The sequence below is a fragment of the Bidens hawaiensis genome, unplaced genomic scaffold (assembly GCF_021521415.1).
Source record: "Bidens hawaiensis isolate Kalapana, Puna unplaced genomic scaffold, B.hawaiensis_p1.1 tig00008534_1, whole genome shotgun sequence".
Taxonomy (NCBI): Eukaryota; Viridiplantae; Streptophyta; class Magnoliopsida; order Asterales; family Asteraceae; genus Bidens; species Bidens hawaiensis.
In genome coordinates this window covers 253,209-325,297 of record NW_027491609.1, presented here as the reverse complement: position 1 = coordinate 325,297, position 72,089 = coordinate 253,209, and the positions used below count along the sequence as shown (strand labels likewise).

Here is a 72,089-nt window from a genome sequence, read left to right as displayed (position 1 = left end):
TTTATGATGCTTAAATACCTATAACTAGTACGGGTAAGTAAGGTCGTCTCCACAGGGGATGAGTGGAAAGTGCAAGTAAATTTCATGATTACTAATTAATTAACTAATGTGGACAGACGATGTCAAGCGGTTTATAAGGATGATTATTATAACACACAATTACTTTTAAAGCTGTAAAACAATTATGAGAGAAAGATTCACTTCAGGTTCAAGTAAAGTGATAACCGACTAATCACAGATTCTTTAAGATTAATTGCGTAGTAATTACTAAACCTAACAGTTGGGTTGTGAGGACAAACGATACCCTAACCGAATTGTTGACACAACTGAACTCCGGTTTACCCAATTACCAGTTTAAAATATGAAAATCAGTTATAAGCAATGACTAACGATTATTGGTTCAATGACATAAGAGCTAACCCTACATGTGATGAACACAACCAGAAAAGTGATGCAAAGTTTGAAAATCAAAATCATAAACTGTTTAAACAATCAATTCGTAATGTAAAACATGATTAAAAACAATCAATCAAGTACATACTCATTCAAAACATAGAATCTGATCAAAGTTAGTTTACACAAAACCCTACCCTAAAGTGAATACGGTGGTTTAGCCTAACATCGGCATCACGAAGGATTCGCTTATCTGATGAGAGGACGAAAGCATGCGATGAAAGAACGAACCGGAGGCTTTGGGATGGTGGAAAATCTTCCTAGGGATTGTACTTGGTTGAAGGAATGAAGGATAGGTCGAATGGGGGCTGAAAAACTGATTATATCAAAGTTAGGGTTATTTTTCCCGTCAGGAGGATCTTAGTGTGTCGCTAACATCCCAGGGGTGTGATTTTCGCGCCGCGCTAAAGACTCAAAATTCTAATGATCTTAGAGATACGCTGACATCACCATCAGGACCCTTTAGCACCGCACTAAAGGCGTCTGACAAAATTTTCTTTATTTTCTTCATTTATTTTGCATAGGAAAGCGTGCCAATCATCATGAGTCCTCTATATCTCCGTTCCAAGCTCGTAATTCATCCCGATAAGCGTCCTCAACGTCAAGTATCCTGAAGCACATAAACACGCTTGAAGTACCAAAGTTCACATAATATTTAAACTAAAAAGTAAACAAAAACTATAATAATATACACGACTTTTGCCCGACCATCACATCCCCACACTTATCTTTTGCTTGACCTCAAGCAAACTCTCATGCAACACATACACCTCGATCGATAATTCATAAATTACCATGATTAATACTAGTGAGGTATAAGGTCATACCCAATTCCCAAGAACTGACACTGTCAAGGTTGATAACCCACCAAATAATTTAATGTTACAATTTACAACTATGGAACCGCCCAACAAGTGTACTTTGTTTCCGGTTAAGGCACACATGTTCATACCCCTCATAATAGAATATCTCTTCTTTCGGTTTAATATCTGGAACAGCAAAAAATGTGCTAGTATCTCTCTGCCCTCTATACCAAGTATGAACACAATGTAACAAGCTTGGAAGCAAGTCATATCTCCACTCATTACCCACCGGTTGCATAGAGAACAGAACTAAGGGTTTTGTTGTGGCTTAGGTTAAGGTGTGGAAGCGGATTTATTTAGTAACTTATTGTGGATGAGACCCAATTTATTCAAAGAAACAAACAACTCACTCACTATTATTTACAAACGACACTAACTCAAACATGACTCTTTTTGAGCTTTTCTTTGATTTTCCAACTTTTTTTTTCTTTCTTTTTTTCTCTCTTTTTTTCATTTTTTTTAACAATCACTAACATCAATATATACAAACCACTGAATCGAGACATACGTACATTGTGTACTATGATCGACAAACAACTTATATACAACTCTTGACATACCGAATTTCATCCACAGGGTTAAAAATAATAAAGGCCAAGGCAAACACGGCTTGTAATGTGGGTTAAACAAACGAAGGGGAAAAGGCACAAACTTGGCTCCTAAGGGGTAATGTAGGGTAGGGAGTATTATTTAATTTTTTTATTTTTATATGTAAAGGCCATTATAATGTGGGTTTCTACAGTCCTATTTCTCTATACAGGTGGTGGTATTAAGATCTCGAAATGCATGAGACAACCAAGTTCTAGATATCATGGACATACTGGTTACTCTCTATAATGGCACTCGTATGACATGTGTATATACTATGTATTATATGTGTATTATATATATGTGGTCAACTCACACACGTACCGGAGGAATAAGGTTGCCGATATAAACATGTGTACCTGTCCCCATGACTCGTTATCCCCATCTAAACGGTCCATTTTCTTTTTCTTTTTGAAAAACATTTGCACGGGAAGACTTTCGAGAAACTTAAAAACTGACCATGACCAAAGACCTCTACTTGGCATTAATAATAGCAATAAATTATTTACAATTCCGGCTTTTGCGCACAATCAAGGCACTCTAAGGCAAAAATTTTAATTTTTCCCCCATCCCCACACTTGAGGTTGACATTGTCCTCAATGTTTAAAATTTAGCATTTAAAAGAACATTAACGAGGACAGGGTTAAAATTGACTAATTAAAAATTTTAAAATCGGGCTTAATGTGATGGTCCTAAAAATTATACAACTATACAATTACACTTTCAACAATAAAACTAATAAAACAAAAAGAATTATGAAAACAAAATCACCTTATAAGAAAAATAAGCCACTCAAATATACTCTTGGTTGCGCTCAACAAACCCGGCTCCTCAATTCACTCAACAGTATCTGCAAACTCTCACACATGTAGAAGCACGCTTCTCACAACCATTAGGATAGGTCTTTTAAACCGTTTGCAAAACCGTTAATTTTAATTACCAAGCCAAGTTATATAAATTTCATAATTAAATTTAATAAACTAGAAAAATAGTTAAAAGACCTAACTCACTTTCGTAGGAATCACGATTGCATTTAGCGTATGCAACAAGCCCTTTAAACCCCCCGGTAGCCCGGGTGGACGAGTGAGGTCTCGTGAGGGTTTGTAGTGAATAACACCCACAAAGTTCAAATACAACACAAAATACAGCTGTGGGGCGTAATGTGGTGGTGGGGTGTGGCGGTGTACGGCGTTTGTGATGGATGGTGTTTGGGTGGAATGAATGGAGAAGATAATAAAGGAGATAATAAACTCAGTGGTAAGCCCCACGTGCAGCCCATATTATAATAAAAAAATAAAAAATATTTTTTTTCAGGTAGACCTTAGTGCGGCGCTAACATCTTCTAAGAGACTTTAGCGCCACGCGAAAAGCACACAAATGAGAAGATCTTAGCGAGGCGCTAAGGGCTTCACCCAGTGATGTTAGCGCCGCGCTAAACGCACTTTTAACAGAAAGTTTTGCCAATTTTTTGATGTTGAAAAATTTTTCTCTTTCAAAATTTTTCATTTTCTTGAATTCCTTAGCCGTTTTTCAACCTTTTAACTTAAATTACTTACCTGGCACTCTGTTTACTTAATGTTTTTCTTACCAACACACCCGAGAAACACTCTGCGTTGCGTCTTCCCCACACTCGATCTTTGCAATACACTAAACACTCGAGACAAGAGATTAAAAATATACAAAACTAGAAAAAAAAAATACAAACCAAAAATTAAAATCCGGGTTGCCTCCCGGTTAGCGCTAAGTTTTTGTTAAGGTCTTCAGCTAGAACGTTACCTGGTATGACGTTTACGGTGGTCTAAGCGGACACTTCCCTACTGAATTCCCTGTAAAAGCTCGGTAGTTGACACACCTCGGCTCTGCTTCTTCCTTCATGTTCAAGATGTCTGATAAACAATTACGGGTCGGTGTGAAAGAATATTTACCTTCAGAATTTCCAACGTATGCTCGGTAGTGAACACGTCGAGCCCACACACTCTTTCTTATCTTCGAAACATCAAATATTGATCGGGGCCGACCCGAACATTTTCCCACCGAGTTTCCCATGTATGCTCGGTAGTTGAGGTGTTGTGTCCATATTTTTATTCTTTTGGTTGACACGTCAGTAGAATCAGTATGGGCCCATTTCTTACGATTTTGCCCAATATCCTTTAACTCCACTTTCCTCTTCTTAAAAGGTACTTTGTCTTCAACTCGATCCACACATTCAACCATATACTCCAAAAGGTCTAGACCATCTCCCTCAACATCCTCATCAGCAACCACAACTGATGCAGTCATTGGCTTTTCGGTAACTAGAGGAATTCGTGGGGAATTATTCTCCACAGCCACCTCCTCAAATTCATTCTCTGAAAGATCAATAGCCTCATTTATTACTTCATCATTCACCGCGACACAACAAGAGAATTGCTCCTGATCTTGTTTAATTTGGGACAAATCTTCAAATAGTTGACTCATCAGTTCATCTTGGGCAGCATTAGACGTTTCTTGAAGCTCCAACCTCTTATTCATTTGCTTCAATAACTCCATCACATCCTTAATTGACTCCTCTTTGTTACCCGAGGAATCATTTTGATCTTGCTGATAATTCCTTTGATAGGTAGAACCATGATTATAATATTGAGGGTCTTCTCTGTATATCGGTTGGGGGTACTCATCATAATAGTAGTCTTCCTCCTCTCGGTAACTTACAAACGTTGGCGTTTCAGATTCATCACTATAATATTCACTTGAATCATAGTTGTGTTGATAATCTAGTGGAGGTGGTGAATAATTCCGGTACTGCCGGTTACAACCCTGCTGGTTGAGGTTCCTTTGGTTATAACTATATGGATTGTAGAAGCCTTGAGATTTTGTTGAAGGTGGTTCATGATATGAATTTGGATGGTATGAATCATCATCCTCCACGACCTTATATCCTTTATGTGGGTCATAGACCCGACTCCACATCATCTTGAGTTACCTGCACACATGAGACACACAAATACCAAACGTAAAACTGACAAAAATAAAATAAAAGTAAAAGTAAAGAAAACACTAAACTAGCACTTTGCGCGTTGATTCCCCGGCAACGGCACCATTTTGATGTAGATGTCGTGCTCTAATCAAAAACAAGTATTTATAAAACTTAAATACCTATAACTAGTATGGGTAAGTAAGGTCGTCTCCACAGGGAATCAGTGGAAAGTGCAAGTAAAGTTCATGATTATTAATTAATTAACTAAAGCGGACAGTCGATGTCAAGCAGTTTGTAAAGATGATTATAAGAACACACGATTACTTTTAAAGCGGTAAACAATTATGAGAGAAAGATTTACTTCAGGTTCAGGTAAAGTGATAACCTACTAATCACAGATTCTTTAATATTAATTGCGCAGTAATTACTAAACCTAACAGTTGGGTTATAAGGACAAACGATACCATAACCAAATTGTTGACACAACTGAACTCTGGTTTACCCAATTACCAATTTAATGTATGAAAATCAGTTATAAGCAATGACTAACGATTATTGGTTCAATGACATAAGAGCTAACCCTACATGTGATGAACACAACCAGAAAAGTGATGCAAAGTTTGACAATCAAAATCATAAACTGTTTAAACAATCAATTCATAATGTAAAACAAGATTAAAAACAATCAATCAAGTTCATACTCATTCAAAACATAGAATCTGATCAAAGTTAGTTTACACAAAACCCTAGCCTAAAGTGAATACAGTGGTTTAGCCTGACATCGGCATCACGAAGGATTCGCTTATCTGATGAGAGGACGAAAGCATGCGATGAACGAACGAACCGGAGGCTTCGGGATGGTGGAAAATCTTCCTAGGGATTGTACTTGGTTGAAGGAATGAAGGATAGGTCGATTGGGGGCTGAAAAACTGATTATATCAAAGTTAGGGTTATTTTTCCCGTCAGGAGGATCTTAGCGCGTCGCTAACATCCCAGGGGTGTGATTTTCGCGCCGCGCTAAAGACTCAAAATTCTGATGATCTTAGAGATGCGCTGACATCACCATCAGGACCCTTTAGCACCGCGCTAAAGGCGTCTGACAGAATTTTCTTTATTTTCTTCATTTATTTTGCATAGGAAAGCGTGCCAATCATCATGAGTCTTCTATATCTCCGTTCCAAGCTCGTAATTCATCCCGATAAGCGTCCTTACCTTCAAGTATCCTGAAGCACATAAACACGCTTGAAGTACCAAAGTTCACATAATATTTAAATTAAAAAGTAAACAAAAACTATAATAATATACACGACTTTTGCACAACCATCACTTGTCTTCTAAAAACATAACATAAAACATAGTATTCAAAAAATCACAACAAATCTTCATATGTCAGCCTCTTTGGATCCTGCCATGTGTCTCCCTCAAGCCAGCTGTCTCAATCGATTATCTAGCGTGGATACTAAAAGTCAGCTACGCTGAGTGAGTTGTAGTTAATCAGACCACATACGATACATTCACATACTTACATATGCACCCGAAGGTACATACCTTCATATTTACTTACATACTTACATACATACGTACCTTCATTCTTTCTTTCATACTTACATACATACTTTCATTTATACATATACGTTTTAAAGAGCATTCCGCCCTATAACCTTCGCTGATATTATTAGGGTCGGTCCCCTACATTCTCCGATATTATTAGGGTCGGTCCCCTACATTCGCGTATATTATTAGGGTCGGTTCCCTACATTCGCCGATATTATTAGGGTCGGTCCCCTTTCTAACCATACCTTTCTATACATTCATAATTATAGCTTCCAAACGTACATACATCATTTATATATATATATATATATATATATATATATATATATATATATATATATATATATATCATATCTTTAAACTATCCCTTGACGATACATGCAATATCCAAAAATCGTTCATGCATCGTCAAGCATTCATTCATGCTTAAATCATATAAGACATACACTTACCACTTAAGGTAAGTGTATTAACTAATCACATCGACTATGCACACATCCCCGAAAACATAACAAGGAATGGGGCTAGAAACTCACCGGAATACGGTTACGTTCACCGTTTATGGTTATTCCTTTCTTTAGCTGTGCGCGACTAACTGTATAACAATTACACGTATCAATTAACTATCACTACCCATATCGCGTTTCTAGTTTAATTATAACCCTCAACGAACGGGGGTCTGGGGGCAGTGCCCCTGGAAGCAAGGCTCTAGGGGCGGCAGCCCCTAGCAGGGTCCAAGGGGCAGAGCCCCTGGATGGGGTCGAATGGGGCTCATTCGTTACTTCTTGACGAATGGACTTTATAACGAATTGAACCTTTAAAACGAGCTAAACCTTTATAACGAACAGGCCCTTATAACGAACTGGGGGTTCATTCGTCATTTCTCCGTTAACGAATTACTTCACGAGTGGCTTAATGAACTACTTCTAATTCATTATCTCTTCTTAACGAATGGGCATAACGAATTGCTTGTTAATTCGTTATGTCTCCGCTAACGAACTAGGGTTAGGTCAGAGAATGTCAGAATGATTCTCTGACATGCGTTAACCTCGTACCCACATCTCCGGCGCTGTCATCGCCGGAAAACCGGGATCTTGCCGGAAAAGCGAGATCTCAGTTGTTTTCCACCGTTTTTCGTCCCGTTCGGTCTAGATCTGAGCTAGGGTGACCCCTGAGCTCATATTTTGATCGCTTCATACCCGATTCCATCCGGATCTCATAACTTTAACGGTTTAGGTTGTCGGCTCATTGCTTCGCGACTAGATCTTGCGGGTTTGGGTCCATACAATATCATACAATCATTACCTCGGGTCGGAATCGATTCTTTTTCTTGGTTTCGGTTTAGAGAAAGAGATATGAGAGAGAGCTTAAGTGTGTGTTTTGGGTGGTGTATGGAATGGATGAGAATGAATGAAATAATGGTTAATTATGGTATTTATATCATGGGTCATGGGCTTAAGCCCATGGTCTTTTCCTCCTTTTCTTATTAATCCAAGTCCATTACCCTTATTACTTAACCCAACACAAGCCCGACTCCTAATAACTCATACTTTATTTAATTAACCGAAACGAGAAAATGGGATGTTACATATTAATTATGCCATTTTTTATATATCAAACAATTACAGATATATGAATCATTTTATCCTTGAAAACTTACTCGAGTTCATTGTAAAAACACGTACATGTTTAACTGAACCTGAACCACCTTCTTTTTCTCTGTAACCGTAATCTCTTTCTTTCTATCCATTTATCGCTGATCAAAACCATATAGATTCTCTTTTACTGCACTTTCTTTGACTATTTGAAAGCTTTCTTCCATTGATTACAGGTTCGTTTTGTTCCGATTGTACCAGTTTTGTTCTCATAATACCATTTTCCTTAACTGTTACCATATTTTTAATGTGTCATCTAATGTTGTATCGAAAGAAATATTTAGAGATTTATGATTTAGTTTTAAGTTTTTTTTATAGTTGCAATTTAGTTTTGAACTTATTTAATGTAATACTCAATTTTATTTATCATTCTTTTAAGTTGTTCAACCTATGTAGAACACGAGTACTTAACCTAGTATCCATATATATAATATAATTACACTAAAAATCATTGTATTCCCTCTGTCATGTTCAATTAAAACGTACCCTAATGATTTATTACTTGATCCGTATCAAAATCACAATCCTCACTAAGACTTAAGCTAATTACAAACCTAGGAAGAGAGGGGTAATTCAATAATAAGGATAAAATAACTCAACTTACACACTTATCTAGTCGATATCTAGAAAACCGCTCGTGGTCTCGCAACGGGTAACTAAATCAACTAAAGCAGATAGATAAGCTAACCCCTAAGGTTTTGGTTCAAATCAGAGAGGATGATCCTATTGACCTAAATGATTCATGAAACACAAACCCTAATGGCACGCGTCTACCACAATCAATCAACACACTCAGTATTAACCGAACTAGCAATTAACGACTACACGAAACAAATTCATGCAATAATCAACTACTTGGGGCTCATGCAACCTAAAATACATCTAATGTCAGAAAGTTTCATGGAATAATATCACAAATTATGAAGTTTACAATAACTAAACAGTCAAACACAATATTAGCACCCGAAAAGTGATAAATCACCCGTTAAACATCAAACCTACGTGATTCAAACAAGTTTAGCCAAGAATAATGAATGAACAGAAGATAAAATAGATAAATATGATAAACATGTTCATTAGAATTTGATTACAACTTGTTTGAATGTCTAAAACTCAAAAAGGAACTCACAATCGTTAAAATACTCAAAACCGACAACCGGGTGATGAAATAACGAACCGTATGCTCCTCCTCCTTGGTATTTCGTTTGGAAAAGATATTTGGTGGTTGGAATCGTGATTAAAACGTTTTTAGGGTTTAGGGTTCTTAAATATATCATTAAACTTGATAAACAAGCCAAACTAGATCCAAACAAGCCCATATAAGACAAAATAGTCATGTTGATGCATTTGGGCAGCCATGGAACACCCCTAGGGCGCCGCGCTACGTGACCATGAAGATTCAGGTGGCCGCGCGGCGTGGCCATGCCCTTTGGGTCTTCGTTTATCGACTGTTGACTCGTTTAAACTTCGTTTGTGCGTACCGGCTTCATCCGAATCCCGTTTGAGCTGATTCTTTCTTCAATAAACTCGTTTTTTGCTCTCTTCAACATGGGACCTATCATATACACAAACATTTAATTTCATGCAAAAACAAGTTATATGCGTTAACGGTTTACGCACAAAACAACACAAAAACGGGATAAAACGCTATGTGTTTTATAACCATCACCGAGCGACAAACATACAAGATACATCATGGTAACACAAGTAATTTGAGGTGTTACATTAAGCGCTGAAATTTGAAAAAAAAAACAACTAGAGAGAAGGTAGTAAAAGAATATTAAAAGCAAAGCAACGAGCAGTGGCATAGACATCATATAAGAGCATCCACAACGGGGACCAAGGCCCAAAGTCTGAATACACGTGGTTGTGATGCAGATCGGATCTGCAACTCTGCAACAGAAGACAAAATGGGCCCTCCACCAAATGCCAAATTGCAAAGAAATAATCTTGAACAAAGAAAGTTAAGATGAAATCAAAGACTTACTTGTTGATATGTGGATTGAACTTGGAAATGGATGAAGCCATTCAAGAGAAACCTAGGAAACTGAAACGAATGGTTAACGGTTGTGGAATGAAACTAGGTTAAAAACATGGTGTAATTTGTTTTCTGTCTTTTTTGCACTTTTTCTTTAACTAATTTATATTTTGCATCTTTATTGTTATAGGTTTAGCAAATTGACCCTAGACTTTTATAACGTATTTTTTTTCTTTTCTCTTTACACCTCTAACTAAATTGAATTCATGTTTCAAAAAAAAATTAAATATATAATCAGTTCATAAATTTTATCACGCACATAACATATAGTATACCAAAAAATTAAACTTCTTATTTTTTTTAATGCTTTATTTTTAAAATGTTTTTTTTTTCAAAAGCTGAATTTTTTGAATGTTTTTTTCAAAAGTTATATTTTTTTAATGTTGAATGTATCATTTAAATATAGGTTTACTGGATTTTAACAATCCCAACTTTGACCCATTGGCGGGCGCTGAGTCCAACTTAAGAAAATAGTTTATGACAGTCCCAATTTTCAACTTATTTTCCTCCAACAATCTCAAGCTAACGGAAGGCTAATCTCATTAGTTTTTTTGCTTATGTGGAGGCCGGAGGGTCATTTATTTCATTGATTGAAACTCAGTTTAAGCAAAAGTTGGAGGATTATTTATGTCATTCATTGAAAATAAATAAATAAATAATAACAATAAAACAATAAATTATATATATACACACACGCACACATACATCCCCACCAGTCACCCCAGCTAAATAACAACCACCGGCCTCAGCCGCCACTCGCCTTCACCACTGTATGCACCATGACACCACCACCACCACAATACCTTTAAACCATTGTTTTGAGACCTGACCCGGACGTCTTATCGGTCCCAGGTCGGACCGGACATTGACCCGGTTGACGTCTTTATATAAATATATATGTATTTATTTATTTATTTTTGAAATATAAGATACTATATACCTAATTAATTTTAGATCGATTTTATGAAAGTGAAATAGCTCATAGTGAATAAGATTTAACTTCCTTCCAAAAGCCCATAAAACCCAACACAACTTCATACATTTGTAGTATAATTTATAAGGGTTTTTCACTTTTTAATTTGATCATCTGCCGTCATTTCATTTCCCTCCCATGTAAACTACAAGTCCTTTCGTCTTCATATCTCAATTCTTATAATAATGAAGGCTGATTCAAAGTAATGGATCTATAGAAGGCTTAAAAAATGGTAGATGGCTCTGATTTAGGGTAGTTTTGAGCGGAAAATAAAATAAATATCTAAAATCTAAATTTCTACCGGTCCGATCGCCGGTTCACGGGTTCCGGTTCAACCGCAAATTCAAATAACCGGCCAATTATTTAGAAACGGGTTGTATGCATCAACTGGACCGCTAAGTGTACCGGTTCCCGGTTTGAACGGGCGGTCCGCTCCGGATTTCAAAACACTGCTTTGAACTAGATAATGCACTTGAAAATATTTAGATGGAAATGGTTATAATCCACCACTAACCTCTCCTTTTTTTATGCAAATTATCCATACTTTCCTCTTTTGATTGAAATACAATCTCTTCTTCACAAGATCTAAAATCTATATGGCAAGTAATTTCAGTTTTGTTTCAAAGATTAGTCTAAATTTTGATTGAAATTCGTGGTTGACTTAGGGGGTTTGAATCAGCGAATGACGGTGATTATATGAATTCGAATAATCAAGACTATTGGCACCTTATCAGCCGGGTTCAAAGCTGGAAGGAAGGAATCGAGACAAGCTGGTTCACCCCCCTCCCCCAAGCCCAACTACTCAGGTTTTGTCATGTATAAGCACCTGAACATTGAGCAGTAAGTTACACCTTTTGACAACAGCGTTGGTCTATTTGGCACTGCGGTATGGTGTTGATAAGAAGGTTGTTATGGAGAGAGAGAGAGTTTTAAGTTCTTAAAATTAAGTTTCTAAGAATTACATAAATGACCTTCCACTTTTGTATAAATTAAGTTTCAAATAATGACATAAATCTCCATATCAGACAAAAAAAAAACTAGCGAGTTTAGCCTTACGTTAGCTTGGGATTGTTGGAGGAAAATAGATTGAAAGTTGGGAATGTTACAAAATATTTCTTAAGTTGAGCTCAGCGCCGACCAATGAGTCAAAGTTGGGATTATTAAAATCGAATAAACCTTATATGTGAAATATAAAAACAAATTTTTTTTTAAAAGTAATTTAGTTAAATATAAATTAACTACAGAGGTAGGTGATGATATTGTGGTTTGTGGATGCTTGTTGTTGTGAAAGAAAATAGAGGTTTTTGAGAAAAGTTTAAAATCTGATAACAGTTTGTGAAAGTTTGTTGTTATAGATGTTTAACTTAATTAGGTGCCCCGGGCACCATACCCTCCTAAATTTATTAGAATTTCGTCATTATGATATGCTCAAGGGCACAAAAATTCTTTCTATTTTAGGGGTGTGCAAGAAACCGAAAAAACCAAACCGAAAAAACCGAGCCGAAACAAAAACCGACGGTTCGGTTTTATGTTTTTGTAAAAACCGAATTTAACCAATTTCCTAAATATTTGTTATTTATATTTTATATTTTATATTTTATATTAAGTAATTTATAAGCTTTTAATAAACATGTAACTCAAATATTTTTAGTAAAATGTTTAATAGTCTATTATTTTACGATTAACAAAATTATTTATACCTAAATTAATTATTTTTTGAAAACTTACTTTTGACCTGAAATTTTCAAGATCAAATGACAAAAAATGAACAAACCGAACCGAAACCAAAATGAAAATCGAAAAACCGAAACCGAACAGTTTCAAATACTCCAAAAACCGAAGTTTTGGTTTTCGGTTCGATTTTAACCAAAAACCGCACCGAACCTCACCACGCACACCCTATTATAGGTGAGCACAAATATTAGACAAAACTCTTTCTACGAGCACACTCCAAAACTTAAGAAGCTATATAGATAAATTCAAACCTTTTACTTCGATATTTTTCACTTCATTAATTGTCTTTTATTATTGTAATATATGTTTGTTATTTGTTAGTTAATAGTTTATATATGTTAATGTTTATTATTTGGCTTTTTAATATCATTGTTCGTCTTTTTCTTATGTCAACCATTTCATTTATTTATTTTTGTTAATTTGATTGTATTACAAATTTATTTAAGCCTTTAGTTGCTAATTTGGGGAGTGTTCTCTACTACATGAACTAAAAGCTTAGACTTTCTCTTTTTGGTTTGGATTAATTTTTATTCTGACTCATTTTGACACGACTTATTTGGCCCGACCCAACCCAAATTATGCCTTCTTGCCAAAAAATTAGGTATCCATCCCTGGAAACGGGTTTTCAAAGTTATTGATCATCAAGACATGCGATAGTTACGATTCCTAAAAATGAACATAAAGAAAGAGAACTAAACAAAATCATCAAAACACGCCATCAAAATGCTTATGCTTCCAGAATGTGGTTTCAATGCTGGTTTCAATTCATAACTTCCATATGCCCCACCCACTGGCGGATCTTAGCTTGGCCGAGGCAGGCATGGCCCACCTAGTTTTCACTCACTAGTTTAATTTCTGTGAAAAAGTCTAATATATATATATATATATATATATATATATATATAAGTATTCAAATAAGAATAAGGAGTTTCCTAAGAATTGTAAGAACCAATAAATTTTTTACATTTTGCCTCAGAAATGATGATGAAATAACAATTCTAGAAAACTATGTCAGTTATAATGATGAAAGAGTAATTATAGGAAACTATGTCAGTTATTGGTAATTTTAAATCTCAACCATTGATTAACATGATTCAATGGCTATGATTTATTTATATCCTTCCTATAAACTATTTATTTTTAGTATAACTCTTCCCTAAATATATATATATATATATATATATATATATATATATATGCATTGAGTCCGGCCCATATAGATTATTTGTTTAAGATCATCCGGCTCACTGAAATTACATTACTCATTTTTAATCTTTATATACTTTTTTGGGTTTAATTTTTATTTTAATGAAATTTATAATATACTTAGAGTTTGATGATAAAAAGGTTTCACAAATAACTAAGATGTTATAACCCGGTTTAAAAGTTATCTAGAATTGGTAAGACCCAAGACCCGCTTATTTTTTTACTATAAAATTGTTTCTTAATTATAAATAATATTTTTTATAAAAAAAATCATATAATAATTTTTAGTATATCCTATTTTATAGAATTTTCACAACAATAATTTGATAAGAATAATTTTTAATTTAATAAAATGTTATAACTCGTTTAAAGAATATCTGAGTTTGGTAAGACCCATACCCGTGATTTCGGGTCAAATGAATGAGAAGCATCTATTTAAAAATCAAGCAAATCTGATGACTCCAAAAAAAGGGAGAGCGACCACATCGCAACACATAGGATTTTTATGTTTTCGTTTATACTACATATATATATATATATATATATATATGCATTGAGTCCGGCCCATATGGATTATTTGTTTAAGATCATTCGGTTCACTCAAATTATTTGTTCAACATCCAATCAACACACAATGACGCCGAATTTTTAATTCGCACATCGTTAATCCACTTTTTGAGCTTAGCGGGGGACTTATTCACTAGTAACTTCATATCCAATCACACAACAATCTCAGGCCAAAACCATAAGATCGAAGCATGACGTGAGGTCGAAGACTCACTCAAAAGTAAATCAAATACAATTAATTAGATAGCAGTAAGTGTGTATCGAACACAGGGAGTTTATGGAATATGTGTTACTAAATAGCTTTGCAATTTATCTATATTAAACTAAGTGCGGAAAATAAATTCAAAGATTTGGTTGTTTGGTTTGATTAACAAAATGAACTGAAAACAATTTAACAAGTTTTAACTGATTCAATAAAAACAATGTTCTCTCCAGATTTTAGGTTTCCAAAATTGATAATGTTAACTTTTTACTTTTGGGAAGAACTACACAGACATAGTTCGTGAGTATATGTTTGATTGTGATAAAAGAGGACGAAGTACTTGGATTGTAATAACACAAGGTTGTCACCTGATAATCAATTTTATATAGCCAACCTTAATTCCCTTCCAATAAATCTCGATTGCCTATGGCACCAAGAACTAATAGTCAAGAACACGGATTACACTATACTAACAATTACTAATCAAACTCATAATCACCATAGCAATATAATAATAAGATCAAATTACTATCCCACAAATAACATAAACAATTAACAAACATTCAATGGAAAACCTTACAATTCGGGAGAGAACACAAAGGAAATTATCCAAACATAATTTGGTTCATCATTCCTTCAATCAAAGTATGCATATGAATCAAAATCAAGTCTCTAATGATTACCACACTCACAATAATGTTATTTAACCCCAAAATCGCCTCTAGGTCGTTCCCAAGTGATAGATAGATGAAAAAACACCCAAAAACAACCTAAAGAGGATAACAAAAAGTGCAATTACGCGTCGAACCGTGGTCCACGTTCCAGACCGTAGGCCACGGTCCAGCCACGGTGCATAGAATGGCCACGGTACGGTGAAAACTGTCGTTTTGGTGCCATTTTAACCATGGCCCACGGTCAACACCGTGGGCCACGGTGGAGCTCTTTCTCATTTTCTTGTTTTCTTCATATCTTTCTCGTTTCAACTTCGTTTTCTTCGCCGTTTTTGCCCACATTCTCGTGATTTCATCCTCTATCTCCTCATACCTTCAATTATACGAGTAACCATAGTCAACTAATTCCATCAAATTAATTGGTTAAGCATATGCATTTTCTTTTAGCTCGCTTAATGACTTCCCTACGGTTCACCCGTCACATTCCCACACTTAACCGTTTCTTACCCCCAAGCAACACCTCAAACAACAATTTTTTTTCATTTTTAACTTATAACCATCAAACATACCAACAATTCCGGCTTAGTAAGGTCCCAAGTCATATACTATTCCCTCTTTATTATCGGTTTGCACTAGTATAGTTGATATTAAATTTAAATCATAGAATTCTAATCAAACCAAACATGCTTTCGGTTTTTACCCACACATAACACTATTTCACACATTATGTCTCTTCTTGTTGATCATTCACACATTTTCAGTCATAACCAATTCTCCTAGAATATACTTGTACAACCATCAAATCTCCACATATATAAATGTTTTGACACAAATGCAAATCAAGAGGGCTTAAAATGGGTTATAACAGGGCTAGGTGTAAGGGTATGGAAAGGGAATAATGAAAGTGGCTCAAATGATCCAATTCGGCTTATTACAAACAAACTAAGTACATAATGAACTAAACAACTATATACACCACTAACTTCTCTTTTTTTCCTTTTTTTTCACTCACTACATAATACTTTGAACATTGAATCTCTAACACTTTTTTTATGCATTGAAAATTAAACATAATGCTTAATATTTCCTACTGATTAGTACTAAAACAATTACAAATACAAAGAAATACATACTAAGCTCGATCGTCTCGCAATTTAACATCGGGGTTGATTGAATAAAAAGAATAAGTCCAATAATGTTTACTAAGGGAACCTACCCCACGCCCCTCTCATTAACAACGCTCATATATGTAATGTATGAGGCCTAACCTTCAAAACCCACACTCGCACTCATCCATATAAGGCTTTAACCTAATTTTCTCTATCACTTTTGCACTCATGCCAAGCTAAGGTCTCAAAATGCATTGATTGCACAAGTTCTATCGGAGAATATCAACTTTCTCACCAATCTTCACTTTCTCAATGCACAAGTGTATATGGACATGTTATGCAGGTTATTGTACCGAAAGCATGCTAACCTTGACTAGAATACTACATAACCTCATTTTTAAAACAACTAGGCAAACATGTCCTTTAAGGAATTGTGACCATGAAAAGGGACCAACCTTACCCCGCCATCTTACCACTTTCTGGTTTTCTTTTAAATTTACAAAAAAAAAAGTTTTTATTTATTTTTAGAAATATTTTGAAAAAGAAAATTCCCCTATCCCCACACTTGGGATACATTGTCCCCAATGTATGGTTTTGAGAAAACAAAAACAAAGACACTACTAAGTAAAACTCCACTTTCTTCCATGAAAAACCCGGGTTGTTCCCAATACAGTGTCGAAGATAAATCCATAAGAACTTCCCCACACTTGATTTTTGCTAAAATGGTAGCTTAAAATACCACTAATAACAAACAAACTAGAAATTATAATTCAAACTAAAAAATAAAATACACAAAATGTATAATTACCACCTTTTTGAAACTTTTTGACATTCAAGGTAGGTGACTGGCCCACTCCCGTGCAGCTTTCTGGTTATAAGCACGCTCCTTTTCAAGCAATTGTTGCCAGTCTTCCGGCAAACCAGGGTCAGGCCTGAACATCCTCATCCTCTACCATGGATCATTTAGGTTACGTGGATGTCTCACTTTCATCTTCCTTGGTCGGCTACATTTTTCTGCCACATTCTCACTCTGTTGATGCTCAACTTCTTTCTTCTCAACTAACCTGTCAATCACAAAACACTCCACTTTCATGTGATCCTTGCTCAAGGATACACACTTGTTAACAAAATCCGCCTTCAGGCTTTCCTTGTAAACAAAAGGGTCAGTAGTATTATCAAATAATAATAACCGTTTATCACGATTCCCACACTTTATACCCAGTGCCCCCTTAGCACAATCAATCACTTCAAGTGAAGTGGAAAGGAATGGTCTACCCAATATGACTGTGAGTTGTGTGTTAGTTATATTTTTAGCATAATCAAGTACTAAAAAGTCAGCTGGGTAACAGAAATCCTCCACATGTACCATCACATTATATATCATACCGCGGGGAAGTGTATGGGTTTAATCCGCTAGAACCACGGTGGTGTTTACTTTTTGTGGCGAACCAAACTCATACTACTCATATAAACTACCGGGCATGATACTAACACAAGCTCCAAGATCTAGCAGTGCCCGATCAGTTTTAAATTCACCAATTTGGATTAATAATGTAACAACTCGGGTTTTACACCTAATATACTATATATGTTACTCGACTCATTTGCGTTTTTGGAAAACTAATCACTAAAATATTTTATTATTTAATTATATATACTTAATATCCATTTAACTTTGATTAATATACACGTTTCACCCCTTAACTAGCTTTAACCCAATCTTGTATCCATTTATAATTTACAAGGACTAGATCTGCAATTTACCTAAAATTTATATTATTATTATTATTATTATTATTATTATTATTCCAACCCAATCAACCCATTTACCCAAATCATAAACCCGACGACCCATTTTGTTAACTTGGACGTCAATCCTCGTCTCAATCGTGGAATCAAATCGTTCAATATATTATGCTTACCTAATCGATCTTGCCGACCCTCGGAAATAGGAAATTTGATAATATCTTATTTGTATTGCTTATTTTAAACGAACCGTCTATAACCCGTTTAGCAATATACATCATAACGAGCTCCATATCATAATTAAACTTAGTTGTGCAACCCTCATCCCATCGCCATCAATAACCCCATAAACAATCAACTTATCATTGTCGTTTGTATTGTGATCTGGAACCCCCTATAGCCGTCGCTTGTCTATACAAATTAACAAACTTCGGATCTTCGTTAAAGGTAATTGAACTTATAGTCATTTTCTTCGTCCATCATAGTACAATAACCCCTTATTTAATCGAATTAAAACTAACGGGATTATGCGATTGAGATTTATATGGTTCTTTGGTGAAAATGTTGATCAGTCTTTCTGGTTATATCATATTATTCACGTGTTATAACCAACTGGCTTGGTACCGCAGTTGGTTGTGTACGTGTGTGGGGTGAACCAACTGTCGGCGCAGGTTCGATCCCCGACAGCCTATATTTACTCCCTTTATTTTTTGTTTTTTTGTTAATTAATTGTTATATAAACATATTAAATCAAAATTAGTATTATAAATGTTATAAAATCATAATTAATTCATATTTTTGTTAAACCGACATATTAACTAATCATGTCTTCCGAACCATGGTTAAACCATATATATATATATATATATATATGGTTAAACCATATATATATATGTGTATGTATAATAGTTGTATAATTGTTAAAGTTTTATAATAAAGGTTTAAATTTTCAAAAAGGGTTTTAAGTTAAAATGTATATTTAAAAAGGAGTTGTAATATAAAATACATATTTAATGTAATCTTGTTAATTAACAAGTATTTCATAAAAAAAAGTTCATATTTTATATTAATTTTATTATCTATTATCTATTATTCGTAAATGTTAATTTTAAAAGGAAATCCTTATTAATAATAAGGATGTATTTAAACATTAAATGTATTTTTAGCTTAAAATAATTATTTAAAACAAATCTTTTTATATGATTTATCCAAAGTCTTATAATTTACTTAAGTATTTTTATGAAATTTTTTATAATTAAATTAATATTATTTATTATAAACCGTTGTTAAGCAAAAATAATAAAATTGATAATAAGTCTAAGTTATATATCATTTCCATAAGAACTTACCTCGATCATAAATTTCCCGAGTATCTATCTAGGTATAGCTTCATTTTACCATCCATATTCATTTCCTTAACTATTCGTCGGTAAATCCCGAAGAGCTTGACTTACCGTTTTCTTACCTGATCATTTTCTTTTGCTCGTCTATTAAAGTGAGTACCACATTCCCTCTTTTAACTCATTTTATACTGTTTTGGGGACGTATGCGTTTAATATTTATTTCCCTACTATTTAATACACAAACTGCAACTATTATCACTTGTGCTTAACGATTTGTACCTTGCTTGTTATGTGCTTATTTGCTTTACGTGAACCGCATTCAGAGAGATCCAACATAATCTTAGAATAGTATGATCATACGACAGTCGTAATAGCTTTGTGCTTTTCGACAGCTCATTTATTTACTCATTGGTTGAATTGCTTAAATCATTTGACTTTGTTGCGCATTTATTATCTATTATATATATACATCCAAACTGGTGTGCTGCTCACTCAACCTTGTGTTGACAAATCTACTTTATTTTTAACGCATATGCAGGTCATCGTGTGATGTGAAGTTAGTTCAAGATTGGAAAGAGAACTTAAGATTCAAGATAGAGAAATAAACAAGTCTTTTATATTTTGATATATGTTGTTTGGTGAAATATTTGATTTTAAATGTTTGTATTGAATAATTTGTCTTAATCGAAATTTTATTAAATAGATATTGAAATTTCCAATATTGCATAATAGTACCTTGAGATATGTGGGCAATCAGTTCACGCCCCGGTATTTCCACCGTAGGTTGGGGTGTGACAGATAAAAGGGGCACTCCTGGGTCTTGAAGTTTACTCACGATAATATTATTCTCAACCCTCTCATCCCTTATTTTGGTTAATTTGTCATTTAAACATTTATCACAAGAACAATGTTCACAAAAAGATGTTTCATTCGGTTGTAATTCAGAGTTATTTGAAAAAATTGTTTCATAATTACCCACATTTTCAATCTCATCACTAATATCTTCCACCACCCTCTCAACAAACTATGGTGTTGGATCACTTTGAACACTAGAAATTCCAAAATTAGGTAAAAGACTTACCGCGTTGATATGCATGTTGTTCCCCTTCTTTAAGCTCGGGCTATTTTTCTTCAAATTCGCCACATTGGTTGCAAGTTGACCCATTTGAGTGATCAACGGTTGGATGGCTTTGTTATGGACTTCATCCTTTTGCATGCGCACTTCATCAAGTTAATTTCTCATTTGCATGTCTTGTTGCATTATCCTAAGCATATCCATGACTTCATTCCCACTTGATGAACTTTGACCTGAGGACCCACTTTGACCACCACCCCATTGAACTTGAAATCCTTGATTATTATATTGTTGGCGACGAACATAATTCCCTTGATTCCCTTGGAAATTCGGATTGGATTTAGTAGCCGGATTCCCATAGCGGAAGTTTGGATGATTTCTCAACCCAGGGTGGTAAGTGTGTGAATTCATGTTATAGTTTCTACCACCTCCCCCTTGACTTTGAAGTGCATTCACCTCCTCTACTTGTACTTGTCCCACCGTACACACATCTGATGCATGACCCAATTTATTTCAATTCGTACAAACATCGATTACCTGATTAGTGGTTTGTACTCCTCCATCTTCCACAGCCTGTACTCATGGTCTTCCAATTGTCGGCCTTGCTCTTATTTCGATTTAAGCCTTTCTTTTTTATGTGACCGCTATTTGCTCCAAAAATGCTCAATCATCCTGTTCATAATTAGTACCAAATGTACCATTTATGATCGACCTCAAATACCGCTCATCTTCCATGCTCAACCCCTCTTGAAAAGCATTCAACAATTCCCAAAGAGCAATACCATGGTGAGGACAATTCTTAATAATCATGTAAAACCGCTCAAATGCCTCATGAAACATCTCACCCGATTTTTGTTGGAACGTTCTCAAACTTCCTCTTGCATCATTAGTCTTTTGAGCCATGTAAAATTCTTCAAAAAATCTTTGTTGCATCTCGGCCCAAGTATAAATGGATGCGGAAGGCAATGTGTAAAACCATCTCTTCGCCTTATCTTCCAACGAGAGTTGAAAAAGAACCAACTTAACCTCATCCGATGAAAACCCTTGACCCCCAATCATGTTGCAAATGGAGTCATATGCCTCCAAGTGAAAGTAAGGTTCTTCTGTTGCTAGACCCTTATACTTTGGTAAACTTTGGAGTGAATTGGTTCTCACCTCAAATGTTCTTCCATGTTGATTTTGAGGAATAACCATCGGAGATGGATTATTAGTGATAACCGGTCGAAAGTGAGCTTCAATCCCCCTTACCATCTCTCTTGCATGTCTTCTTGGTACCCCCATTGGTACTCTTGGTTGACCCATTTGCCTATACATGGGCCTTGGAGGTTCAAATTGCTGAAATTGTGGTTGGGGAATTTATTGTTGCCCTTGTGGTTGAACTTGTTGTGGAACTTGTTGTTGTTGAATAACTGGTGGTGGTTGAACAACTGGTGGTTATCTATTGAGTTCTTGTACCATTTCCGTTTGTTGCCTTTGAGCATAGGCAAAGTTCCCTTGATTCACCCTTTGAATTCCATCACCCCTGTGTAGTAAACTTCCACTTCATACCCCTCAAACTCCCCGTCAAACCCATCACCATAACCATCACTTTGTGTTCTTGAATATTGCATGAAAGGTGGTGGTTGATATTGGTAGCTTGATTGTGGTTGTTAAAAAGTTGGTTGTTGGTTTTGTTGAGATGATGATGATGGACCAAAGGTAGGAAAAAGATTAGAAATAGGTGGCAATGTTGATGATGTTGAGTAAGTGAGTTGAGTGTTTATGGGCTCAGTTGTGTAGGTTGGTTTTACTTCACTCGATGAAGTATGTATGGTAGTAGAAATTGGTGGAGGTGTGGCTGGCAATGTTTGACCCGAAGTAGGGACAGGTGAAACCATGGTGTTGTTTGATGCAGTTGGAGAACCAAGAAGTTTGTTCTCCCTAAGTAGGACTCGGTTTCTTCGAAGTGTTCGTTCAATCTCAGGATAAAAACTAGTGGTGATGAATAGTTAGAGCCTCGAGTATGCATACATTTGTAAGTACCTGCACACTAACACAACCAACATAAACCCGAAAATAAAAAACAAAACTACAATAGCTAACACGCGTTGCGCACTACTCCCCGGCAACGGCGCCAAAATTTGACATGATGTTAAAGACTCACTCAAAAGTAAACCAAATACAACTAATTAAATAGCATTAAGTGGGTATCGAACACAAGGAGTTTGTGGAAAATGTGTTACTAAATAGCTTTGCAATTTATCTATATTAAACTAAGTGCAGAAATAAATTCAAAGATTTGGTTGTTTGGTTTGATTAACAAAAAAAACTTAAAACAATTTAATGAGTTTTAACTGATTCAATAAAAACAATGCTCTCTCCCGATTTCAGGTTTCCAAGATTTATAATGTTAACTTTTACTTTTGGGATGAACTACATAGACATAGTTCGTGGGTATATGTTTGATTGTTATAAAAGATGACGAAGTACTTGGATTGTAATAACACAAGGCTGTCACCCGATAATCAGTTTTATATAACCAACCCTAATTCCTTTCTAGTAAATCTCGATTGCCTATGGCACCAAGAACTGATAGTCAAGAACACGAATTACAGTATACTAACAATTACTAATCAAATTCACAATCACCATATCAATATAATCATAAGATCAAATTACTATCCCACAAATAACATAAATGGTTAACAAACATTCAATGGAAAACCTAACAATTCGGGAGAGAACACAAAGGAAATTAGCCAAACATAATTTGGTTCATCATTCCTTCAATTAAAGTATGTATATGAATCAAAATCAAGTCTCTGATGATTACCACACTCACAATAATGTTATTTAACCCCAAAAACGCCTATAGGTCTTTCTCAAGTGATAGATAGATGAAAAAACACCCAAAAACGATCTAAAAAGGAGAATAAAAAGTGCAATTACGTGTCGGACCGTGGTCCACGGTCCAGGCCCTGGGCCACAGTCCAGCCACGATACGATGAAAATTGTCATTTAGTGCACTTTGACCGTGGCCCACAGTCAACACCGTGGGCCACGGTGGAGCTCTTTCTCATTTTCTTGTTTTCTTCATATCTTTCTCGTTTCAACTTCGTTTTCTTCGCCGTTTTCGCCCACGTTCTCGTGATTTCATCCTCTATCTTCTCATACCTGCAATTATACGAGTAAGCATAGTCAACTAATTCTATCAAATTAATTGGTTAAGCATATGCATTTATATCTTTTAGCTCTCTTAACGGCTTCCCTACGGTTCACCTGTCAAAGCACACTGCCCAAATAAATGCATCGCCGATTCTTCAGATATCTCACAGTCCGAGTATAAAGTACAAGGGACGTCAATATTTTAGCTATATAAATGGACCATTATCGAGAGACGATTCAAAAACACCCTCCATGCACATATATTAATCTTCCTTGGCAAAAACTTGTTACCCTCCATGCACATATATTAATCTTCCTTGGCAAAAACTTATTCCAACTCGTAGGGCATGAACTAATTGTGAATATCAAACCATGAATATTACAAATTTAATGAGTTGTGTGTTATTAAGATGTAAATCATTAATAACATTTTATTTTAATTCAATATTAAATGCGAGAAATATTAAGTTATTCGGGCAGTGTCTTTCGATCTTATGCTCTGGAACTTTATGATATTGTTTTTGTTATGCGATTTGAGATGATTGGTATATGTTTATTGTATTAACTTTTCAAATGAACGTAGAATTAACAAGAGCTTAGTCCATCTCTGTATTCTACATAATTGCATCATTTGATCTTCATTGCATTACTTTAGTTGGTTGTTATGTATTTATTATTAAAGTCTTTCAAAAAGTCATATGATTAGATAGCCTTAACGGGGCATGTATGATCTCACATCATGCACGCACAATCTTGCTTACATTATATAAATCTTGTTAAATCCTCTTTTAATTTTTATATGACATAAAGTACTACTAAAATGCCTACCCACAACCAAGACAAAATACACAACTGGAATGAGTAAATGAGTTAGACAAGTTAACCATGCAAACGTGTAAAGATAACAAAGGAACTTGAACCCAACAAAAAAAATAAGAAATTCGAAACATTCATAACTGGGTATGGGACCGGGTATGTATTTAGCAGGGCTGACTCAGTTTTGTCGAAACCTAAAACGAGTTTTACGGGACCTTTTCTATTGAAAAAAAAAAGTATTTTGCCTATAATCGTTATAAATCGAGATACTGTGATCATTCTTGTTGCAAATTTATAATTAAAAAATACAACCTTAAATACATTGCTCGTAAACTTTTAGACCTTTTAGGTTCTTTGATTTTTATAGGAATTGAAGTTGGAATTAGAAAATTTTCCTTCATAAAATGCATTTGGTTAGTATCTTAATGAATCTGAATTGGAAAACATTCCATCAAATTGTTGTGCATAAAATTAGTGTTTAACATATTTTGTGCATGTAATGGAATAGGAACACAGAGCATAGAACAACCACCGTAACTAATATACTTGATTGCGAGTCATTGGTTTAGTTGATTGAGCATATCTCTTTTAATGTTTCTACAAAGGCAATGATTTCTTTGAACAATTATCACAAGTTGTTCTCTGAATTGTTTAGTGTCCTAATTTATTTGATGCATTTCTCCCTAATAAAATATTTTAAAAGAATGGGGCCTTGGAAGCGTGAGGTCCTAAAGCTAGGGCTTGGGTTGTTTTACCCATGGGTCTGCTATTGTAGTTAGTGTTAAGATATTTCATAAAAAAGGGCAATTTCATAAAATAGTAACCAAGTTTCAAAAGTGTTTTAATTAGGTCATTCATTCATATTTTTCTAAACACTTTTGTAACTATGAGAGTGGTATCGATACCATACATAATTACCTAAAAATACATACTTTTTTACTCAAATCATAACAATTTACTATTATTTTTTATTTTATTTGTTATTGGAAACAGAATAAGTTATGAATTTATTTACTTTCAAGTTTTATAATCTAATTTTCTTAGGTAATAAGATTGTATAACATTAAAACAATAAGAATTGTATGGATAAGTCCTATAAATCCTAATGAATAATTACTATATAAACACCCGTCATGTTGTCATCCTTAAAAACATATCAAATTCAACATTAAAAATACTCTCATATCTTAAATATATATAAACGAAACCTTTAAAAGCTCTCTGGTTGTTCCCTACATTATTTCAAGCCATCATATTGTTTTATTTGTAAATAGAGGTTTCTCGTGCATTTGATTCGAATTCACGGGTATGGACCTCATCAAACCCAGATAGCCCTTAAACGGGTTATAACACCTCATTAAATTAATAATTATTCTCACCAAATATTTGATATCAAAATCCTAATAAATAGAATATACTAAAAAATAATATATGATTTAAAAAAAAGTATTATTTATAATTAATAACAATTTTATAATAAAAAATTAAGTTGTCATGGGTCTCACCAAACCCAGAGACTTTTAAACCGGGTTATAACATCTTACTTATTTGTGAAACCATTTCATCAACAAATCCTAAGTATATTACTAACAACCTTACAATTAATAAAATTAAAATTCAAAATATATAAATATTAAAAACGAACAACCCCATAATACTGGGACAAAAGCTAGTTCTATCCTACTATACTATTAAAACAAATGAGATTGTCTTCACATGCCCCTTCTCTATTGGCCCATTACCTTTGTTTCCAAATATATCTTACACTTCTCTAACTTTCTTAACAATCAAATAAATCAAAAAGAAATTAAATTACTAATAATTAATGTAAGCATTTAACTTTAAGTTTCAAAACCAGCTTTCCAATATTCAATTGTTTCAACTTCAATACCCGGTTTCCTTGATATTCAATTCCTTTTAACCTAATCACCCAAATCTCTCTTTCAATCGGCCATTATTTTACATCGATCCTATGATTATTTCATTTGATCCTGCAAATATAATCGACACCGGAGTTTGGCTAAATAAGTGTGATCGACGATAAGATCGGTAGTTAGGACTTAGGAGAGTAAATAAAGTTGGTTTTAATGTTTACAGGTCTTATGATTTGATCATTTTGATTATATTTTAAATAATACATATTGAAGATACCAAACATGACAGTTTATTAATTATGCATCTATTTGTGTTCAATAGTTATTATATGTTATATGAACATTTAGATTAACAAATACTATAATACCAACATTAAAGTTGTTACTTTAAATTTCAATTATTTGTATCTACGTATAACAAATAGACCTAAGTTTGAATAGTTTTTAAAAATTTAGACACTCACTTGGCTTTATATATTTGGAAACAACCAAATATTACTTATTAAATTAAAACTTATATTATATAAACAGTAACTGACTAAATTTTGGTTTGACATTTCTTATTTTATGTATAAAATTCAAAATAGACAGTTACTTTTAAAACTTGTCTTGTGTTATGCCTTTAATCTCGCAATCTTTCCCTTTTTTTTACAAATGATGTTAATACAATTACAGTTGTTTGATATTGCAATTAAAAACTTTTAAATACATTATATTTTTGTTTATGTGTTCTAAAATACTCATACATCTCATGTCTCATTATCGATTAATTGTATATATTTGGGTCTAAGACTCACATCTTTCACATCGTATCAAGGTATGTTTTCAGTATCGTTTCATTAATATATAAAATTTTGAAAAAAAGGAAGGGACTTTAACGAACTCTACTGAACGTTGGATTTGAATCACAGTCAAACGATGTTAAGCGCATATGTGTATTCATGCGTAACATATATGGCAAAATGATCGGTCAGGTTTTCCTTTCATATTTTATTTTGCTTTTTTTTCCTTCCGGTTTTAGAATGAGAGGTCAAGGATATATCAGTCATTGCACGTGCCAAATTGAAGACGATATTTGCCTAAAGGAAGGTAAAATATGGCATTATCTACACCATATTCGACTTTTTGTTTAGACTAGTTCAGGATACAGTGATTTTAAAGTTCAATATGTCATTCAACGGGTTTTCTTTCATATTTTATTTTGTTTTTTTACTGGTTTTAGATAGGAGAGGACAAGGATATATCAGTCACGACACGAGTCAGGTTGAAGATGATATTTGCCAAGAGGAAGGTAAAATATGACATTCTCTACATCATAATCTATTTTTTGTTGGTTCATAATACTAATACTCTGATTTTATCATTTTAACAATAAATATTTAATTCAACGGGTTTTTCTTTCGTATCTTATTTTATTTTGTTTTCTGGTTTTGGATAGGAGAGGACAAGGATATATCAGTCATGGCATATTGGCATGCGTCAAGTTGAAGAAGATATTAGCCAAGAAGAATGTAAAATATGACATTCTCTACACCATATTCTACTTTGTGTTAGACGGGTTCACGATATTACGAATTTAAATATGTAAGATATTCAAAGTATATAAAATATAAATAAGTTAATCTTCTAATCTAGAAAGAGAAGAAATGGCAAAGAAAACATACATGTGTGTTGAAAGTAGAATGATCAAAGAATGATGGGCCTGTTGTCCATAGGGACGGGCCTGTTGACCCTCAAAAGTTCGGTGTTGAATTGGCCCGTATGGAAGTTCGAACCTTTATCGTTACTTTTGGTAACTCTAGAAAATTGGTCGGTTTTGATCTTTCACTTCAATAATATGGTTGGTTTATTTAATGGAACATTTAGATTTAAAACATAATTTGTTAAGATGAAAGGTTTTTATCTATTTCAAAATAAAGTCGATAGGGATGTTTGATCTTTGAGAGGTAGTAATTGATATGGTTGTTTTTTTAACTAAATAATTATAACCTGATCAATGTTTTTTTTTAATCTTTGCATATTTTGTTCAAAATGTTAATGCAGGGGTTGATAGGTTGTTTTAATACAGTTACGACCCAAAAAGGTTGAGTAACTATCCAAATACATGTAGATTTTGACACGGGTTGGATTAAGCTATAATGGTTTTTGTCCAACACTTAATAAAACTTTTTAAGCACTTAGCGTAATTTATGTCCACATAAGTTAAAGGATATAATATCGATTTCACATAGATACATCAGTTTAGTTTGGATAACCGAGAAGTACAAAAGGTGAATTGAATTATGGGCCTCGAAGATAAAGCTTATGCCTTGTTCTTGAGTTTTTTAACCAAGGAAAGAAAAGGAAAGAAGAGGGAAGGATAAGAAAGGGAAGGGAATGAAAGGAAATTTTTTTTAATTAAGTGTGTTCTTGAGTTGGAAGGAAATTAGAGAGAAGGAAAGGATAACTATGTTAAAAAATAGTTATCCTTAGTAATCATCCCATTTTTGGGAGGCTAACTTATTGGAGAAATACATTAATTAAATCCCTCCTAACTCCTCCTACTCTTTACCTTTCCATCCTAAAAAAAAACTCAAGAACACCCATTTTTAACTATCCTTAGTTTTCCTTTCCTTTCCCTCCTTTAACAAAACTCAAGAACAAGGCGTTAGAGTTAAAATTAAATGGTTGGTTTATGTATTCAGTGTTATGTGCCGATTTGAATTAATAATAAAAGAGTTGAAGTATATTATTTTATATCCGCGTGTTTTGATGTATTTTTGGTTTAATCCAATTTGTTATTCGGATAGAAATCATATCATTAATGTATATACTTTTTTACCTTTTTGTTGGGCCAATAAAATTGATAAAAAAAATGCTGGAATCTTCTCAACCTCCTCAATAATAGCTAAGTATGGAACTTGAGCAAATTCAGGCACTTCGAGCAAAGTTTTCACTATCCCAAGCAAATTATGTTATGCGAGTAAGGTTATCTTCTTGAATTTTTCTAAGTGTCAAGCTTCGAGCAAGCTACACTTCGTCAAGCAAGGTTGGTATTCTATCGAGTATAGTTTTCACACAAGCAAACACTTGGTTGTCTGAGCATAAACCAAGTCTACAAGCAAGCTTGGTGGGTCGAGCAAAGATAAAATAAATGAGGATCTCAAGTTTGCTTGTGAGAAGTAAGTGGATTTATTCTAAGTATTTTTTCAAGTAAAGTTCAATCTCGAGCAAGTTATAGTACCAGAGTATACTTTGCTTGCTCCAATAACCCTTAGTGAAGATTGGAGAGATCAAGAAGAACAAGTTAAACAGAAGACAGTTTCACGTTATAGTTTGTTTTGTAATTACCATTAACAAAAGTAAAAGCCAGTCTCTCACAAGATTGAGATATACTTGAGAGACCCGGTTTTTACACATGGTCAACTGTATGTAGCTTGATTAAGAGTGAAGAGTAAATACGGTGTTGAAATGCTTATTTTAGACAACAAGGTATAGCTACAAACAAAACAACAAATATGTTTTATAAGAAAACTTTTAATACTTTATGAACTTTATGTTTTAAGTTTTCAGTTATGTTTGTAAATATCGTACTATAAAACTTATTTTTTCGTAAATTTATGTTTTTAATAGCTTTGTTTCCATATGAATATGAATTGCAATTATAAACTATATTGTCATCTCAAAAAGCATATTCAAAAATATGTTTTCCTTTCAAATTGTATATGTGTGTACTTCAAAATTTCTATATTTTCACCCGTGTCGTACACGAGTCAACAACCTAGTATATTATTGACAACCTTACAATAAATAAAATTAAAATTCAAAATATTTAAATATTAAAAACGAACAACCCCATAATACTGGAACAAAAGCTAGTTCTATTCTAAAATATACAAATCCAAAATAATTCAATAGGGATCCTAAGTTTAGTATCCTTGTGTTAACACATAGTGGAGTCAGTTGACGATATACTGGGTATATATCTTAGGTAAAAAAAAAATCCATACTTCCAAATCTCATGAACCACTAGTTAGTCCACTACCAATTCACACTTAACAGAATAAACATGTTCTAAAAGAAAAAAAATGGAAATGGGACACGTTGCAGTCAGGCATTGGATGGTATTTAGGTCTTGGACGGGTTCATCGCATTGGTCAACTTCTTCTCTTCATTTGCAGAGGAAATCGGATCGGAGGCTAATTAATTTTATAAATCCTCCCTCCCTCCCTCTGTAATATAATCAATGGATAAGTCTCAGCGTCAATCTCTGATCCCCAATTTCCTATACTCGGCCCCCTCATCAACCACCAGTCTGCTCAAGGCCAGAGCCACTCCCAACCTATTTCCTTCTTCTGATAATAATAATAATAATAATAAGAGCTTTGTGGTTGCTGCTCCCAGTGAGCCCTTTGGTAAGATCGAGATGTACTCCCCTCAGTTCTACGCCGCCTGTACGGCTGGTGGAATCCTCAGCTGCGGTCTCACGCATATGACCGTTACTCCGCTTGATCTCGTTAAATGCAACATGCAGGTATACAGGACGTTTCATTTCAGATTTATCAGCTGTATTTGTTGAAATTCACTTGTTTATATCATTTGTTGGATTTGCTCTGGTGCAATGAATTTCTCTATTTGCTGATGTTGTGTTAGATGCAACACAGGCTAGATCTCTTTGGTCTGTGTGTGTATATATATATAACACCAAAAGTTATCTAATATTAATACTTAAGTCTTAATACCAAAATCATAAAAGTCAAAACACAAATTAACAATATTTTTAATTTACGACATGATTTAATCAATTAATCGAAAGCCATGAAATCATCCTCAGATTTAGGGCTTAGGGTTAAATCAAATGGAATTGGGCTCTGGGCCAAAAAAAGGTAACGCGAATCATCTTTGGGCCAAAAAGTTTACAAATTTGGGTCAAAAATTTTGAACTGATAAACTCGCCAATAAACCCGATATGTCGGTAGTCAAATAGCGGCAAAATATCGGTAGATAGCGCCGCAAATATCGGAACGGATATTTGGGCCGATATTTCGACCGCTATTTTACAGATGGACCGATAACCGCTATAGCACCGATATTGATAGCATAGCTATTAGTTGATCATGTTCCTTTATGCATACTAAGATATTAATCTGACAGATTTCTTGGTGGCACCTGTAAATCTTTTATTGTCACCCTCCTTTCAAATATACGTGAGTTAGTTAGTCAATTCATTATGTAACTACCAAAGAAACACACAAGTGGTGACCATTACTTCATGGTCAAAACATACGGACTCATTATAGAAACCAAAATAACGAAAATGGACAAAATAAATTGAGATATTACGATCAGGTTTCTTTATACCTACAGTAAACAGAAGCCTACTTTTAAAGCTCCAATAGAGCTGAGCGTGAGCGCGCACTCGAGCATAAAAATAAGCTTGCTTAGTATACAAGCCAGGGCTTGAGCTTTCTTATCGAGCTCAAGCTAGCTCGCGGGCCTAAATTACTCTATTAGGTATATACATTTTAATCAATATTTTAGACATATATGTGTATAATATGTATTTTTTTTAACTTGGTTTCTATAATGAGTTGCTATGTTTTGGTCACTAAAACAATGGTCACTAGTCTAGCTGTATGTTACTTTGGTGGTGCACAACATATTTGGGCTAACTGATTCATATATATTTGAAAGTTGGTGTCAAAGAAACTTGATTGGCTAATGGACAGAAGTATTTGTTAAAAGATATTGAAGTTTGTTCATGTGTCTTTCATTCACAATCATTTGTGCCGTGTATGACGTTGAAAATTAAATAAATCTATCAATAGCAACATCACAAAGCAAGGAACACATCTCTGACTAGAGACACATATAAGACAGTGTTATCACTTAGTACAATCCATACTACTAAACCAAATATACAATTAGATTATTTTAATTAACTTTTTTACTTTTTTGATTAATTAGATTGACCCTGTTAAGTACAAGAGTATATCGTCTGGTTTCGGGGTATTGCTGAAAGAACAGGGTGTCAGGGGCTTCTTTAGGGGTTGGGTTCCTACCCTGCTCGGTTACAGTGCTCAGGGTGCCTGCAAGTTCGGGTTTTACGAGTTCTTCAAGAAATACTACTCTGATATTGCTGGCCCAGAGTATGCTACCAAGTACAAGACTTTGATCTACCTCGCTGGTTCTGCATCCGCTGAGCTGATTGCTGATGTAGCTCTATGTCCTATGGAGGCGGTTAAGGTCCGTGTCCAAACACAACCTGGTTTTGCCAGAGGTCTTGGTGATGGACTTCCTAAGTTTGTTCGATCCGAGGGCGCACTCGGGTATGTGCATTTTAGTTTGTTTTTGTTTTTAGTTAGTACTTGTTCACATAATTGAATTTTGTCATATTTTTGTAGGTTATACAAGGGATTGGTGCCACTGTGGGGACGCCAAATACCATGTAAGTAGGGTTGTAAACAAACCTAATCAAACGAGATCTTGTTCATGTTCGGTCGTTAAGCACTTATCGGACAAACGACGGTTCAAGAACAAAAACCAAACGAGTTTTTTGTGTTTCTATTCCTTCTTTGTTCGTGTTTGTTTGTGTCTGATCGTTAATTTCATAATAACGCAAACACAAACCAAGATATATAATTTTGATAAATATATATTATAGCATTTTTAAACTCAAGTATTAAACATTATCATCCAAAATAAATATAAACTTAAGTACTAGGGTTTCTACTATAAAATTTTAGACAATAAACTAACGAAAATATAAAAGGTTTAAACGTTGAGATACTAAACAAAAATTTCGAAAGCCTTTAAAGATGGAAACTATCGAATATAAACCAACGAACATGACGAGTAAACTAGCAAACATTAACAAACATGAACTGGTATATTACCAAACGTTCACGAAGACAGAGACACAATTGTGCGACCTTTGTTTGTGTTGGTTCTTTAATTATGGGAATTTGTTCATGATTGTTCATTTATTAAACGACTGATTAATTTGCAGATACAATGATGAAGTTTGCTTCATTTGAGACAATTGTGGAGATGTTTTACAAATACGCGATCCCAACACCCAAAAACGAGTGCAGCAAATCGTTTCAACTGGGTGTTAGTTTTGCTGGTGGATACGTGGCAGGTGTTCTTTGTGCTATTGTATCTCATCCTGCTGATAATCTTGTCTCATTTCTTAACAATGCTAAAGGAGCCAGTGTTGGAGATGTGAGTGTTTTTTGTTCATCTTATGTTACAAACTCTTTATTAATTCTCATTCGTCAAAATAAGCAAAAAAATATATTATTTTTATTTTAGGCTGTTAAGAAACTTGGAGTTTGGGGTCTTTTCACCCGAGGGCTTCCGTTGCGTATCGTGATGATCGGGACACTCACGGGTGCTCAATGGGGAATTTATGACGCTTTCAAAGTGTTTGTTGGACTGTAAGTTGTAACAAAAGCTGTCATTTTATTTTCATTGCACTTTGATGCCACAGTTATAACTAACTAAATGTTGTTTACAGGCCAACTACCGGTGGTGCTGCACCACCTGCCGCCATCGAGGCCGCGAAATCCTAGAACACGTGGCGGTTGTGTGAACCGAATCATTGCTTTTCTCATTATTATTTTTGGACGTCTTAAATAGGTAAGGAGGTTTGTTATGTTGAAAGTTTTGGCGTACGATTGATTTTGGTACGAAATGTGTATCATGAAAAATAGGACAACATCAATAATGGGCCTATGAGATATGATTATAGGGACCCTTTCTAAAACAGCTGCTTGTTAATGCAGGGTTTCCCCTTTATTTATTGTGTTACTTGATACGTTCTGTTCTTTCAATTGCTTAACATGTTTACGATTGAATGGACTACACAGTCTTATGAAACAAGTAGCCTAATGGCACATGAATAAAATAGATGTGGGGAGAAAGAGATAATTATATTATTGATTGATTGATTGATTGATGCATAATAAAATGAGAGAGATATTTATAGGATGGAAAAGATTGGGGAAGAAGTTAATTTATTTTAGGAGTTAATAACCATAACAATAATTTATAATAACACCATCTTGGTTACAACTTCATATGATTGGATGTATTATCTCATTAAACCTTGCCAGGAAAACCAAGTATGATAAAATCATAGTTAAGGTAAAAATCGAAAGAGTGCAACATGTATTATCTTCCGTTGATTTATATGCCCTTTAAAAATGATAAGTATCGATCTTTTGTCAAGGTTTGCCCAAAACTTCTGTAGTCAGTGATTCACTTCGTACGTGCAAATTCTTATGTTGACCAAGCTTGTATGATGTTCATCTATGACTTCGGGCGCCTCCTCTTGTAAACGAATAACCCAAATTACTGTGTTGTGTTACATTCATTGTATCTGCAAGACTAACCAAACTTATTTTGATATGTTAGTAGAATAAAATGTCAATTTTTTTCATACTTGAATTACATGTTTTAACCAGTTTTGATGTCTCCTGGCTGGCCGTAGAAAAACATTAATGCGCATATGCATTGTTGGACAATGTTTAGCATACACAAAAGATGTACTTTGATAGATTGATAAACATATAATTACATATATACTTGAACTATATGTTGAGTAATAATCATACTATGTCAAGGTCTTACAAAATTTCCCCCTCAAAAAGTTCGATAGTTTCTCTCGTTGATGTGTATATCTCATTACGGTAAACCTTTGTTATAATGAACCACAAACTTATATCCTTCCTTTCAATGTATCTTCTGATTTATACGATGCTCGACCTGACTATTTTGCACGTGTAATATACCTTTATTGAATACGTTTTTAAGGTTATGATATCAATGCTTCATCCTAATTTTACCAGACGAGAACGAAAGATGCCCTTTATAAACCCATTCATTGATGGTATATCTCAAGCTCATTATAAGATCCAAATAAAGTACCCACAATTAGAGATACTTACATAATATATACGTTTAATATCGACTTGAAAATACACATATCTTAAATCTTAAATGTATATAAACGAAATATTTAAAAGCTCCTAGTTGTTTCCTATATCCTCCCAAGCTACTTGATTGCTTTATTTGTAAATAGAGTTTTCTCATACATTTGACCCGAATTTACGGGTATGAGTCTCATCAAACCCAAATAGCCCTTAAACGGGTTATAACATCTCATTAAATTAAAAATTAATCTTACCAAATATTTGATATGAAAATCCTATAAAATAGAGATATACCAAAAATTAATATTCGTTTTTTTAAATATATTATTATATTAAGAAACAATTTTCTAATAAAAAAAATAAACGAATCATAAGTCTCACCAGAACCATATAGTTTCTAAACCGAGTTATAGCATCTTATTTATTTGTAAAACCCTTTCACCCCAATATAATACCTCCATTTAATTTCCAAAACCACAAACCCATAAATATTATATTACATTATATGAAACTTCAAAAGTTAACCATTAAAGATCACGAGAATACGCTAGTAGTGTAGAGAAACAGACAATTAAAATTCATGAAACAAACATGCACATAATGGTATTTGATACTGACCTCAATCCAAGTAGTTCTTACTTTGTACGCCTACATGCACACACCATTACGAGCAACGCCAATTTCACCAGCTATAGCATATAGAGATCTTCGTACATCAAGCTATCGATAAAATAGATCGGCTGAGTTGTGAGGTTGGTTGACATGAGTTCACCAAATAAATAAAATGAGCCTAGAGTGTCATCTGAATAGATTTTGTCATATATGAAACTTGCACCCATCTGTTCCTCGACGGTAGGAATATTAATAAGTGATTCGTCTTCCAGTCTTGGAAGATTCTCACTACTACCTGCCTCATCGAAAAACTCCCCAACCCTAGGTCGCTCGGATTGCTATCTCTTAAGCTACGGTTTCTATGATTACTTATTTTAATATATTTATCATTTATGTGCAGGGGAGGCTCGGAGGGTGTGCGAGGCGCACCATCGGCCAGGGCGTCATTAGTTTCGGGGGCACAAACGTTTTTATACATATTACATATATATGTTTTTTGGTGTTAAAAATAAAATTATTTGCAATGGTTTATAAGATAATTACATGCTAAGAATGATTTCTGCTTATAATAGATCGGTCGATAAAAGTTTTATCCATGTACATTAGCGAATAAAATATTTTCGTTAAAAACATATGAGCCTTTTTATTTTGGCTCGGCCGAGGTATTTAAATTTTCGAAGACGGCCCTGTTTATGTGCTTCTCTTTCTTCTATATTGTAGGGATGGGCGTTTTCGGTATCGATACCGGTACTGAATTCGGTACCAATTTGGTACCAAGTTTTTAGTTTTCAGTATGGTACCGGTATTTTTCGAATTTTGCATGAAATACCAGTACCGAACCGAACATTTAGGTACCGGCACCAGATATTTCAATTTTTCAGGATCGGTACCGATACCATCCCGAGCTCATCCCTACTGCCACGTGCTATTTCGGGTGTTCTAGGCAGCTAACTATAACAAAATTTTAACAACACATGGGGGGCATGATGTTGAGCCATTGAACCCTATGAATGTTTCCACCTTCGAGGAACATTTGAGTCCAAGTTTCATTTATGACACAAAGCTATTCCGATGACGCACTATACTCACTTGATTTCTTTGGTAGACTAATGTCAAGCAGCCCGCAACTCAACCAGTCTATTTGATTGATAACTTGACATATGACTATCTACACATGCTCTAGTTGGTGGAACAGATGATACTAGTATTTAGATAACGAGCTTTACTTATTTATAATTTTGTGTGGGAAGTTTTGGCGTAGGTTATGGTATGCAACTAGAAATAGTATTGCATCTTTTATAAGGCAGTTAGTGAATGCAAGTTGATGCTGGTTTTTACCTCTATTTATAATCATGAATTTTTTGGTGTTATTTGATTTGATACGTTCTTTCAGTTGATTGGTTAACATATATAGCCAAACATGCACTTGTTTTTTTATTGAGATTTTCAGCTTTTATTTTATTTTTTTCAAGGAATATTGATTAGTGCGTATTATATATATTTAAAACAACTAAGAATATATCATCCAACCATCTTTAATATAAACCATAAAAAGTTACCATTAAACATGATGAGTACAGATACAGATACAGGCAAGCACTTAATTAATATCCAAGCTAGAAACATGCACACAATGGTCTTGATACAGAACTTAATTCAAGTACGTAGTTCTTAATTGTATGCTGGACATCCAAAAGAAAGCACTACCAAATACACACACACACCGAGTTTCTCACATACTCGATTTCTTATTTTGAACGCCTACCTTCACACACCATTACTAGCAACCACCGGCTCTCCAACAACTAGAGCAAGTACAGATCGTCGTATGTTAAAGTGTCAATCAAGTACACGGGTTGTGTTGCGGGATTGTTGGACATCAGCCCAAAAAAATCGAGTGACCCAAAAGTGTCGTCCAAATAGCTCGTGTCGTATATAAAGCTCGGACTCAAATGTTCCTCCGAGCGAGGAACATTTGTTGGGTAGTTGGCCGGGTTGATTAGCTCCACATCAAGCCCTCTCCAAGTGTTGTCCTGGTTCATGAAACCAGAATTGTTAACACTTACATCACCATTGTTGACATTGTTAGCATTTACGCATGGTGTGTCGATAGTGCTAACATTGATGCATGGTGTGTTCACGGTGTTAAGATTGACACATTGTGTGTTCACGGTGTTAAGATTGACGCATGGTGTGTTGACAGTGTTAACATTGATGCTTGGTGTGTTGACACGTGTAACGTTGACATTGACACCCGGTGTGTTGACACGTGTAGTGTTGACATTGACACATGGTGTGTTAACATTGATGCTTGGTGCGTTGACACGTGCGGTGTTGACATTGACACACGGTGCGTTAACATTGATGCTTGGTGTGTTGACACATGTACTGTTGACGCATGTAGTGTTGACGCATGGTGTAAACATTGGCGGTGGTGGCGGTGGTGGGTTGACAATGATTAAGTTTGAATTCGCTTCTTTCTTTGCATATTCCTCAACTTCAAAAGCTTTTACAGCATGGATCACCTAATTTGAAAAAAAATGAGAATTTTTACTTGCTCAATCAGATAAATTATTAAGGCGAAAACGAGTGTATGCTTACATAGTTCATCTGCACGGTGTCTCGATACACCATTATGTAGTCACCAACTTGCAGTTCATGCTCCTCAGCAAAATCTCCTAAAAAGATCAAGAATTTAATTGCTAACGGTTTACATTTTAGTATTTTAAAAATAAAATTTAGAAGTTAATCAAACCCAAAAATTATGAAAACATACCAGTCCCCTCAAGAACATACATACGACTGTTGTTGTTTGGCCAGAACCTGTTGAAGGATGAGAAACAAAACCGACTTTAAGGTTGTTAAACTAACCTGGTGGACATAACTTTTATATATGTTTAAAAGCATGAAGTGCATTTAATGTCTATTTTTAAGGTTGTTAAACTAACCTAAACTTGAAACACCACACATTCATGCCATCCATGTCATCCATCTCCAAGACAATTCCTTCCTTAACGATGAGACCAGGTAGGTGTGTTTCTGTCGGTTTCTGAAACAAATTAAGCACACGTTTAAAATACAAAATATGCATCCATCCAATATATACTTGTGTTTTTAAATACAAAATATCCTTCTTATATATCAACTCTGCAGATTGTGTCGTTTAACTAGGTTAAAGAAAACAACTTTTCGGGATTTATTTCTTTTCAAAATGACATCTTTTTTTTTCCTCTACAAATTAAAGGACAGAAAACATCTTAATTTTCAAGATTCGTTTCATTTTAAAAATGACAATTTTACCTCTAATTAACGGATAGTACCGGTAGATTTTAGTATTCGTTTCTTTTTACACAACTCTTTTATTTCCTTTTCTTTTCATTTTTATCACTTTTAAAATAAATCAACTTTTTTTTGTGCTATAAAACTATTATAAATGATTTATTTCCGTTTATGTGATTATATGATTTACTTTCTCTCATTTGTTATTATTTTTGAAAAGATTAATTTATACTTTATAGGAGTAAATGAGTCGATTTGAGGCCGAGCTTGTGTAGGTTCAATCTTGGCTCATTTAACTTAAGATTGGAACTCGGTTTGCATGTAGACAAATGACTAATTATAGGTGTAAATAAGCCAAGTAGACCTTAAGCTATTAGAGATCAATTTACTCAAATAAATAAATAAATAAATAAATAAGCAAATAATACATATATGTAAAAGTCTTAATCAACTTATATTTATTTTATAAAATAACTTTTTAAATTTATTTATTTTCATTTGTTTGATTAAGTTATATACTTTTTTCTATAATTATTATTACTATTCAAAAACAATAATTAATGTTTTACGGGTGTAAATGAATTGAGCTAAGATTCGGATCATTTAACTTACGAATCAAAATTGGCTCGCAAGTAGATAAATGGTTAACATACGAATCGATTCACTAAACTTTAAAAAAAATGCATATATAAATTTTCAAATAGTTGGTTTTTTATTATTCTTTTAAATAAATATTAAAAATGAATATACATATTTTTATAATAATTGCATTATTTAAAATTTAAAAAGTAGTTATTCAAAAATAACAGGATTTAGAAATCTTTATATTTATATAAATAAATATAATTTGTCAATCTTCTAACTCTTTGTGTATTTATGTGTTTATCAAAAAGGCTTTGGCGGTATTAAGATGATGTTTAAGGCTATGTGTAGTGGAGGAGCTACAAAATGAGGCGTTTTGTGTCATGTGGCGTCAGTCAGTAAAATGGAGGTTTTTGTTTTAGGAGTGTAATGATGTTATAGCCCATATGTATATATATATATATATATATATAATAATAATAATAATAATAATAATAATTAAAGAAAAGGAAGACATGGCGAGAATAAGTGGTCCCCCCCCCAACAATTTGCTCATTTGTAGCCTGAGGCGGTATTGTAACCCCATTATCGCCCCAAAACCACAATTTTCCGCCCGTTACACACACCCTAATAATGTTTTGTCTTTTTAAATTGATGCTAGCATCCTAACTTTCATTTTAAAGGGTTACTTATTTTCTTTTTTAATTTATTTTTTTTACTAGTTTTAGTACCCGTGTGATGCACGGGAAGCTCAAAAGAATTATAATTAAACTATAGAAATTAAATGATTAAATTAAAAAATCCTATATTTTATCAATTTAAATTTAAATAGTTTAATAAGTTCAAATTATATTTTCTAACGGAATATTCATACAAATATGTGGTGCGTTATCATGCAATTTCTTCATAATAAAAAAATATGCACCTAGTGATTTTATAAGTTGTAATTATATTGTTAATGAAATAGCGAATTCTAACAAAAGATGATAAGATGTTTCATTATAAATGACATAAGAAGATAACATCGTATATAAAATTAGCATGAGTAAAAACCCGCTTTTGTATACATATTTGAAAAAGATTGATGAGAACTCCATTGATCCATGGAGGTTGAATGAAGACGTAATAATAAAATTGTTATTGTTATTAATTAATAATTTCTTCTTGATTTTATCTTCTTAGACCTATAAATATCGTTAATTAATTTTTACTACATTCATCTCTTACACTGAAAAGTGTTTATAAATTAATTTAATAAAATAATATATACATGATTTCATTAAAGATATGAATACTTTTATTACACTAACATAAATACCTGTATATTTTTAATTTATATAATCTAAGTAATTAGTTATTTGATAAAATAGTGGATTGATAAGTTTTAATTACACTGACATATATATACATGATTTCATTAAAGATATGAATACTTTTATTACACTAACATAAATATCTGTATATTTTTAATTTATATAATCTAAGTAATTAGTTATTTGATAAAATAGTGGATTGATAAGTTTTAATTACACTGACATAAATCAGTTATCATTAAAAATAGAAAAATAGTTTGAATGAGAAATTTTGACTAGGAATAAATCTTTTTGTGACATGTGTGTCCATTTATTTAGATGTAAAAAATATGTTAGGAAAAAACATGTAGATGTACATGTTAGTATGTATCTTTTCCAAGTTTTTAGGAGATCATACTCAATATTTACTTACTTAGTTTGGACATTTGTTGGGGAGTAGTTAGTTTTCTATATTGAATTTTATTAGAAAAAAAAGGTCATTTAAAATTCTTCTATTGTGGAACTAGCCCAAATAGAAATGAGATCGATCTCGATGTTGAAAATTTTAAATTCTTGGTACCAATTATCAGTATCGAAATATTCGGTTCCCGGTACCAGTATTGAAAGTAAACTTCAGGAAATATTGGTATTGTACCATACTGGTACCGAAACTCAAAACTTTGGTACCGATTCGCTTTTGATACCGATTTAGCTAATCCATAAGCCCAAATAATAAATGTGTAAACTAGTCTTGAGTCTTGACTTGAGTTCAAACCAATCAAGAAAGTAGAGTATGGTGGTAATTAATAGTTACTGATAACAATTGCCGTTCAAAAGAAAAGTTATTTTGTTTTTGGATATCTTGGTTAAAAATTATATGCCTCTCATATTATCATTATTTTTAATAGATATACGAGACCTTTAAATGGTCTGTACACTAATTTAAGTGTTGATAATATTTTTAATATTTTGTTAGCTAATTTAGACTCTCCTTTTAATAAAATTTTTATTTTATTTTTACTTGAACGGCCAACCAAAACATAAATTATATAAAACAATACGTTACAAGCATAAAATTGTTTGGTTCTCTTAAAAGTATATTATACTTTTACTTTTCAAGCTTTTAAAATTATAATAAATTTGACACAAAATCTCAGTAAGCCAGTCACAGTCTATAGTTTGAATAATATAAATTTTGTGTGCATCATCACCAATTTTCACATTGACATACATCCACCATGCGAGTCGTATAGATCTCATACAACTCATATGGTGGGTGTTTGAATAGATCAAATGGTTCGTGAATAACCAAAACCAGATCAAAAAGGTATTTTTCATGAAGAACCAAAATGATATTCGGCTGTCATTCCATAAACTGTTACAAAAACAACGGTAAAAAAAACTAACCTTTGGCAACACAATTCGTTTTAGCACTCCCACGTCACTTTTTTGGAGTTTCTTACTGAAGAGAAATGCTAGCCTTCCCTGCTCAATCATCTAATTAACAGAGATAAATATCAATAGAAAGCTATAATTATTTAAAATGAGATCACATATCTTTTCAACAAAATAAGTTCATATTGACTAGAATAAAACATGCAAAGAATCTCTCCCAACAAATGACCATACACAAACATAACATATAACCATTACTATATGAACTTAAAAAAGAAAATTATATACAAAACTGATTACGGGTAAGGAGTTTAATAAAAATAACCTTTTTTTAGAGTCGATTATACATAGCAATGACAATTTCAGTTTAATAAAAATAACCTTTTTTTAGAGTCGATTATACATAGCAATGACAATTTCCAACACAATACGAAAATGATTAGGTTTTGGGCTTAAAAAACGAACCACATTAAGATTAACTTGTTTAACTACAAATATTTGTTAAGCATGTCGACCCACAAACACGTTTGTAACTTGTTTAATCCATTTTTCGTAACACACCATCTGGATTAACACATTTATAATTTGATTATTAATCGCTAACTCGTCAATTCATTTAACATATATAGATAATGAGTCAAACTTGTCGTGTTCGGGTTAAATAATTGTTAGATTTACGGGTTAGAGATGATGATTTTGACACGAATAGAAAACAAGTCGTGTTTGGATTGAATAATTTTAACTCGTCAACCGACACAATTGAAACCCTAATTACACATACAACCCCCACCATATTTAACCAATTTGATTTAACTACTAAATCTCCATGTACTTGCAAGTTAGAAAGGCAAGTATCACAATTTCTAAAATTGAACTTGACAGAAGTACATGATCCGTTAGAAACCCTAACTATAAATACAACTCTACCATTTTTAATCAATTATATTTAATTAGAAACATATTTTATCAATTTAATTTTTTGATTACTAATTTATGAGATCCTAATTGCAAATCCAAAAGCAAGTATCACAATTGTCAAAATAGTACATGATAAAAGTACATCAATCAAACAAATTTATTCAGTTGAGTTTAACTTCGTAGGGTCCTAATTTCAAATCAAAAAAGCAAGTACAACTATTGCTAAAATAGAACATTTTAAGAAAGTACATAAACCATTGTACAAACACAATAAACTTCAAAAAAGTGGATCTGGTAGAGTCTGGTAATCCAAACCCTAACTTCTTTTTCTTCATAAAACCCCTCTTTTGAATAACCTAACTAACCTCAGGATATTATCTTTTACCAGCATATTTCACTTAGATCCAACAAAATTACACACAAAAAAAGTAGATCTAGAAATAAATTACACAAATCTTCAACAAACCCTTCAACATTACCAGATCTACAAAAAAAAAACAAAAAAAAAAACAATTCTTGAAAAAAAAAAAACACAAGTATTAAAAGAGAGAAGCCACACTCACACTTACATCCACATGACTTCCATTCAGAGGGGCACCGAGGGTATTGTAGGGGCGAAACGGCCGGACAACAGACGTTCCGAGAGAACCTCTCCGGAACCTCGGCATCCGTTTCGGCATCCGTTTCTTCTTCAGAATATCAAAGCGCGCAGCTGTCGCCAGATCTCCGCCGGCCGGACCAGAAACAACAGCCCCAGCCACAGATCCAACATTAACAAGAGATCCAACATTAACAACATGACCAACATCAACAACATGACCAACATCAACAAGAGGCAGAGGGGCAACATTATTATGAGTAGGCATAAAATTATTGTTACTAGCCACAAGATTATTGTTACTAGTAATAATAGGATTATTGTTGGTAGTAAGAAGATTATCATTAGTTAAAATACCATTAAGAGTATTATTAATATTGTGGTCATAGGACATGAAACTCTCAAGGTCTATGTCCATGTCCAAGGTCATGTTATTTTCCGTGTCCACGTCCATGTCCAACCTATTATCATTCTTGGGCATGGGCATGTCCAAGTTCATCTCCATATCAACATCCATCTCAAACCCCTCAAAGACATCGAACACCACACATGCTTCGTTTTTCTCCATAATGTTATTATTATTATTATTATTTTTAAACAGACAGGAGAGGAGAGGAGAGGAGAGAAGAGAGGTGAAATTAGGGTTTGTAAATGTGATTTGGGAAAAGTGGTATGAGAAATTGCAAGGGGGTGGGGTGACATTTGTATAGGCAGCATTCAAGGGGTTAAGTGAAGGAGTGGCCAATGGAAGGGGTGACGAATGTAACAAGGTGATACTGGTAATGGGTTGAGGTGGTGGCTAGAGAGGAAGTACAGGTGTTGCAATTCTTCTGAGAACAATGTTGGGAAAGAAATCATGATTATTTTGGGCCAATGGGGAATGTCATCGCCCACTAATCACCGGAAAATTACATACATAGAAGACGATGCTGTCTAACGGAACTTGCTATTTGGAAAACGCTGCCACGTCACACGGTTATATCTATCTGTCTATGTTGCTTTCACTTCTTGACTTTTTTTTCTTTTTGTCAGTACACTTGTAAAGGGTTTTGATATTTTTTTTTCTTTAAATCTCAAAAATTGTTGATATTATATTTTTGAAAAAAGGATTAAATCATGTTTCGATAATAACTTTTTTAACAACAAAAAGAAAATATGTATATCACACTAGTCACTACAAAAGCTTTATATACTACTCCAATAATTAATTGAAAATACTAAGTTGGTTTATTCAAATGCATATGATGACTGTGTGTATAGAATAGTATAGGAGTAGGGGTGTGGGTGCGCCATGCACACATATCTATGATATGTTTACGTCTATATGATGTGCATTAGCATAATAATTCATCCTATTGTCTGTTATGTCTAGATTCGATTCTACTCTTTGTTTCCATTAATACAAAGTTTGGTGTTCAAACACGGAATGATGTAAACTTTTAGCTTAAACTTTTTTAATAAGTATTTGATATGATTAAGTCTATTTGAAGAAAGTAATTTAAGCAAATGATTAATCTTGCAAAAAACGTTTTTAACAAAATATATAACTAAAAAGTTAACTTAAGCTCACTAATGATAACAATAATACAATAGAAACAACAATGTTTTTGTATTTAATAACATAGGTATAATGATAATAACTATTAAAAGAACATAATAATACAAAGTTGATTTTAAGTTTTAGGAGATTGAGTACGTATTAAGTTTAGAGGGTGTAAAACTATAAATGACTACACGAGGTGTATATAATGTGAAATTTGTGTATTTGTGAATTACCGGTGAGCTAAATAGTAATTTAAGCAAATGTTTATATATTTTTTTTTCACGTTATAATAAACCCAACAACCGCCAACTTCTCCTCCACGCTAGAATATTTCATTTCTAGGTTATAAGTATAACAAAATGTAACACACTTTTATCTTTTGTCTGTTCTATTTTACCTTTATTTTGTGACATTTTGTGTAACATTCTTATATTTTCAAAAAACGTATGTTATATGGTATTAGAAAAACGTACAAAGTACAAACACTGGTGTCTAGTATTACTCATAATGTTACATGAATTTATAGTGGCATACATTAAGAGTAACTAGATAAGAGTTCTATTTCAAATATATTTGTTCATTAAAACACGTGTGGTATGATTGCCAAAATACATTAGTATGGCGTATGGCAAAGGAAGTTTGTTGTAAGCAAATTATTGAACTTTTACAAAAATAGGTCATGTCAAAACATATATAGATTAAAGCCATTAACATGAATTTGTATAATCACTTCGATATATTGGTGTTTCAGAAAAAAAAAATACGTCGATATAGTAATTATATGTTGAGTTGTATTATTTATAAATAGAAATGAAGTTATATTGCTGACTGAATTTATTTATATATTTCTAATTGAATAGATTAATAATATGAGATATAATTTAATAAAATCTTGTGAGATGTGACACATTTCAAATTTTTGGAAACTAAAAAATACTTAAGCCAAAGTTTAGACATTAGAGTGTCGTTCTTCCAGGTTATTATTATTTCTTTTTCTTTTTTTTTTTGTGTGTTAAGCTTATTTACTTTTTTGTATTAAATTATTCGCTACAAAAAGATATTTTTTAATGAACGTGTCACAGCTTGAAAAATGGGGTTGCTTCCTCCGCAAAACTGGGATAAAGTTGAGCCAACAGGTCCCGAGTCAAGATAAATTTATGAGGAAGTGGTATTTCTTTAGGATCTATTCCAGCGTTTAGAAATTGGTTAATAGGTAAAGATACATGTACATGATGCCCGAGGTGTATTCAAAGTGAACTTTGTGTCTTTACGTATATCCTTATATTCCGTATATTATTTTTTTTCTTTTCAAACAACGTACCGGCACCTTCTCGTCAACGTTCATTACTTCATTTGATCCAAGTAATCCGTGTGAGGCTCTTGTCATGGATACACCGGTAAGTCGGTAACAATGACCTCCCGCCAACCCATACATAATACGTATGTTTTCTCTAGAATGATACGTTCCTTATTTCTAGGTTATTAACTATAACAAAATGCAACACACTTTTTGATTATTTTGCTTATTCTATGTATCTTTATTTTTTGACATTTTATATAACACAAGTATTTCTACTCGCGTGTAACGCGGTGGGAATTCGGTCGGTACCCGTTTGATGTTATGCTAGAAGTTTTGTGGTTAAGCTGAAAATTTAAAAGTTTTGTTACCAAAGTTATAAATCTAAAAATTTCATACAAAAATTGAAGTACCAAAAACATAAAGGTATGAAGCTTAGGTCATAAAGCTAAAAAACCGAACTTTGAGGGGCAAAATGTTAAAGAAGTGAAACCTAGATGGGAAAACAAAGAACAAAACTATGAAAGGCTAGAATGTTTAAAATGAAACTTAGGTGACAAATTTTTTCAAAAAATCAAACTTTGAAAATTGTGTATTAAATTATATATCCATATCTATATTATATATAATATATAATCAATGAGCAAATTAAGATGTTTGTTTTAAGTGATTTACAAATTTTAGTGCATAAGATATAAGTGTAACAAAGGACAAAGTAGTCTTTTAAACACAATCTATACACGTTTATTTGATTTCAACAACTATAATTACAAATTTGATACCTCAACTTTAGTCAAATTTTGTTAATTTAAAAAATAATTACAATTTTCATCCATCATGTTTACCCAATTTTTACTGTAATTTCATTCCTTTTGGTTTTCTTGTTATATATTTTACAAAAATATGATTAAAACTAAATCTGAACATACCAATTTAACGACCTTATTTTTATTAACGTGCCAATATAAATTTTTTGTAAAACAGATAAACGGTTTAAATTGTACAAGTCATTAATGCATGAATATATGCATGATTTTACAAGTTAGTTTTACAACTAAAAATTAATTACAAATATAGTACCTCAACATTAATCAAATTTTGTTATTTTAAGAATTACTTACAACTTTAACCCCTTATGTTTATATAAATATTATTTTCTTTTGATATGTTTTACAAAAATATGATTAAAGGTACTCAAATCATATAAATAAATATCAAAATAATCAAGGCGAACTTGTGTTTAAGATCTTATCTTTAATTTCGAGTTGAGCTGAGTCGGCTCGGTATGATGTTCGACTCGAGCTAGGCTTGGCTCGCTAACAACCATTTAAGTTTTGTTTCCTGCTACATTGTGCGAGCATCTAACTAGTAATTTTATAAGTATCAAGTAATACGGTATAAGTAAACTGTCCAATACGTATTAGTGTTACTCCTAATGTTACATGAATCTTTAGTGTGACATAAAGAGTGTAGAGGTAGGGTATTAAGCCCACCATTTAACAACTATAATACCCAAACCAAGCGCAACCAAAGCGCCAGGTGGAACAAAAAGTGAGAGTAACTGCCATGCGTCAGGGATAACACATGGCGCTAAGGCGGTTTCTTAAAATAATACATATCCCCTGACGCCTAGGGAATGGTACCGCAAAGGTCTCATAAGCATGGGACAAAAAGGTACAATCCACATGGGAATAAGCGCCCAACCAATAGGGACGGAACAACACACGAGGGATAGTACAAACAGTACGAAATGTCCTTGTCAAAAGCCATGATGCCCACCAACTTCCACCAACCTCCACAATTACAAGAATGGAGAATATTATTGGTGGAAGGACATGACAACGTGGTTGACCACCCTTTCTCTCTCTCCTCCGGCTATAAATACCAGTTGATCTCCAAATGGTGAGGGATATACATTCTCTCATTTTCATTAAATATATTCCATACTACCGAATACTGATTCTCACGCCGGAGGGTGGCTACGAGATCCCCCCTCATTCCTCGTAACGAGCTCACGGTGTTCTGTTTTGCAGGATACACTCATCTGCGCCAGGAAGGTTTTATAACCCATCGTGGGGAATACTTGTCTTAACCCATCGGACTAACGTGTTAGACCTTGAGGGGTGGATTCGTGTTTCTTCATTGGCGCCATCCGTGCATATAGCTAGAACAATTACTAAACAATCACTCCGTTCTTGACTCAGATGAGTGGCAAGACCACACCAAAAGAGGTTGGCCAGAACCCAAAGGCCAACCAAGAAGGAAACGCAGAACCTCTGGACATCACCGATACCGGTGAAGGTTTCGTTAATACGTCCACCATTCACCCTACCGTCACAGACAAAGAAAAAACCAAAACATGTCCCAAGACAACCATGCCGCCAGACATCATGGCATGGTTAGAAGCAGAACAACAAAAGTTAAAGGACAAGGTCTAAGAAAAAATGGCGTCCGTTGTGCAACCTAGAGCGCTGTTCGACACAGCCTCTAGTAGCAACGACGAAGAAGAAGAATACGAAGAACATTCAATGCCAATTCGTACAAAGGCACCGACCAACAAGTCACCGCTTGCCCAACAAAATAGTAGGCGGGTGAAAAGTCACATCGGTCACGTCTCGAAAAAGATTCACGCCTGGACGATCCAGACTACGAAGAAAGTTGGAAAGGCCCAGACACTAAGAAACTGGTGAAATACCACCCAGATGTGGCGGAAGATTTTTCCAAACCATATCGACCAACAACGTCGGCCGGAAAATCAAAGTTTGTGACAAGAATTGCTAAGGCGGAGTTGCCAGAAAATCCAAAAATACCGCCAACGGTCGGACAGTATGATGGCATCTAAGATCCAGATGATCATTTGCAAACCTTCACAGCCGCTGGACTAGTGTCAGGATGGACCTTGCCACTATGGTGTCACATTTTTACACTGACGCTAGTCGGAGCCGCCAGAGCATGGTACGAAAGGTTACCAGATGGGCATATTGTAAGTTGGGAAGACTTAGCCAAGAAATTCACCCAACAATTCAGCCAACAACGACGTCACATTAGCGACCCAACAGACATTCTGAATGTCATCAGGAAAGATAATGAAACATTGGAAGATTTCATCACCAGATTTAACCAAGAAGGTTTGAACATAGGCGGCGTGAGTGAAGAATTGCTAAGAGCAGCCTTTCGCCAAAACGTAAAGTGCGACGACCTTATTCGGAACCTTACGGGCAGAGATGGCATGCCACAACGATGGGATGATGTTATGACCGCGGCCAAAAGGTACGCGCGAATGGAGAAAAGTCTGGGGAAAGAACTGGAAAAGAACGACGCCAGAAATGATATCAATAGAGCCCGCCAGGGCAAAAGAATGTCCTCCGTATGGTCAAGATTAAATAATGAAAAGGAGCCCGCGGCGTATGAACCTTTCAAAGCTAAATAGAAAGGTCAGACGAACGCATCCAGATGGACTCCGCTGACAAAAAGAGCAGCACACATCATGTATACAGAAGGGATCCAATTAAAGAAACCAGCACCAATCAAGCAGGGTCCGAACACGGACATGAAAAGTTATTGTGACTACCATGAACAACATTGTCACACAACAAATCAGTGCTCCAATCTAAAAGACGCCATTGAAGAATACGTCAAAAATGGAAAGCTGGATCACCTCGTAAAAAGTATCAAAGGAAAATACAGGCGCCCACCTCCAAGAGATGGCGGAAGGCCAGAAAAGAAAATAAAAGACCTTCACGCCAACATGATTTCAGGCAACGCACTATCCAAGAAACGAAGGCAAACATAATATGCAGCATGGAAAGAAGAGCAAGTCATCTTCCCAAGAGTAAAAGGAGGGGCGAACAAGAAAGCACCTCCAGTAATCACAGCTGTATTCGGTCACTACTGAACACCGCGTTTTTTCATCGATGTGGGGGCAACGTCCAACATCATGTACCACCAATGTTTTGACTTACTGGAAGATAAAGACAGACAACAGTTAACGCCAGTCAACGTTCCAATCGCGGGCTTCAATCAAAGTATCGAATACCCGCTAGGACAGCTGACATTCCAGGTTGAACTGAGTGACGGAGTTCATTCACGAACGGAAGACGTAGACTTCCTAGTGATGGAAACACCCCTCTCACATTATGACATAATTTTGGGAAGAGAAGCAATTGGCGATTTCAACGCTAACCCCTCAACAGCCCACGGAATATTGGGAGTACCAACTCCAACGGGGATAGCAATGATCTACGCCAACAAAGAATGCAATATGGCGGAAAGGAAGACACTGCCACAAAAGATGCTAAAAACCAACAAAAGTCGACAGGGGGAAATGGGTGCTCAATAAAGAGTTCCCCGAGCAAAGTGTAACGTCGCGGAAATTTTGGGCCAAAAATGACAAGTTTCCAAAGTATAGGGATCAATTATGCCAACTTCCAAACTCCAAGGGCTAAAATGAAAAATCTGATTTCCTGTCCTCTCGCGGTACGCGACAGGACAAAAGACAAGCCCATCGCGGTACGCGATGGGGTTTGGTCAACGTTTCTAGAAAGAGTCAACAGCATACGCGATCGCGGTTGAGCCTACGTCATTGCGTACCGTGATGACGTGGCCTGACACTTTCTCACCACGTGTCCACACGTGGCACACCGGTCGCCACGTGTCCCAACACGTTGCAACACGTGGTACGATGTCCGCCACGTGTCAACACGTGGCACACCGTCTGCCACTTGGAGACACGTGGCAGACCTACTGGGTGACTCACCTGGTCTACGTCGCGGTACGCGACGGGTGCCCAGGGACCAGGCGCGGTACGCGGTGGGATCCAAAATTTTCCTATAAATAGCAAGGTCCGGGTTTGATATTTTCACACCTCACAATCATTTTACAATCATCTCTATACTCTCTCACTAAACCTCGAAATTCGTGCCAACGATCCACCTTGAAAACCGTGCCCCGATTTCTCAATAAACGTGCCATACCTCGATATCCGTACCACTCCCTGACGACGTTACAATCAAGAAGGTGGTGCTGTTTTCACATCCCGACGATCATCTCGAAGTGTATGCCGAGAAGATTGGGTGCCGAGGCATGCGTAACCCTCGAGGGGTAACAAAGTAAAAGAAAATGTTTTCGCGTCAGCATATTCACCAGCATTCGTTGCTGACGTATTTTTATTACATTTTGCAGGTAACCGAGATTAGAGCTAAAGGACGAAGGCTCAAGAATCCGATGGCTCGGATAAATTTTGTTTAAATCTATAATATGATGTTTTTGTTTAAACTTATAAACAAGTAAACCCAATCGGGACTTTTGTCTCGACTTTTGTAATGTAAATATTTACAACTTAAATCCTTATATTTTATAAAGTCTTCCGCTAACAATCGTAACTCTGATTTATTTACAAATATGGTACCAACTATCGAGTCACACACCTAGGCCTAAGATGGGGGTGTGACAGGTTGGTATCAGAGCCATCGATCTTAGCGAATTGGGTATCATAAAACAATACCCAAGCTTCGATCCAAGCATAGGAAAAAAAAATTTCTTACTTGTTTATTTGAATAGGGATAAGATTGGCTGCTAACCTTTTCTTTCCCTCTCTACATTTTAAAACCACCCAAAGATGTCTTATGAGAAATTAATGGAGTATTATAATCGTGAAGCAAGAAGAGCAAGAAAATACTACAAGTTCCCAAAAGACGTCATGGATTAATATTACTTTGAGGCCTTCTTTAGCCGCGACCAATATATTGAACGTCCTAAACCAATATACTTCCACGGGACTGAGCAATGCCCAATTAAATTACCCGATAGTCCACCACCACAAAGAATCGAACCATCAAGACACTCGAGCTATCATCCTTGAACAATGCCTATGTATTAACCCACGGAGATACCAGCATACCATCCCTCGAAAATTCCCACCTACCAACCACCACAAGTACCACAGTACTACCCAACTGGATATTTTCCAAATGCACACCCATCCTATACCTTCTTTTCAAACCGACCCATAAAGGAAGAACCAAAATCCTCATCCTCCGATTGGATGCAGTGCCACTCTGACCAGCGAATGTGGCATACTGGAAGCTCTACCGCTCATGAAGTCAACTCACAGCCCAACAATGGCGAAGGATCATCCCGCAAACCAAGAATGAGGGTGACGATGCCTTACGAGAGTTTCAAGATGCCCGCAATGATCAACGAAAACTTCAAAACTTTAAGGTCGATTAGCATGAAGCTCAACCTAGGAAAATGTTCCTTCGGCATGGAAGAAGGGAAATTCCTGGGAGTGATCGTGACGAATGGTGGCTTCAAAGCCAACCCAGAAAAATTGGAAGCCGTGCGAAAAATGCCTTCACCAAAATCTGTCAAGCAAGTACAAACACTCAATGGCCGATTAGTCGCGTTGAACAGATTTTTGTCTAGTCACGCTGAAAGATTTTTCCATTCGTCTCAACCTTGAGAAACTGCCTCAAGAAATCTCAGTTCCGATGGACGGAAGAAGCAGAAACAGCATTCCAAGAAATCAAGTCGCGCTTGGCAGAACTACCAACGCTAACAGCCCCTAAACCTGGAGAACCGTTGATAGTACTTAGCATCATCAGAAATAACAGTCAACGCGGTCCTGATCGTGGAAAGAAATGGCATTCAAACGCCCATTTATTACATAAGCCACACCTTTGCAGATGCGGAAACAAGATACTCCACGCCTTGGAAAAGCTAGTCTTATCTCTGGTTCAGACGGTGCGGCGTTTGAGAAGGTACTTTTATGGCCATCCAATACATGTTCTCGCCAACTTTCTCTTACAAAATGTACTAAGCAAGCCAGAATTGTCTGGGAGGCTTGCAAAATGGGCGATAGAATTGGGAGAACATGCCCGAAAAACGCCATGATCCCCGTAACAGCCTCTTGGCCATTCCAGAAATGGGCAATTGACATAATGGGACCATTTCCAGAGGCGCTAGGGCGGGTGAAGTTTCTCATTGTGGCAATCGATTACTTTACAAAATGGGTCGAAGCAAAGCTGGTAGCAACAATCAACGCAGACAGAGTTAAAAAGTTCATATGGGAGATCATCATCTGTCGTTTCGGACTACCCATGAATCTGGTAAGCGATAACGGAACACAATTTGCGGATCAACACATTCAACGATGGCTAAAAGAGCTCAATATCACGCAAACGTTTACTTCCGTCGCTCACCCACAGGGAAATGGTGAAGTAGAACGCGCCAACAGAACTATTGTAAGCGGAATCAAGAAAAGGTTGGCAAATCACAAATCAGGATGGGTTGACCAACTACCCCACGTCATATGGGCCATACGGACCCAATGAAATACAAGCAACGCCGTTCAGCCTAACGTATGGTACTGAGGCAATGATTCCCGCCGAAATCGGCGTTCCATCACCAAGGGTCATAGTGCAAAAAGACAATGAGGCAGAAAGGCGCCTAGACTTAATGCTCCTGGAAGAGCGTCGAGAGTTGGCCGCAATCAGAGAACAAAATTACAAACGCCAACTGCAGAAATACTACGACGCAAAAGTCAAAATTTGCGAGTTCAATGATGGAGAATACGTCCTTCGCAACAACGAGGCATCAAGAGCGCATGCACAAGGCAAACTAGCGCCTTCCTGGGAAGGGCCTAATCAAATTATGAAAGTATTAGGAAAAGGTGCATATACCCTGATGCAACTCGATGGCTCACCAATTCCTAGATAATGGAATGCGGCGCAATTGCGAAGATGTTATATGTAAATTGATTCCATAATTGTAAACACAGGCCAAGGGTCAAACAAGTTTGAATGGAAACGATACTCCGCATTTTCATAAAAAATAAAGTTCATTACATTTATATACAAATAATTACAAGCGAGTACCAACACCTGCGGAACCAAAAGAAAAAAAAAAGAAAAGTTACAACTATATAACAGAGATAGCCTAGTCAACGTCGTTAACACTGTTTCCGGTCTGGCCAACAGCAACCACGCTATCTCCATGGTCGCCACCAGATGTGCCGGATGGACCAGCCAACGGAGGCTCCAGCAACTTCCTCAAAAGCTGCACACCATTTTCTTCCTTAGCGTACCCAGCAACCGCCGAAAAAATGGGAAAAGTAAGAGCATCATACTCTGCCTCGGCGGCGGCATACTCCGATTCCACATCAATAGCATGAAGAACGTAGGCTTCAGGAGGAAGATTATCACGCAGATGCGTCACCGCATCCTGAAAGCCGATCTTATGACAAAGTTGCCAGGAAGCAGTAACATGGGCTCCAACACAGCGCGTTAAATCGTCATCAGTGATGATGCGTTGGGCAACCCATATAATAAAGGCGTCAATAAAACGCAACGTACAAGTATAAATATTTTTACAACATACCTTGCAGATGGCGTGCTTCAGCAGCCAGTCACGGTCAGCAGCGGCAGCGGCACATTCAGCAGATAATGCTTTAATGGTCTCCTCATTAGAGACCAATGTGTCAGCCAGCTTGCCCTCATCAGCCTTCCTTGACTCAGCTTCCGCCTCCAACTCTTCAATACGCTTGCAGAAAGCAGCGTTTTCACTCTCGAGTTTGGCGGAAGTCTCCTTGGCAGAAAGAGCACGGCCGCGTGCTTCCGCTAGATCAGCGTTAGACTTCTTGCAAGCGGCCTCAAACTCCTTATAACGAGCAGCTCGCTCGCAGGCAGATTCCGCCAAATCTGCCTCAACCTTCGCCAGTTTTGCTTCAGCATCAATCAGAGCTTGGCGTTGCTCTGACGATTCTTTACCCGCCTTCCAGGCGGCAGCCTCAGCTTCTTTCACCAATTGCTCCATCTCGCTCATCCGGGATCTCGCCTCGATCTTCTCCTCATGAAGAGCACGGTTCTCGCGCAACAATTCAGCGAAACTGGAGAAAGCTTGGACTTGGTGGAAGGCAGCGTCGGAATACAAACTATTCCGCTGTTGGATCTTGCGAGCAATGCGCTCGCCAGGAGGAACAACATGTTCCAAAAAATCTTTACAAACGGATGGGTCTTCAAAATTGGCGCCGCGAGTAACCTTCCATCGAGGGCGAAAAACTTGATTCGCTTCCATGGAATCACAGGGATCCATATCTACATGCAACACCCCGCCACTCAAGCCACCACTAAACCCGCCACTACTGCCGCTAGGGAAGTCAAAAAATTTACCCTGTACCGTCGCTCCGATAGTAAAAGGCGACGGTGGCACAACCTCATCACTGTCAAGAATGTAATCCTTGTCCGGCGAAGACTGCCTTGACTTCATGAGATCGGCAAAAGAAATATCGGTTGAGTCAAGACTAACCATGGGCGATTCGTCCAGGATCGCCTTCATCGGTCCAGTAGACGACATCGGCTGAGAAACGAACGGAACAGAAGATTCCGTCGATGCACGTACAGTCGTCACGATGGTTTCGGCCTCAGATGGGCCAACCACACCCGTCATCATTGGTAAACTCAGCATCTGTACAGAAGGCATCGCCTCCGACAAGCCGCCAACACTTGCCATCATCGGCAAACTAGCGAAAACTGTTGCCAGTGAAGATGCAGCGGCCAACACTTGTCTGACCGGGATCCGGTACTATTACCGGTCCGGGTCATGGTGTTTGACCCGTTTTCTAATAGCCCGGCCGGGTCTTGCGGGCTGCGGTCGAACCGGACCAGGTGACCCGCCGGGTGAATCGGAAAAAACGGTAAAAGCAGATCTTGACGGAGGTCGAGACACAAATAAACACAAAGCATTCTTTGATTTAAGATCTGGATGGCTCAATCGAGACCGAGTCGACATTGGGAGGTGAAACAAACACCAAACCGCCGGCGTTGAAGCCAGTGGTGTCGCTTTTGACATGCCGGAAAACTGATCGGAAATCCCCATCTACTGATGTGAGCAATAAACCACTGTAGCTGCAACCAAGAATCCCCATCTTCCTTCACCGATTTCCTTACACTGCCAATCTCCACCGCCCTCCTCCGTATCTCCTACCCTTCCTTCGTCACCATCAATATCCTCACTGTGTTTTCGACATCTTCTGCCACCACTATATTTCTCCACTTCCAATCTCTAAACTCAAACATGTGGCCAATACATATACTCAAACATGTGGTTATAAATAGGCCACGTTAATTGACTGAGTATTGGTAACTGATAATTACCAATTTAAATAAAATTAGTAAAAGAAAAATTGGAAAACTTATGTATTTTTCTCTTCCTAAGCAAATAAATGATAATTACCAATTTAAATATACATATAGTAATGATAATTATATATTAAATTATTTATGATGTCATCCGGGTCAAACACCGGTCCTCCCTCCCGGGTCGGTTCGACCTTTGACCCGGTAAGTTGTCCGGGTCGACGTCTGGGCCGGGTCTGAAAACATTGGTAGCGGCAGAAGCAGCAGTCGATGAAGAAATCGCCAAAGTCCCTAAAACACAAATTCAAGGCAAATTAAAGGGGGTCACGTGGAAATAATTCCAAAATCAGTTGCAAAACTTCTACCTGGCAACTTACCAAGACTGCTCCCCTTCACAAAACTGCCAAGCCGAGGTTTTTTGAAGAGGCGGTGTACCTCTTCATCATCTTCATTAATCACAGGGGTGGGTCCTGTATTGTGTGGAACAGTGAACGCCCCACCCGCTGCAGAAGAAGAAGAAGAAGATGAAATGGTAGATACGAACTTCGTATCCACAACAGTTCCAGGAGCTGAGGCTGCAGAAGACACAAGATCTGTCGCCACCAAAATTGGAATAGAGACAGAATGACTTGTGTCCAAGACAGACACAGCAGTCACAGGCTGTAAGACTGAAGGCGAAGAGAGGCCAACAGAAGCCTGTGCGGAGGTGGTTGGGGAAAACACCACAGCATCACTCAGACCAAGTGCCTCAACCAATGATGCGGGCGACGATACCAGATTCCAAAATGGGACCGCGGAGATGAGCACGACATCATCGTCATCATCCACGACGTCTCGCGCGGCGGTATCTATCGGAGACGCAACCATCTCCACACCACTGCGTTGGGTGTTCCTACTACTGCACTTAGGAACACGCACAACGTTAGGAGGTCTACCTGAAAAACAAGGTGGAAAGTTAGCAAAAGAAATAAAGAACTATGTTCAATAAGCGGCAGAAAAAAGCTTACCCTCCTGACGGGTAACAAAACTAGGAGGCGGCAGCAGTCGCGGAGCAAGTGATTGCCCCGTAGGAAGAGGAAACACAAAGTTCCGGGCGGTCCTAGTAAGGATCGGTTCCTCGCGACCCAGCTACCTCCGCCCCAACAATTTCATGCCCTCTGCCGCAGGCTGCAAAAGGAGCATGCGGTCGTCCACCTCTGAGAAAAGGAATAAGGGTTATTATTATATATAAATACTTCAGAGAAGAAAAGAAATACGAGACTAACCCTGACCACCGTTAAGGATGACCGGCACCTTATGGGCATCCTCCCAGATGCGACTCATCCCAAGCAACACCAGCGCGCGCTCGGAATAGTGACGAAGCGGGGAAAGGCTGGCCTGTAACGTGGTGAACCAGTCCGAACCAGAATCGGGAGCCACCTTATGCTCAGCAAGCTCCTTCACATCCGAAAAATGCATAGAATGAGGCACCACGCGCGCAGAAACGTAGAAGAACAAACTCTTCCACTCGTGCAGACACTGGGGTGCATCCAAAACAATCGCTTTGGCACTACCGCGAGTAAGTAGGTTATACCACCCCTGGTAGAAACACCACCGGTAAAATGCCGATAACTTGTCAGCTGTAGGCGTAATGCCAAGACAGTGACAACTATACTCAAAATGGCGAAGAAGAGCCATTCCGAGTGGATGAATCTGGCTGAGGTGTAGCCCAAAAGCATCCAACACATCTAACAAGAATCGAGTAATGGGCAATCAGAAGTTGCCCAAGAAAAAATACTCCCTATACACGACAATCTTGCCAACGTGAGCCTCCCAAGCCGTCTTGCCAGACGCAAGTAATTCAGGCTCATACTCAGGGCCAAGGTTATAAACCTCTACTATATTATTGGAGTCGTCGACATCCATACGACAACCGACCAACTCTATATTGTTGTTCTTCTTGGTCTTAGATGATTGAGAAGATTAAGCCATAAAGGAGAAAGGATTCAACGAAAGAAGGAAGAGAAAAATACGCAAGAAAAGGTGGAAAAGTGATTTTCAAATGAGATAATCCCGCCTTTTATACTAGTCGAAATTAATAAAGGAGAGGGGTGCAAAAAGGATAAGATGACACGCGGTCCAGTAACAAACTGCCACGGTAACAAAACGCTGGTAGATATATGTTACAGCTGGGCGCGTCACCGGGATTCTCGCCCACTCGCCTGACACAGGCGAAAAAGCTGAACTACAGAGCAACCGTCGCCAAATTGTCACATCCAACTGTCGTTTACTGACTTGCATTTAATTCACCCCTCCAAGCCAAGGGATGATTTTCAAAAATCACCCGCCAAAACAATGCTCCACCAAGGGATGATTTTCAATAATCACCCGCCAAAACAAGGCTCCGACAAGGGATGATTTTCAAAAATCATCCGCCAAAACAAGGCTCCGACAAGGGATGATTTTCAATAATCACCCGCCAAAACAAGGCTCAGCCAACGGATGATTTTCAATAATCATCCGCCAAAACAAGGCTCCGCCAAGGGATGATTTTCAATAATCACCTGCCAAAACAAGGCTCCGCTAAGGGATGATTTTCAAAAATCACCCGCCAAAACAAAACTCCGCCAAGGGATGATTTTCAATAATCACCCGCCAAAACAATGCTCCGCCATGGGATGATTTTTAATAATCACCCGCCAAAACAAGGCTCCGCCAAGGGATGATTTTCAAAAATCACCGGCAAAACATGGCTCCGCCAAGGGATGATTTTCAAAAATCACCCGCCAAAACAAGGCTCCGCCAAAGGATGATTTTCAAAATCACCCGCCAAAACAAGGCTCCGCCAAAGGATGATTTTCAAAATTCACCCGCCAAAACAAGGCTCCGCCAAGGGATGATTTTAAATAATCACCCGCCAAAACAAGGCTCCGCCAAGGGATGATTTTCAAAAAATCATCCGCCAAAATATAAAACTATGACATTCAAAATATCAAGTGATGCTTGTTAAGTACCTAATTGTCGGAATGAATGGTTTTCATTAACCAAATACCCAAACAGACAATATTAGTAAAGAGACGAGCGGAACACAAACGACTGAAAAATACAATAAAAGACAAAAGCCCATGATAAGTCCACAGCTCCCCTTTTTTTGGAAAGGAAAACTATGGACTAGGGGGACTTGTAGAGATAGTGTATTAAGCCCACCATTTAACAAGTATAATACCCAAACCAAGCGCAACCAAAGCCCCGGGCGGAACAAAAGGTGAGAGTAACTGCCATGCGCCACGGATAACACATGGCGCTAAGGTGGTTCCTTAAAATAATACATATCCCCTGACGCCTAGGGAATGGTACTGCAAAGGTCTCACAAGCATGGAACAAAAAGGTACAATCCACATGGGAATAAGCGCCCAACCAATAAGGACGGAACAACACACGAGGGATAGTACAAACAGTACGAAATGTCACTGTCAAAAGGCCATGATGCCCACCAACTTCCACCAACCTCCACAATTACACGAATGGAGAATATTATTGGTGGAAGGACATGACAACGTGGTTGACCACTCTTTCTCTCTCTCCTCCGGCTATAAATACCAGTTGATCTCCGAATGGTGAGGGATATACATTCTCTCATATTCATTAAATATATTCCATACTACCAAATACTGATTCTCACGCTGGAGGGTGGTTACGAGAGAATCCCCCCATTCTTTGTAACAAGCTCACGGTGTACTGTTTTGCAGGATACACTCATCTGCGCCATGAAGGTTTTATAACTCATCGTGGGAAATACTTGTCTTAAGCCCTCGGACTAACGTGTTAGACCTTGAGGGTGGATTCGTGTTTCTTCAAAGAGTAACTAGATAAGAGTTTCATGTCAATCATATTTTTATTACTGAGTGTTGTAGTTGTCAAAAATCAAAATACGTCAGTATTATGTACTCCTTTTTTCTTTTTTTATAGCAAAATTTTTAGCTTCAATTACAAGAATAGACCATGTATTGTATAATAAGAGGGTATTTATTTTACAAAAGGGTATAAAAATGATAAGAATTAGAAAATTTTCCAGCCACAAAAGAAAGAACAATTAATTAGAAAAAATCAAACTTTAATAAAAAAATGAAAAATGTAAAAACGTAAAAATGTTTCTATCGTCTTTCTTGTTTGAAAAAAAACATATACAATTTTGAGGAAAATATACCATTGTGTTTTTCTATTTATCATTGTTTTTATTTTCGTTATTGATTGTGTCTGTTTTCTTTGACATTGTGTCTTTTTTTTCTTGATATTATGTTATAGTACTCAACGTAGTGTTATATGTTGTTCGGTATTGTGTTAAATTTTGCGATCTATTATGTATTTTTTGATTTATCCAATGTTTTAAAAACCGGTATTTTACTTGTACCGAATTTTGCTAAAAAATTGTACAACCGGTTGGACCGGGTTATACCGGAAGGTTCAACCGGTTGAATAAATTACCTTATAGTTTCTTATAAATGTAACTTTAATCCAAAATAACCCAAAAGTAAATAATTTCATAACATAAAATAATCCAAATGTTAATTCATATTAAAAAAATAATACAAAAGCACTCATTTTTTAGAAAAATAGTTCAAAAGTTTACACGTTTAAATATTAATTGTTGGGTTAAAAAAAATTTTCAAAAAATATGGGCCGCAAATATCAATAATTTCTCAGACATAAAACCGGTTTGCCGGTAAAAACCGGTATTTTAGATATAAACCGCCGGTACGATGTACAAGCAAACCGGCCAAAAATACCGAACTCAAAATACGGGTCTGTTGTGCGAAATTCGGTTTAACCGGCTGGTTTGAACCGGTTTTTAAAACATTGGATTTATCATTGTATTGATTGCTCATTTTCGGCATTGTTTCTTTTCGTCGTTTTTTTCTAGAACGTAAATAACGGGGAAAACATTTTGGTTTTTTTAATTTTTTTAGTTTTTTATTTATATTTTTAGTTATGATTTTTTAATTATATTTTTTTTGAATTTTTTATTAAGAGGTTTTTTGTGTGGACATAAATCCCTTCTAACACTTTTCATTTTTCTCTCACGTTGTATATTAACTTTACCATTATACATAGGGCTGTAAACGAACCGAACAAACACGAACAATGCCTTTTTCGTGTTCATTTGTTAAGGAAATATTGTGTTCACGAACGGTTCACGAACACTTACCGAACGAGATTTTATGTTCGTGTTCGTTCATTAAGGAAATTAATGTGTTCACGAACACAAACAAACACAAATAAAATCAGCAGAGCCTGGAGATTAAGACCAATGTATTCATTAATGTGAATCAGTGTGAATAATGAAAGCATGTAAACGAATTGAACAAACACGAACAATGGCATGTTCTTGTTCGTTCATTTAACTTTAAACGAACACGAACACTTAATCGAACAAATATATATGTTCATATTCGTTTATTTAAAAATGAACATTTATGTTCGTTTTTGTTCGTTTGTTTAAAATCTAAACGAATATAACTGAATAAATATAAATGAACATATATGAACACAAACAAACATAAAAGAATATAAATAAACACACTTAAATGAACACAAAGTAACAAATATAAAGCTTTAAGTGGATGACTCATCCAAATAATATTGAATTATTTTTTATTAATACATAACAAAACATAAATAAACAGATATAAACTAACATAAATAAATGAACATAAACGAACGTTCATGAACATAAATGAACGAACGGAACATGTTCTCATGTTCATTCATTTAATTAAACAAACACAAACTTTTTGTTCATGTTCATTCGTTTATTAAATAACAAGCATAAACAAACTTTCTATTGAACAATTCATAAGCAATTCACCAAACGTTCGGTTCATTTATAGGAAGTATATTAAGTTGCATTATTTTGTAAAGAGAAATGAATTTATATTATTAACACTTGTAACTCAAAAAGATTAATAATAAATAGTGAGAAAATAAAGTAAATTCTTAAGAAGAGACACATTTCATTATTTATAGGGAGTGACGAGAAATTTTTAATCATTGGTTGAACTTATGATTAGATTAAACTACTGTTTTTCCCGCGGCAACTAGGTTTGTTTATATACCTTTCACGTTGCAGTGATTTACAGTTAAGTTCATTAAGATAACTACACTATATTAAATACAAAAAGTCTATAAACACAAACAATAGTAACGGCGCTCGTATAACTCAAAATAAAAATATTACAATATTAAAAAGGTCATAAGGGTCATGACATTGCTTTTACCGCACGCATTGCGCATAGAATTCTGTCAGTATAACCCGAGGGTTGCAGCAACGAGTTGATGTGTGGTGGGTGTAGTATGAAAAATGTGTTAATTTATTTAAGTGTTTGTTCACACAATGTTGAGTCTTAAATTTATATAAATGATTATTATCTTAACTAAACCACACACAAAAAGACAAGTGTACCTATCGTATATATAGTAAAGTGTAGGTAAGAACCAAGTATCGACCTATGGACACATTTATAACTTTTTTTTCTACTAAATCGGTGTATTTATTTAACCGGAAGTGAAAATCATTTTGGTTTAGGTTTTGGTAAATGAATTTTAAGAAACATAAGTTAAAAGACAATATTTTTGGTTTTTTTTATATATTTTAAAACAGAAAGAAGATTAAAGATAAAAGTGTATTATTTTGATTAAAACCCTTCTTAACTTGGTTTAATAGTTGATTAGTAAACATGTGATTTGAGCTTGTTATAGTGATTAAATGTGATAATAACATCGTTAGTCATGTTATTCCATGATAATTAAAGAAAATAGATAACTCTTGATCATTTTTACTAAAACATAATTTTATGTAAGCAAGTGGTTTTTAATAAATATAAGTTAACTCATTTTAAAAGTGTGACAATCTTCTAAATTACTAAGTGAATTGTCCTTGTAACTTTAAAAAAAATTTCCTTTGTATTATACTTAAAATACCAATTAAGATTAGTTGAGTTATAAAGGATTAACCTTGAGTTACCAAATATTAACCCACACAATTATTGAAAAATTATAGAACTCATGTAATAACTACTTAATAATTGTTTAAAATAGGTTATGCTGCACACTCACTTAACGAGTAATTAACCGATCTTAGTGGATGAACACCAAGAATCCGTTTTCACAACATTGTTGATAATTCGCTTTCTAAAATGACCAATCACTATTAATATTCCATTTGGTCCATGACAATATTAAGATTCACATTTTTGCCCAACCAAGCCTTTACAAGAATGGCGATTTCTCGACTTATCATCAACCTCGGAATCTTGACGGCTCTTTAAAAGATCCTTAAATTATTCCCCAAACCCTCACAAGAGTGGCAATTCCCCGGCTTATCATCAAGCTCTGTATTTGGGGGTTGATTTTAAGGATTCTTAATTTATCAGCCAAGTCCTTACAAGAATGGCGATTTCTCGGCTTATCATCATGTCACACCCCGACTTAGAGCCTAGGCGTGTGACCAATTGTTGGTACCCGATTTGTAAATATATCAGATTTGCAGGTTATTTAGCAGAATACTTTATCTATACTAAAATATTAATATATTTTGAAAATTTCTCGGATAATAAATACCCGAGTGTTTGATATACAAATCATGTTTAAATCTTGTTTACAATATTTTAATAATTTAAAACTAAGTCATCTCTACCTTGCGAGCATCTAACTCAATAAGTGACTCTAGTTCCTTGCTACTTGTGTTAATCCGATTCCCTGAAATTGGGGAGGGGGGAGGGGGGGATACGTCAGCAATATGTTGGTGAATCGTTGACTCCAAAAACATTTATTAAATTTTTGACTAAAAATATAGTTTTCTGTATAAGCTCAGCAGAAACGTATCTTATTTATGGGATTTGTACCACTTTCCATACACACAAAGTTAGGGTTCTTCGGATTGGAGAACTTGGTTATGACTGTTAGCCTTCGGCCACGTAGCCTTGAATGATAGGCTAAACATATATGTTTGGATCCAGACACATTTGTAGTCGGTCTGAGTTGCTTTTATTAAATACCTTGTAATTTAAGGATCACGTAATCCCTTAAATCTTCATATGGTAGAGATCACGCATTAACATATAAATATTTGAATATATTGTTAAGATAAACACCCCATTTATCTTAATGACTTATTGTAATAGGTTTAACGTATTCACGTTATAAATTATAATTTTTTTACCGTATTCACCTTTTGACGAGTTGCTCAAGTAACAACTTCTATGTATTTTATGAATGATTACCTTGGACCTATAGTTTGAGAATAGTTTAATAATTTATCTAGATCAAATAATCTAGCTTCAGATCTTTAGTCGGGTTTGATTGAATATTTTATTGTTAAAATATTACTTTATACCTTTACTCTATAAAATTCTACGTTTTAATGGCTTTTCTTCCCGTAGAAGAAATCATCTAAATTCTACGTTTCTTCCTTTAGAAGAAATCGTGTTGATAAAACTTCTATGTTTCCTCCTTTAAAAGAAATATTATTTATTCAGAATGAATACTTTGTTTACATAAATCCTATTGTTTTGTATGACATTTGGTGTAGCATGCTCTGGCCTAATAGGTTCGAACACTCTCATCAAGCTCTCCAGGAAAGTAAGCAGGTCTCGCGGTTGATTGAGATTTATACGAATTACTTTCCTTAAAATAGAGAATCGACTACCAGTGTTGTCACCCTTCCAGTTACTACATGCACGTCATGTTTATCTGAATAATTATTTATAATTCTCTCTTATATATAAAAAAATTAGTGTTTCTTTCTTTAGAAGAACATCAATTGACAATAACCTTTGTATGCAAAACTTTATGTTTCTTAATAATAAAGAAACGTCTATTTTTGTAAACCTTTATATATATAAATAGCTTAACTATATCTATAAACTTTTCAAGGTTTAAGCTATACCCTCGACTAGAATCTAAACTATGAGTTAAAATATCATAAACATAACTCTTACCTTAAAATGGGTATAACGCTTAAGGACGAACGAGCAGTCTTTCGACTATACATAGGGTGTCGGGGTATGGAGCGTCGAACTCTAGAGTGGCATCGGGACTTCAACTCAGTGGCACAAACTTCGAGAAAGTGAAAGAGATTTGGGGCTTTGCTGCCACAGGTGAGGAGCCCATGTTCACTATTTATAGTCATCCTCGATCGGACCGTCACTCACCACCATGCGACCGACATTTATCATTCTTGATGATGAGTCATGCCATAAGGTGTTGAAATGTGGCATTCATTTTGATTAGTCACTAGCCACATGTCACTTTGTGAGGGTATGAGTTGTTATGTGTTGACATGTGTCCTTTGTGTTGTCACCATGTGACATGTGTCTTCTCATAGTGATGAGTCATAGGACATGTGTCACCTCCATAAATCTTTAGCTAAATTACTAACTAGTCTCTCAAATCCTAAGTTGACAAAATTGGTATGTATATTTTCGGGATATTACACATCAAGTTCGGGGTCTTGGTGTCTATTTTAAAGTTCGCCAAGGCTTCGCAAGAGTAGCAATTTCTCGGCTTATCGTCATGCTTAACACTTGGGGTATCTTTTAAGAGTATTTTAGCATTTAATATCAAGTGATAATTGCAACATAACCATTAGTTATTAAAAACCAATCACATGTTTTACTATCATTATTAAACTTCAATCACGATTCATTAAAAACCAAGATGATACTATGAAAGTTCAGCCACTAATAAGCATAATGATAACTATCAAAGTAATAGACACAAATATGATCAAATTGAAATAATCAAACCAATTTGGATGGCTAATCTTTGATGCTAATGACTTCTCTCAAAATCTTAATCTCTTTAATCTTCAAGGTTGGATGGATGAGATTAATTCCCTTATTAATGGAGATGAAAAGAGGTTGTTGGAGTGTATTGAATGCTTATCCAAGGGTTGTTCAAATCCATTTAATGAAGAATAAGAGCATTCAATTTATAGGTTGTCCATGTCCTCTGGGCACGACCGTGTTAAGTAGGGCACGGATCGTGTCGTAATTTTTTTGTCCTGCTGCATTAATTGTCCATGTCAGATCGTACAACTCAAGGTTAACAGGACCATGTTAAGCAAGGCACGACCGTGTTGAGTTCCACAACAGTCCAAATTTCTCAAGTTTGTCTTTTCCTATTGTACTTGAAGGCATGGCCGTGTTTTGGAAAGGAACAATTGTGTTTTGCTTCAGAACCTTCTATTTTGTCTTTTTTCCCCTTCTTTTGATAACATAGGGTGTGTTTTGGTTAACATGGCCATGTCTTGATTTACTGATTTTTTACTTTACTTCGTATGCTCTAGGCATGGTCATGTCCTGATTCACCATGGGGTGTGTTGATTTGGTAGTCACCGTTTATCTCTGTTTTTCTTCGTATTTCAGCTTATTTTATTACTTGGGACTATATTTACCTCTAAATAGAAATTATAAACATTAGTGGTAATTTTAGTGCTGAAAAGGCAAAATAGAAGGTTTATAATAATGTTGGTAAAACCTTGGCGGGTAAAAATACCACTAATGTTTTTACCCGCCAAGGTTTTACCAAATATAGTTGCCGAAATTATGCTTATTTGGGGATATTTTAGTGCTGAAAAGATGTCAAATTTTTTATACATCATGAGTCAACACGAATCTGGCCAACATTAGCTACGTTTGTTGAGGTACTGAAACTAAACCTAAAATTTATATTCGTCAAATTAACATATTTATAATAAAAAATCCCAAAAGAGTAGCAGCACTCGTATGAGTGTTGAACCAACGAGTCGACACGTATTTTTTCGATGCCGATTATGTTTGTAATGGTACCATATTTTAACCCCAAATATTAATTCAACGAATTAACATATAATATATTAAAATATTTAAAAATGACATATATTCAATCGGTATAACCCGGATGTTGGTAAAACCTTGGCGGGTAAAAACTAACACGTAATTCGACGCGAATTCAGTTAGTATCAACTGTGTTTGTTACGGTATAAACAACATTGGTGTAACACCCCTAAAATTTTCAATTCAACTTGCCAAGCTATAAACGATCAAGAATTGAACATATAAAATATGATATTTTAACCCATTGCGCTATGCGATGGGCCAGAATTAAACCCCTCGTGATACGTGATGAAGTTTAACAAAAATAAAGAAATTGGCAGTGTCGCGCTATGCGACCACCTTATCCCGCATTTCATCGCGATAGACCTTGAGTTTATAATTGTAAATTCAAAATTTTCGAACTTGGTTATTCTCTTTTCCATGACGGGCCAGGTCATAAGATACCTGTAGAGAATTATTATCTATATGAAATATTTTAGTGCCAACGTGTTCACCAGTATGTAGCTGACGTATTTTCCGTATATTTTAGGAAAATAAATTTAGCAACAGTATCAAGGACTTAAGAGTTACTTATGGAGACAGATGCTCGATACAAGAAGATGAAACATTTTTTTAATAAATCAAACACTTGGTTATTTAATATACGAGAAATTTTAGAATAAATAAATATTTTATTTTAAACAAAAGTCTTTCGCTAAAGCAACCATCAACTCTGATATATTTACAAAACAAATACTTACTACGTTTCATACACCTAGGCCCATGGAACAGGGTGTGAGAGAGTGGTATCTGAGCTATCGATCTTAGCGAATTAGATATTTAATCATACATAAGCTTTGATTAGGAGTAAGTTTCAATATTATTATAGAGCTATTGCTTTAAGCTAACTAAATACTTGATTGAAAATATTAGGACTAAAACCATTAAGTTATTAAATTGTTACAGATAAGATATAACATTAAGGATAAGATAGGAACGCAATCCTATCCTTAAATCTAAATTCGCACAAATATCCGATCACCATAGTTATTTTAGTTAACAATTAATTCATCCCCCATCCGTTAAAGAAAAAGGATGTATGGGAATAACTATTTTACAATTCTTGTATCCAGTGATGAAGATCCATATCAAATGACAATGGAGGAAGATTTAGATTCATTTGATACTAAAATCCCACCAACTCTAATGAGCTCAAATAAGAACATGCATGGAGTATGGTTAAGTAGATCCAAGAAACCAATGATTTCAAAGGGGATAGAAGTAATGACATATCCAGAAGAATATCCTCAAGGACACAAATATTTTAATTTCGTGACGATTCAAGATCCTTAATTTGATCACACTCATGGTGAACATCAGATAATGAGTTATAATTCCTCATAAGGAACAGAACACACTGAAGATATCTCAGCTCCATATGAAATCAAAGTTATCAAATTAGCAGAAATCATGCTCGATAAAGAAATGGATACTAAGTCATGAACAAATGTTTACATGGGATTATGTATCCCTAAAACTTTATAACCAAATGTAAACGTTGGCCCTCAGACTATCATATATGTTTGTATGGATCCCTACATATGTGGTCAGTCGATGGAAACACCGCGCCACACCTGGTCATTCTTTCGCCATGACAGGTCGGATCTAAGTAATATTCTAGTGGGGAATGGTCTTGTGTATCTAGGTAGTTATAAGTACTCGAATGTTGTAGTGTTTGCTGAGCGATTTCAAGTTGAACTGAGTTTATAATAGTAAATTCATAACTTTTTATTCTCTTTGCCATGACGGTCGGGTCACAAGATACTCGTAGACAATCATTAAGTATATAAAATACTTAAGCGTCAACGTGTTCATTAGCATATAGCTGATGTATATTCCTCATATTTCAAGGAAATAAGTTAAGCAATAGCAGTAATGAATTAGAGTTATTTATGAAGAAAGATGCTCGTTACAACAAGATGACTCAGTATTAAATAACTAAAATATTTATAATTAGATGAAACATTTTTTATAAATCAAACACTTGGTTATTTTAAATCCGGGAAATTTTAGAATAAATAAATATTTTATTTTAAACAAATGTCTTCCGCTAAAGCAAACCTTAAATCTAATATATTTACAAAGTATATACTTACTATTGGTCATACGCCTAGACCAATGGAGCGGGCGTGACAGTTAGTAAAACCTAAACATTGAAACCGAAAATATAAATTCGTTAAATTAACATATAAATAGATTTAACATATAAAACATATAATATGCCAAACGACTCTTATTTAGATGGTAAAACCAAAGCTTTGACGATCCTAGGCGGTGAGTCTAGTAAAACCCGAATGTTGTGGTGGTAGGTCGACGTGAACTCAGTTGGTTTTGGTTACGTTCGTTACAGTATCATAACTAAAACAAAAGGGCCGGTGAAACCCGATGTTAAAACTGATTGTTGTCGGTCCAAGCAATGGCGGATGTTTCTTTGGGCCAAAGTGGGCCGCAACCCCATAACGTTTTTCGCTCGGTAGTGTATTTTTTCCGAAAAAATAAAAAATATATATAAATGTATTGAGTTCGGCCCAGCCAAGTTATTTTAATCCGGCCTAACCATACTATTTGAGTCCGGACCAGCCTTGATTTTTTTAAAAAGGAAAGTTTGTTTAAAGCCAAAAAACGAGAAATCGTTTACGAAATAAACATATAGACAATGAAAGGTTAAGAAATAAAACTACGCAAGACCAAGGCCAAGCCCAAATAAATTTTATATAAATAAACAATAAACCCAAAATCCAACCCTACCATTTGGTCGATGTTTGAACACAACAACAAATTGAGTTTTCATTGTGCGCTGGCTGCTGTGTGACTTACTGACTTGTGAGGTTCGGCACAAAAGTCAGAACAGAAGCTCAGGTGAATTGGTGAAATCGTTTGGGTGTGAAATCGATTGATTGGGCACTGTCGTTGTCTGTTGAGGCCTGAGGTTCGGAGAAGCAAGCAGAGACCAGGTTCGGCAATTCACATTTCACAATTTTGTATTTGTTTCAAATTGGTATGTTATGGCTTGGAATTATTGTTTGACCTAACCCGAACCGGATTGCCGACCTAAAACTTTGAACTTGTGACTTTCGGCCCATGCATACTAGATGCTCAAGATTCGCCACTGGGTCCAAGGTTTTGCGACTGTGATTTCACAGGAATTCGATATATTTCTTTTACGTTTGTTACGGTACCGAAACTAAATAAAAAGAGTTGGTAAACCCCAACCGTTGTTAGTCCCGGGCGTTGTAGCAGTGATTCGGTAAAACCCGTGCGTTTTCGATCTCGGGCGTTGCAGCAGTGAATCGACACGAATTCGACCAGTTTTGATTACGTTCGTTAGGGCACCGAAATTAAAAAAAAAAACAACAGAGAAACCTTATGGTGATGTGGCCCGATGGTGATCCGCCCCTTAGGCCAATAAGATATACATTATATTTGTAAGGCTAAAAGATCGTTTTTTTGCCGCAAAATCATACGATTGGACCAATGGCGTTAATGCACTAGGCCACCCAAATTTCATATATATTGTTTTTTATTATTTTAATACCGTAACGAACGTGAAGGAAATTGACTGGACACCTTTTTTTATAATTTTGGTGCGGCAACGAACATGGCGGGAAGAAAACCAAATTCAAGTAAATGGACCCCCTTAACACCCGAAACGATAAAGCTCGGGTTTGACCCACACCCCGGTTTTACTGACCCACGCCACCCCATTGGTTCACCTCAGTTTTTCGGTACCATGAAGAACGTGACTAAACAACCGACTTCGCCCAGAGTCACCGCCACAACGCCCAGATTTAACAACTCTCGGATACCGACCAACGCCACCCCATTGTTCCACCTCAATTTTTATATATTTTTTAGTTCCGTTATTGTAAGAACATAGCCGAGTGATTTATTTATTTGTGTCGGTATAGTAACGAACATGACGGAGTTTCCAGCGCCTAGGATTAACCGACTAACGCCAACCCATTGGTCCACATCAATTTTTATATTGTTTTTGTTTTAGTTCTGTAACCATAACGAAAATAACTAAAACCGACCGAATTTGCATCGAGATACCGCCTCAATGGCC

The 72,089-nt window shown here is 35.5% G+C and overlaps 2 protein-coding genes across 2 annotated transcripts; one reads left to right on the top strand and one right to left on the bottom strand.

Moving 5' to 3' along the window:
* The first annotated feature begins 30,789 nt into the window (after nucleotides 1–30,789).
* On the top strand, nucleotides 30,790–34,326 carry LOC143529303 (mitochondrial phosphate carrier protein 3, mitochondrial-like). Its single transcript, XM_077025124.1, has 6 exons — nucleotides 30,790–31,080; nucleotides 32,514–32,875; nucleotides 32,951–32,994; nucleotides 33,556–33,770; nucleotides 33,861–33,985; nucleotides 34,066–34,326. Exons 1-6 carry the CDS (start codon nucleotides 30,793–30,795, stop codon nucleotides 34,118–34,120), a joined length of 1,089 nt encoding a protein of 362 aa, XP_076881239.1. The 5' UTR covers nucleotides 30,790–30,792; the 3' UTR covers nucleotides 34,121–34,326.
* A 3,488-nt stretch (nucleotides 34,327–37,814) lies between these two features.
* Nucleotides 37,815–44,726, bottom strand: LOC143529301 (B3 domain-containing transcription factor FUS3-like). The gene is made up of 7 exons (XM_077025122.1): nucleotides 44,130–44,726; nucleotides 42,655–42,744; nucleotides 39,043–39,143; nucleotides 38,871–38,917; nucleotides 38,696–38,772; nucleotides 38,519–38,619; nucleotides 37,815–38,155 (listed from the first exon to the last, which is right to left on the bottom strand). Exons 1-7 carry the CDS (start codon nucleotides 44,724–44,726, stop codon nucleotides 37,900–37,902), a joined length of 1,269 nt encoding a protein of 422 aa, XP_076881237.1. The 3' UTR covers nucleotides 37,815–37,899.
* Between the last annotated feature and the right edge of the window lie 27,363 nt (nucleotides 44,727–72,089).

Excerpts from the sequence above, each read along its gene's own strand:
- LOC143529303 (XM_077025124.1), top strand. The coding sequence starts at position 30,793 with ATGGATAAGTCTCAGCGTCAATCTCTGATCCCCAATTTCCTATACTCG. Across the intron at positions 32,995-33,555 it reads GTGGGGACGCCAAATACCAT|ATACAATGATGAAGTTTGCT; the intron begins GTAAGTAGGGTT and ends ATTAATTTGCAG. Across the intron at positions 33,771-33,860 it reads AAGGAGCCAGTGTTGGAGAT|GCTGTTAAGAAACTTGGAGT; the intron begins GTGAGTGTTTTT and ends TTTTTATTTTAG.
- LOC143529301 (XM_077025122.1), bottom strand. The coding sequence starts at position 44,726 with ATGGAGAAAAACGAAGCATGTGTGGTGTTCGATGTCTTTGAGGGGTTT. Across the intron at positions 38,918-39,042 it reads GTGTGGTGTTTCAAGTTTAG|GTTCTGGCCAAACAACAACA; the intron begins GTTAGTTTAACA and ends ATCCTTCAACAG. Across the intron at positions 38,773-38,870 it reads GTATGTTCTTGAGGGGACTG|GAGATTTTGCTGAGGAGCAT; the intron begins GTATGTTTTCAT and ends TGATCTTTTTAG.